This window comes from Monodon monoceros, unplaced genomic scaffold, assembly GCF_005190385.1.
Source record: "Monodon monoceros isolate NGI ecotype Baffin Bay Population unplaced genomic scaffold, NGI_Narwhal_1 Super_Scaffold_6, whole genome shotgun sequence".
In the NCBI taxonomy this organism is placed as follows: domain Eukaryota; kingdom Metazoa; phylum Chordata; class Mammalia; order Artiodactyla; family Monodontidae; genus Monodon; species Monodon monoceros.
The window spans coordinates 61,280,184-61,352,272 of NW_021703783.1; positions in this window are offsets into that span (position 1 = coordinate 61,280,184).

Here is a 72,089-nt window from a genome sequence, read left to right on the forward strand (position 1 = left end):
AAGATAAATTTAACATGGTTCTTATAATTCCCAAATATTTAAAAATTATAGGCACTGGAGAACAGCTGAGGACTTAATGGACATAATCCCTGAGAAATAAGCAGGTGTAAGATTAAGTAAACCAGCATTTTACAGCTCTTTCTTTTTCTTACGATTCTAAACATTAGGCAGAAGACTGAACACAGCACGGACCCGGAGAAAAGGCCTCTTCTAATAGGCAGAGAAAGAGCACAGCTTTAGGCTGCTTTCAGGGGATATAAAGACAAAAAACAAACAAACAAAAAAACCATAAGGGGCCAGGATCTCAGCCAGATGGGTGGTGCAGAGAATTATGTCAATACTGTGTCAGTTTGTACTCAAGATACTTGCTAAATTTTAAAGCTGCGTAGGTCAAAATATAAGAAACCAAGTACAAACTCTGAAAAGTTAAAATAAAAAGTCAGTAGTGTCTACATGTTAAGAAAACTAGCATTGGGCTTCCCTGGTGGCTCAGTGGTTGAGAGTCTGCCTGCTGATGCAGGGGACACGGGTTTGTGCCCCGGTCTGGGAAGATCCCACATGCTGCAGAGCGGCTGGGCCCGTGAGCCATGGCTGCTGAGCCTGCGCGTCCGGAGCCTGTGCTCCGCAACGGGAGAGGCCACAACAGTGAGAGGCCCGCGTACCACACACACACAAAAAAATAAAAATAATACCCTCTTTTTAAGGTCATAATGCTTATGTTCTTCTGCTTCTGCTGTTTGGATTCTAAATTCTCTGCATATTCAAGTTTGATAAAATACAAAGAAATAAAATTTTCTTGTTTCCTACAGAAATTAAGCATGATTAAATGGGATTGCCTAATCATTATGTTGAACTAAGTTTGCAAGTTTTTAGATATTTCATTAGATGTCGCTCCCCCTGCACATACAGACACATACCTGCCTAGTAACATCCTAGTATCAAGTAGATACTTATGAGAAAAACCAGATCAAATACAGAAAAATAATTTACTCTTCCCCTGCATATCTGAGATATACTGTGAGTTAAATTTTGTAATTTTAGTGTATAAATATTTGGAATATAACTCATTCATGGCCTACTACCTGTGCCTTAAAAATGTTAAATTGTTTTGCTTAATTAGAAGGATATTTATTTTGATAATAGCTGATAACAGTATTCAAGTATTATTTAGAATAACTCATTACTAATTTTATGACAGATTTTACATTATATTGGTACTTCAGTGAATGTAGCTTTTAAAAATTGTGTTGAGTTTCCTTCAATAGTTATCTAATAATAAATATAATCAAGGTTTTTAAGAAGCATATATAAACTTGAAAAAAGTATTAAAAATGGTGTTTGTATTGCTTTTAAATTAAGGACCTTATTTATAGTTGCTATGATTGAGTTATTCATATGCAACTGAAGAATCAAATTTTATTTTCCTTTACTGTGGTTATTATAGTCAAACCCACAAAGCTATTATTTTATTTTTAATTGTAGTCTTTTCAGTTTTGTGCGTTTCATTTTTTTTTTTTTGGAAGTTGATAAAGTTAACTGTCAGTTTTCACCCCAGGGTGAGAGTCTCATTTTCTAGCACTTCTGAAAACTCAAGAACCATACTTCTTCATGAATTTGTAAAACATTATTTTCTTTTGACTTGCCATGTAAAAATATTGCAAGTTAGTAATAATAATAAGCCCATTTCTATGGAAATGGTCTATATTATTTAATCAATCTTTCTAGATGCTAAACAATTCATGAACTTCTTGAAATTCAATAAGCAGTTCATGAATACTTGAAAAGAGAGATTCTGTTTAAAAAAATCAGAAACTGGTAAGTTCTATCAGTGACGAATGCTCTCCCATCAAATTCAAACTGGTTATGAAACAACCCAGTTTTTAAACTCATCCTGAGTGCACTCACAGCAGTAAGAATAGACAAGGTACGAAATTCATTTTCTTAGGTGATTTGTAAAAAAAGGCTTTCTGAACACAATACCAGAAGAGGAGTTCCAGAAAGATTTCAAGCCGTGGTAGCTTCATTGTAATTAACGTAGTCTCCCAGAGAGATTTCTTAGAAGGTAAACACTCATTGTGGCACTTGTTAGTAATTGTCTTTGTTATTTTACTGTCACACCTTTTAAGTTCGGTAAGGCACTTTGCAACTAAAAGAATGTCTTTCAGAGAACCTTGGAAAGGATGGTGTAAGGGGCCTGGTACATATCTGGAGTGTAGGAAGATAAAATAAAATCGCATTCTTCGTACTATCAGTGTACATTCTTATTCTGCCATGGATGCATTTTTAATCGCTCTTCTTAAAAGCTTGATCCAGCAGCCTTAGAAATAAACAGCTCTCTATCATTATCCTATTATAAGTGAACAGCCTCTCAATCCTATCCTGATTTTCAGAAAGAAAAAAAAAAAGACATTTAGAAATCGTTCTGAAATATAGTTTCTACAAACATTTCCGGTGGGTGATCTTACTAGCCTGTTAAACATTTGTAATCACACAGAGCCTAAAATATGGAACTGCAAGCATGTTAGCAAAGTGTGAAATTTCAGTGCTCAGAAGGCGTCCAACACTCACAGTGAGCTGATTCCCAGAACTGGAGCTGCACCAGCTCTCCAGAGAGCTAAAGCTGCCAGCCCATCCTCCTATCTCCCTTGGAGGATAATAAGTGGTAGCAACAATCCATGTGGGTGGAAACTGAAGAAATAGAAGGATAAAGTAGAGGAGGAGGAGAAGGTGGCACACGCACGGCAGTGATGGAATAAATGACACAGCTTAAATTCAGCGGGTTTCTGTTCCTGGTTTTAGACTGATGATGTGCACAGCTTTTTTCCCCCTCCTTTTTAAATTATCAAACATAATCCTAACTAAGCACCTGGCTGCCTTGCTCCTAGACTGCATCGGCGGTGTCTGTCTCCTTTCATCTACCATTTTAATGCAAAATCTGAATGCAGTTTCACTGCTCTAAGAGATTTGCTGAGAGCCTACTGATATTTTTCCAAGAACGCTTAAAAATACATCTTTGTATCAGAATTTCAAGCACTGGAATAATAAAAGAGTGATGACAAGAATAAGCAAGTGGTTTAGGGAAAAATCATAATCTACTTCCCCAAAGTAATGGTATTAAGAATCCTATTGCTAGCATGAGTCATGGTTAAATTAGTACATAATTAAAATGAAATAATAGATTATGATAACTGTTATGCCTTCAGTTTTTCTATCTCTTTCTCCAAAGGGGTGACAGTGGTGAAAAATACAGGAAGTAGCATGATTTGTTTGGGATGAGATGAATGGTTCAATTACACAAAGAAATTTTTGGTTGGTTTGGATAAATATTGAAAATTGTGTTATATCACTATATCAGCGTGCCCTTTTCTTCAACAACACAAATGTTTAAATCCCCTTTGGCTGTTCATGTGAATTCAGCCCAGCCACCAGTTCTGTACCTGGTTGCAATTAGCTATAAACACATAATTCCCAAGGTAGGTTGTTTAAGGCTAGGTGGAAAGATTTAATACTTCTTAGATACAGTCAGATAGTTTATTGCTTGTATGAAGGCCTGTGAGCCCTACCACACAGGAATGTGTACAGCAGCACTTGTTTCTGACTATGGCTACATTCTTCATAGGACAGTCCACTATTCTGTCATTATTTTAGTTGAGGCTATACACGAAGCAAGATGGGAAGATGTGAAAGCTTTAAAGACTCAGGTTCTTTGGGGTCCTGAAGACAGGCAAGTGGCCACTCAGCCAGGTTCGTGTCTAAGGCCTATACCATGAATCAGAGTCTCCAGTTATTTGATGTGCCCACTTCCCTTTATTGTACATGAAAGCTTACATACAAAAAGAGGGGCCATAGCTGTCCAGGAAAGGACAGGTAAATATTAACATAGAAAAGTAGTCATCAAGTTGAATATATACCTAGTTCTGACAGGAGACTTGGTCATGGAAAAAACAATCACAGTGCGAAATTGATGGAATTAAAAAACAATTACATGTGGGAGAAAATGTCCAACTAGCAGCAGAATGCTTTTGGGAATTCTCCATTACAAGTGTGGGTGTAGACACCACCTTATTTCATTTTTGATAAGTGTTTTTACAAGTTCCACATTTCAAGTGTGTTCTGAAGTCTGCTACAGAGCTAATGTGAAAATAGCCTAATTCTAAAATTATACTCCTGTTGCTGTTACTGTATGTATCTACTTTTAAAAATAATTAGACTGCTTAATATCTTGAAAACTTATGTTGAAAAATCTAATGAGTGAAATATTCACCAGGATTTCCATTTGACAATGTGTGAAGTAATGGATCCCAGTACGATATTTATGTTACAAGACTGTAGTCTCACATTTGACAAAGATTTTTCCAAATACAGACTAAAGATCTTTGGTAGACTGTATTATTTTAGCTGTGTTGAACATGGTCAAATCATCACAGAGTCTGATAAAAGTTGATTCAGCTAAAGATCTGTCTCTTCATATAAAAGATTACAGTTAATCTAAACTCTTAAAAACTCTCAATGGATTGCCTCAGATTCATAGAAAATATATTTCAGTTTTAGAGAAGTTAACTATTTCAAAGACAGTCTATCTAAATACTTTTATAGCTTTTAATCTGTACAGTTTTTTGTGAAGTAGTATATACTATTGATTAAGATCATGGGACATGGATTCAGACTGACCTAGATTCACTCTGTGGTCTACCACTTACTTGCTTTTTGGGCCTGGACGAATCTCATAAAATCGGAGTCTTTCTTTTCAGATTTATTAAATGGAGATAACAAAAATTTATCTCATAAAAGTTTTTATGGGGATTGAAATAATATAAAAAGTTATTTAGGACAGTGCCTGGTACATGTGAGATGCCGCTATTCTTATTACAAATCAAAAATAAAAGTTAAATTACAATGGATTAAGTTGTAATCTCATTAGAGAACATCAGATTAGTTGTAAAATCACTGTAGAAATCCCTTGTACTATGCTGGGAAATTAACATATGCCTCTTAATAACCTGTGCTCAAATTTTCAGGGTGGCCAGGTACCAATAGTAAACCTTGAAGGAACAAATTTCACTGACAGTTACGTGACTTGAACTAGCTGATCTCTAGTATCAACAGTAGTATTGACCTAAAATCAGGAAATTTAATCAGTTCATATTCAAAAAGAAATTGAGGGAATCTAAGATGTAAAGAAAATCAAGCAAGAGAGAAAAATCTCATTTCCATGAACTGAAAATAAAATATCAGAGGTATTTAAGATGAGGTCTTACCCTCCACCAATAACAATAGAAAGAGATGGAGAGAAAAGGAGAGACTAGGTATTACATGAGTCAGCAATTCACATTGGAAGTTTTTCATCTTCATGTCAGTAGATCAAATATGATCTCAGAAGTGCAGAAGACTCTAAATATACCGGTTGTTTGTGCTGTGAAAAAGACAATGTATAATTAAGCTCTCATCCACCCAGGTCCATACCAGACTCGGCTTACCCAGGAATGAGTCACAGCTCTGATGTGCTGATTGCCCTGGGCAGAGCCAAAGCAGTGATTAAATAGCTCAGAGCTTAGGAGCTGGAGGGAACCTCTGCATTAATTCTCCTTCATGCTTAAATTAAGGCTGATTCTGGAGCAATCCCAGTGATTGCTAGGGATTTAAGATGGTCTTCTGCAAACCATCCCCAGGAATTGACGCCAACAGGCTTTCCACTGAGCAGATGAAATGCGGGCTGGGGAGCTCTAGGGCTAATTTGTTTTTCATATATTATGAATGTTTTCAAATATAAATTATTAACTGTACTTTAAAAGTTGACTGAATAAAATGAATTTTCAGTTAACCTACTCTCCAAATGGTCTGCAACATATAAACAACTGAAGATACAAAAACATTTCTTTACTCAACATATGACTAAGTTTATTCCTTTGAATAAAACATTACTTTTTTTTCTGGACTCTGTATCATAATGCTTAAATCTTATTTTGTCACATGGGAAGAGTTTATTGTAACGATAAAAAATAAAGCCTTTCTAAACTGATCAAAATAATATATTTTTATTTAATTGGCCCAGAAGATTATAGTGGATACTGATTACTTTTCACTGGTTGGGTATGATGCTGCTGCTTGGGTCACTGGCTTAAGTTTCACATATCCAGATTATCTATATATTATCTATGTATTGTGTATCCAAGTTACCTATAAATATCCATGCATCATGAATCCAGCTGTGCATACAGAAAGATTCTATTCCACACTCAAATTTGTGCACAGTTTCACAACTGGTAAGATTTATAAAGCACCTACCATATTAAATATGTGGGAAGGATTGTACTTAACCCATCACCGCTGTTCATTGGTCAAAGCGAATATAGTTGGGGGAGTTATAAGGACAAAATGTGTTTATGTTCAAAGTGACTCAGATATATAGATTTGATTCTGAACCTCCATATACTTTTAATCAAAGATAGATTGAATGACAGACTTTACATGCAGAGTTTATATTATTATCTTAGTAAATAAGTTCATTAAAAAAGCATTTGAACAAGGTGGATTTCATTTTCAGATATAAGGTAACTGGAAATGCCCTTCTTCTGGTAGAAAGAGTATACAATGAAAGAAACTTCATCATGCTTAAGATCTCCCGCTCTGAGGCGGTGCTCCTCTCATATGTTCATAGTTTCTATTTCTCCAATTTGATTAAAGGGTCTTGAATAGGGAACTCAATAATAATAGCCTTGGAGTTCAATTCAGATCCTGGTTCATACTCTGGAGTTGACATTCCAGCTGTCTCATTTGGGGTAAGTGTTTAACTCCTCTGAGCCTTGGTTTTTTATTTGGTAAAATAGTTTGTAAGCTGATAAGTTTATAAGGTATTTTTTTAAAGAAATCAGAAATATTCCCTGAATTCCCTCATAATTCCTAGCAAAGTGTCAGACTTATTTAACTTAGCATAATGCCCTCAAGATCCATCCATGTTGTTGCAAATGGCAGGATATCATTCTTTTTTATGGCTGAGTAATATTCTATATATATATATATATCTCACATTTTGGGACACAGGTTTTTTTCCATATCTTGGCTATTATAAATACTGTTGCAATGAATGGACATACTTATATCTTTTTGAGTTAGTGTTGTTTTTTCTTCAGATAAATCCCCAAAGTGGAATTGCTGGATCTTGTTGTAGTTCTATTTTTAATTACTTTTAGGAGTCTCCATACTTTTTTCCATAGTGGCTACACCAGTTTACATTCCCACCAACAGTGCACAAGGGTTCTCTTTCCTCCACTTCCTTGCCAACACCTGTGATAACAGCCATTCTGATAGGTGTGAGGCGATATCTCATAGTGGTTTTGATTTGCATTTCTTTGATAATTAGTGATATTGAGAATCTGCTTATGTGTCTGTAGACCATCTGTATGTCTTCTTGGGAAAATGTCTATACAGAGCCTCTGCCCATTTTTTAATAGGACTGGTTGTTTTGATATTGAGTTGTATGAGTTTTTTTCTATATTTTGGATACTAATCCCTTATCAGACATATGGATTTGCAAATATTTTCTCCCACTCAGAAGATTGCCTTTTGACATTGTTGATGGTATCTTTTGCCATCCAGAAACTTTTTAGTTTGATATAGCCCCACTTTATTTTTGCTTTCATTGCTTTTGGTGTCAAATCCGAAAAAATATATCATCACTAAGACTGACGTCAAGGAGCTTTTACCACCTATGTTTTCTTCTATGAGTTTCATGGTCTCAAATCTTACATTCAATTTTTTAATCCATTTTGAGTTAATTTTTGTGTATGATATATGACATTGTACCAGTTTCATTCTTTTGCATGTGTCTGTTCAGTTTTTACAACGCCACTTACTGAAGAGACTATCCTTTTCCTGGTGTATTTTCTTGGCTGTTTTTTTTTTTTAATAAATTAATTGACTATATATGCGTTGGTTTATTTCTGGGCTCTCTATTCTGTTCCACTGATCTATATGTCTGTTTTATGCCAATACCATACTGTTTTGATTACTATAGCTTTGTAAAATAGTTTGAAATCAGGGAGCATGAAGCCTCCAGCTTTGTCCTCCTTTCGCAAGATTGTTTTGGCTACTCAGGGTCTTTTGTGGTTCCGTACACATTTTGAGATGGTTTGCTCTATTTCTGTGAAAAATGACACTGAAATTTTGATGGAGATTGCATTGAATCTGTAGACTGTGTAGTATGGACTTTTTAACAATATTAATTCTTCCAACTCCTGAACACCAAACATCATTCCATATATTTGTATTTTCTTCAATTTCTTTTATTGTCTTACAGTTTTTAGTGTATAGATCTTTCACCTCCTTGGATAAATTTTTCCTAGGTATTTTTTTTTTGAAGCAATTGTAAGTAAGATTGCATTCTTAATTTCTCTTTCTAGTTTGTTACTAATGTATAAAAATGCAACAGATATCTGTATACTGATTTGTTATCCTGCAACTTTACTGAATTCATTGATTAGTTTTAACAGTTTTTTGGTGGAGTCCTTAGGGTTTTCTATATATAATACTATGTTTTCCGCAAATAGTGAAAATTTTACTTCTTCCTTTCTGATTTGGATACCTTCTATTACTTTTTCTTTCCAAGTTGCTCTGTCTAGGACTTCCAATACTGTGTCAATAAAAATGGCAAGAGTGAACATTTTTGTCTTCTTCCTGATCTTAGAGGAAAAACTTTCAGCTTTTTAGCATTGAGTATGAATAACTGTGAGCTTGTCATATATGGTCTATATTATGTTGAGGTAAGTTTGTTCCATATCCGTTTTATCGAGAGTTTTTATCATAAATAGATGTTGAATTTTGTCAAATGCTTTTTCTGCATTTATTAAGATGGTCATGTCATTTTTATTTTTCCTTTTCTTGATGTGGTGTATCATGTTGATTGATCTGCAGATACTGAACTATTCTTGCATCCCTGGAATAAATCCCACTTGATCATAGTGTATGATCCTTTTAATGTATCATTGAATTCAGTTTGCTAATATTTTGTTGAGGATTTTTGAGTCTGTATTCATCAAAGATATTGGCCTATAATTTTCTTTCTTGTGGTATCCTTGTCTGGTTTTGGTATCATTGTAATGTGCATTTGGAAGTGTTCCCTCCTGTTTTTGGAAGAGTTTAAGAAGAATAGGTATTAATTCTTCTTTGAATGTTTGGTAGAATTCATGAGTGAAGCTGTCTGGTCCTGGACTTTTTTTGTTGGGAGATTTTTTTAATTGCTAATTCAGTCTCCTTACTAGTAATCAGTCTGTTCAGATTTTCTATTTCTTTATGTTTCAATTGGAAGGCTATAGTTTTCTGGGAATGTATGATTTATTCTACAAAGCTCAATATTGATATATAAATGTTCTTGGTAGTCTCTTATGATCCTTTGTATTTCTGTGGTATCAATTGTAATGTCTCTTTTATTTCTGATTTTATTCATTTAGCCCTTTAACCATCTAGTTAATGGTTTGTCAATTTTGTTTGTTTTCAAAGAAACCAGCTCTTGGTTTCATTGGTCTTTTCTATTATCTTCTTAGTCTCTTTTATTTATTTCTGCTCTGATCTTTGCTTTTTCTTTCCTTTTAATTTTGGGCTTTATTTATTCTTCTTTTTCTAGTTCCTTAAGGGGTAAACATAGGTTGTTTATTTGAGATTTTTCTTGTTTCCTGAGCTAAACATGTATTGCAATGAAATTTCCTCTTAGAACTACTTTTGCTACATTCCCATAAATTTTGGTGAGTTGTATTTTCTTTTATCTCAAGTTTTTAAAATTTTTCTTTTGATTTCCTCTTTGATCCACGGTTGTTCAGTTTGATGTTGTTTAATCTCTACATATTTGTGAAATTTTCAGTTTTCTTTTTGTAATTTATTTTTAGTTTCACACTATTAAGGTCAGGAAAAATACTTGATATAATTTCAGTCTTCTTAAAATGTTTAAGACTGGTTTTGTGGCCTAGCACATGATCTGTTCTGGAGAATGTTCCATGTGCACTTGAAAATAATATGTATTCTGCCATTTGGGGAGAGAAACATACATATGTATAACTGCTAAGTCTATCTGGTCTAACATGACACTTAAGCTGATGTTTCCTTGTTAATTATGTCTGAATGATCTATCCATTGGTGTAAGTGAAGCTATATATCCTTTTAAACTACATATTTAAATTTTAAAATTAGTTCTTATATTTGTGCTTACCTTACAAAAAATCAAAGGAGGTGTATATAATTATTTAAGGTTAAAAGTACAAGATATAGGGCTTCCTTGGTGGCGCAGTGGTTGAGAGTCCGCCTGCCGATGCAGGGGATGCGGGTTTGTGCCCTGATCCGGGAAGATCCCACATGCCGCGGAGCGGCTGGGCCCATGAGCCATGGCCGGTGGGCCTGCGTGTCTGGAGCCTGTGCTCCGCAAAGGGAGAGGCCACAGCAGTGAGAGGCCTGCGTACCACCAAACAACAACAACAACAACAACAACAAAACAAAGGTACAAGATATGATAATATCAGTAAGAAAGATAAAGGGAAAAGTACTTCAGTGATTAATGGAAATTATGGATATATTTTCTTCATCTGAATATATATATATATATATATATATATATATATTTTAAACTTTATAATTACTCTTTGACTTTCAGTGATACAATGAATTGACAACCCCAAAAACTAAAAAATAAGAACCAACATCTCATGAAATTTCCAATAAAGTGCATCAACAGATTTTATTCTCTCCTCCTTCTCTCATCAGTACCAGATTAATTTCTTTTCTGTCATATACAGCTATATTTCACATTGCTTTTAGGAGTGAATTTGCATACTTTAGATCAAGTACTGTTTCTATCTCCTTATGTTATTTAACTGAAAAGGCAATCTTAATTGGTAGAAACTTATTTATTAAAAGAAATTATTAATTTTTTCTTAAAATTTTCATCTTTCAATGAGAGCTACAAAATGGAAAATAATATAGGTTTTCTCTATTAATGTCTAATTAGATAGTATAGTGTGAAAGTAATTTTAATTTCCATGTCACATCTGGAATGCAATAAAAATTACATAACCATATGGAAGATTTATTATTTGAATAAAAAACACTAATAAATTGAAATACTGAAAATATGTATATATGGCTTAACCTTAGTAAGTATTTACTTGGGAAATTAAAAGAATATTTAAAAACTCAATTCTAACTCAATTTAGTAAAATAATGCAACATGGGTACATTAATTTCTTTAATTTGGGACTTTTAAATTTATTTCTTTGTAGCCATCATTGATTTCCAATTCTTGTTTTCATATCATGTTTTTCTTCATTTTTTTCTGTCATATTATTTATTCAGATGTCTGACTCTCCAGCAAAAGCTGTACCTTTATCAACTGATATTCACATTTAGTTCACTACATTGTGTCTAGTGAAGGAGAATCATGTTTATTATAATAAACAAAGAAATAAATAATGCTACATATATTTCACAGGCTATTATGTGGATCTTAAAATTCTGTGGAAGAATATTTAGTAACAAGGGAAAATATTTTTTAAATCATCTAAAATGGCCAAAAGCAGGATATAAAACTTATGTAATCATAATTCCAATTTTATATATAAATATATACATATAAAATTGCCAGAGATTAATACACCAAAATAATATTCTATATGCCAAGGGTGTTGGGAGCCGGAAAGTGAGATTAGTCATAATATTGCTTTTCTTCCTTATATATTTCTTTATTTTCCAAAATTTCTATGGTGAATATATATTAATTTTTACAAGTTATATGCATTTAATCATGTTTTAAAATATATTTTGAATAATGGATTTATCTTTGAAACTAAAAGTATTTAGTTTAAATTATTAAAAGTCATTGCCTTACTTCATTCATATCTGATCTGATATTATGCCCTGAGACAATAATGTACCTTTTAGTACTCTACCAAGAATGGAAAATACAGCAAAATACCTTTATTACTATTACAAATTGAGGAAAAACTAATTACTCCATTTTCTCTCAATTATATCCCCACTTGAAAATTGCATATACTGAGTAGAAAAAACAATGGTGTAAAAACTGTAACCAGTCACCTTCAGAGTATTTCAATATGAAGACCATGTTCATAAAATTTTAATCTCTGAAAGAGTTACTGGTTTCCAGTTCTATAGCCAAAAAAAAAAAAAAAGATTTTTTTTAAACAAGGTTGACAGAGCACAAGATAGAATAATATTTTGATTTTACCTTTGGAACCTTAGTATGGGCTTTAAATCAGTGCACAGAACTTTTTTCAATTTATATATATATATTTCCCTTTGTGAAAGTAACAAATGTTGAAAGGTTCTGTAAAATATAAGTGCCTTTTGATACATTGATAAAACAAAGCTACAAAGAATATATCACATAACAAGACCCAACTGAGCATGAGTTTTAACTGTAATCTTAGCTGACATTTATCTAAAATTGTCTCCTACTTTGTCATTGCACTGTTATAGGTACAAGTTTGAGTGGCCCATAAATCAGAGGTTCTCTAATTCTGTCTGAAAAATTAAGGTTGATTTATTTAAATTTATCTGAAATCCCAAGGCCCTTAGAGAATGGATGATTAAATAGAGATGTATGGCTCTCTGCAAGGTAGCTGACATTGCAGCAGGGTCTATAAATGCTCTATACTTGCTCCAGTCTTTTATCAAGGCTCTCTATTTCAGAATAGAAGATTATAGAAAAGAATCTTCACTTTATTGAAAAGCTTCAACCCATCCTGATTTACTCGTACAAAATTCCACGTAAACTGACCTTGAGGAGCCTTCTAAGATAATGCCAACTACTCTCTTAATGAAATTTTCTATTCAAGAATTTTACCTGGGAGGTTTAGAGATGGTTTTATCTCTGCTATGTACATTGAGATTCTGAATGGTTAGGTAAATTCTCTAGTACATTGTATGGCTCATTGCCAGGTTCCTGTCTCCCAACTTACCATGCTAATAGTATTTTCTCATTCACCATTCATGGATATAAGAGGAAAATGACATATATGCACATATATTGAAGTACTGCCATCCTTTATTACATTTATATTTCTAAATGTTTGATTTTCAAAACAAAGGATTTAGGTCCTTTAAATAGCATCCAAAAGAAACCAAGGGTGAAAAAACTCTTAAGAAACCTTGAACAAATCTGAGTTTGAATAACTATGTGGTTATATGTCTTTATGCCTGATGCACTCCTATTTGAAACTTTGATCCAAATTTAAAATCTCCGGTTAAACAAATTTTTACATAAAGAGTAATAGCAGTTGTTTTGTGGTTCATTTAGTGCCTCAGTAAAACAAAATTTATTAACTTCAAAGTCTCCTAAAAGCATTGTTTTTTCTTACCTCTACTTGTACTTTTAAAACTTCAGTCCATTATTTACTGTAATAAAGGAAAATACAATTTTAAACTTATTTGCCAAGGTAGGTAACTTATTTACCTACTAAGGCAAGTATGTTGGTGAAATAAACATCTTTTTAACCTAAACTCATCTGAAAGATGAAAATTCCAGAATTTATAAGGATCACCTCCATTATGAATTTCTCTTATTAAAAGAAATCCTTATAAATTGTTTTCATAAAAGTTGCAGAATTATGCTAGTTGAAGGAACTCTTCATAAATGTTACAGGGACTCAATGTTTTCACTTTGTAAGAGCACTATTTTAGTGTTCATACTTTGGCTGATTCCCTCCCACAAGGTCAATGTGGGGTGATAAATAGAAAACACCCATAAATGAAAAAAACAACAACACAAAGTGTCTAGGGTTCTGTTTTGAATTAGTATGTGCATCCTGTGTAAGGACTGGGGGACAAGGCAGGAAGTAGAGTTTTTGGCTTGGGGCATTGCTGTGCTGCAGAATGATAAAACAGTAAAAAGAACTGCTGGGATTATGTTGTTGCTTCTCTTTGCCAATGATTTTGGGCAAACGGTGCCTGCTTCACATTGGTAATGATTCAGGGTACTCTCAGGATTTGTCAGGAGTAAAATCGGAAGCCCTATGTATTTAAGAATCTGATAAAATAGATTAAAATAACTAATTTTAGGCAGGGCTTCCCCACCCCTCCTTTCTAAACTTACTGGACTGATAAACTCTAAAGAGGGTCTCCTCCTAATGTTGTCTTATTGGGAGAAAGGGTAAGTGTAAGCCTTTTCTGATTCTAGGTAGTAAAGAGTGAATAGTGGTTTTCTAATGACTCTGGGTCTTCATCCTAGGGGTTCATTTGCTCTCTATACCTCAGCTGTTTGGATCTGTCATGTCCTTCCCACATGTCTGACAAATAGCTGATATACGGAGGGCAAATGAGCTCACTGGATAAAATAAAATAAAAAAACAACCTCTCCCAATACACCATTTATTAAATGAACTGTCCTTCACTCTGAAGGTAATCTTGAACTAATAGATAAAATCACCCAAACTCTTTTATCCTCCATCCACAGAATAATTCATTATTATTGGTCCAGAAAAATATTACCAAGCTTATCAAGAACAGTAAAAGGAACCCATTAGTCATAAAAAGCTAGTATGAGAAGAAAAGATAAAGTAAAAATCAAAATTTTTCATCTGAAGAAATACTCCAAACCACAAAGAAGAGAAAAACTGGTACATAACATCAATATGAATTAAACCTAATTAAATAATTGTCACAGATAAGGTACACCAGATGAATCAGAAATTCAAAAACTGAGAAGTGGAAAAAAAATTATTCATTGAAGAAAAACAGAAAATCAACTCAGAAATAAATATGGAGATAAAAAGTATCCAAGGGAGAAAAAAATATGACTCAATACACAGTGATAGGTACAGAAAGTAAAAGAACAAAAATGAAATCTGAAAAAAAAAAGATTAAATTATGAAAAAAAGAAGGCAGGCACAGAGATCCAACATACATACATACATACAATTGGAATGGGAAGATCTAATAAAAACAAAACAGAACTTTATAACCGAGCTAAATATTAAAATTTTTCTGACATAAAAGCGGACCTGCCCTTTCTACTGAAAAGGTCTATCTTTGTACCTAGAAAAATTAACCTGGAAGGGTCAAGTCCAAAATATATCAAAGTAAATCTATGCCTCCAGAACAAAACAAACAAACAAACAAAGAAAAAGAAACTAAGTCACTTACAAAAGGAAGAAATTGGTGTGAATAAAAACTTCTTTTGTGAAGTGTTTGTTCAAAACTTCTCCTGTTGTTTAAACTAGTTTGGTTCATTTTTTACTGAGTTATGAGCTATTTATATATTCAATATTAAAATATTTTATCAGATTTTGTTTTCAAATATTTTCTCCCAGTTTATAGTTTGCATTTTTGCATGTGGCTGTTAAGCACTTGAAATGTGGCCAAGTGTGACTAGAAAGCCAATTTTTTTAATGTTTTATTTTTAAGTTTTTTAAAAATTGAAGTATAGTTGATTTACAGTGTTGTGTTAGTTTCAGGTGTACAGCAAAGTGATTCAGTTATACATATATATGTGTATGTATACTTTTCAGATTCTTTTCCCTTATAGGCTATTATAAAATATTGAGTTTAGTTCCCTGTGCTATATGGTAGGTCCTTGTTGGTTGTCTATTTTATATATAGTAGTATGTACATGTTCATCTCAAACTCCTAATTTATCCCTCTTCCCTTTCCCTGTAACCATAAGTTTGTTTTCTATGTTTCTGGGTCTATTTCTGAGAACACTGAATTATAAAATTTCATTTTATTTTAGTCAATTTACATTTAAATAAAATAGACAAAAGAAGTTATATGAATGTCCAGTCAGCACATAAAAAGATGTTCAACACCATTAATCATTTGGGAAATGCAAATTAAACTATGAAATGCCACTATAAATACACTAATATGGCTAAAATGAAAGAAACTTATGATAACAAGTATCTGTGAGAATGCAGAACAACTGGAAAGCTCACATATTGCTGGTATGGTTTCCACATTAGAATATACTTTGCCAATTTCTTATAAAGGTAAACACACTTACCATATGACCTAGTAATCCTAGGGTATTTATGCAAGAGAGAGGAAAATATACTTCCACTCAAAGACTTGTACATGAAAGTTCATTAAATTTTATTCTTAATTCCCACAAACTGTAAACAACCCAAATGTCCATCAACTGGTGAATGGATAAACAAATTGTGCTTAGTTAAAAAAAACCTGAGATAAAAAATCTTAAACTATATAGTTGTGCTTATATAAAATTCCACAAAAGTCACATTTAATAATCAATAATTGCTGGGGTTAGGGTGGATGTGTGGAGAGGATTTAATGCAAAAGGGCATGATGTAACTTTTGGGGTGATGGAAATGTTCTCTGCAGTGTTTGCAGTGGTAGTTACATGAGTACATATATTTGCCCCCAAACTTACTGTGCAATTCACTTAAAATTGATGAATTTTACTGTGTGCAGAGTATACCTCAATTAGGCTGATTATAATATTCCTAGAAATGAATGATTGTAAAAACAGTACTTATAAAAACCTGTAGAATTGAGCAAAACCTATGCTTTGTGGAAATCTTATAGCCTTAAATATATGTATTAAAATGGTAGGAAGCATCAGACTGAATGAATTCAACATTCATCAGGAAAAATAATTTTAATTATTATAGAATATACCCAAAAGAAGAGAAACAAAAGAGGTAATGAGGTGGATAGACCTAGAGTCTGTCATACAGAGTGAAGTAAGTCAGTAAGAGAAAGACAAATACCGTATGCTAACACATATATATGGAATTTAAGAAAAAAAAAAAGTCATGAAGAACCTAGGGGTAAGACAGGAATAAAGACACAGACCTACTGGAGAACGGACTTGAGGATATGGGGAGCGGGAAGGGTGAGCTGTGACAGGGCGAGAGAGAGGCATGGACATATATACACTACCAAACGTAAGGTAGATAGCTAGTGGGAAGCAGCCGCATGGCACAGGGATATCGGCTCCTTGGTTTGTGAACGCCTGGAGGGGTGGGATAGGGAGGGTGGGAGGGAGGGAGACGCAAGAGGGAAGAGATGTGGGAACATATGTATATGTATAACTGATTCACTTTGTTATAAAGCAGAAACTAACACACCATGGTAAAGCAATTATACCCCAATAAAGATGTTAAAAGAAAAATTATAATATGTTATAAAAATAAATATTAAAAAGGCAGTAAAACAACTAAAACATTGGCAAGATGACTCAGATTTTCATTGATGAGTTTGCTGGTGCTTATTACATTATTAAATTTATTAACATTGTTAAAATATAATAAATACCAAACAAAAGTGTGCTAAGTACTGACAACGATGAGTATGTTCAGTGAACCAGGGTTTATTACTCATCTCATTCTGTGCATCGTAAGTACAATGGAGAAAAATGCAGTTTTCAAAAACCTTGATGTTTTACTTATAGACTCAAATAACAATAACAATAACCTAATATTATTTTTTAGATGTATATTTATTTCAAGATGATATTGTATATTTGAATTTTCTGTTTTCCAAATTTTCAAGAGAATATCTTTTAAAGAAAATAATAACATTAATAACCATGTTAAATTTTATTATTTTTATTACTATTTCATGAATTTTTGAAATATGAGGATGAAACAACATGATACATGTTTGTGTGTGATTACGAATAAGTACTGCAAAATATTTCTGCCTAGGGAAGTTCTTGTAGCATGTATACACACAGACACACACACACACATATATGTGTTTTATTTTGTATGGTATATATACCATAGTATATTCCACATAAATGTACATATGTATTTTTTACACTTTCATTGCTCATTATAATAGTGGTAAATAATTTTTTAAAGGTTGCTGATATAAGTACTTATCTCTACCATTGAAGAAAAATGTGGCATATAGAGAATGACTACAGTTTATGAAGAAAAATAGACTAAAACAGTTATGAAGTAAAACCATTGGAGTATATCAGTGTTAGCCCATTGCTTTTTTAATGCATGTGATTACAAAACGAGAAACGTAATTTTATTGCATCCTTCATTCTTTGTGACATGGAATTAAAGCTCTTCTTCATTTCTTGGCAGACATTCATTGACAGTTTTGTAAAAGTTGACAAGGGCCAAATTTTTAAAAAGGTAACTTCATAGATGTACACTGGCACTTCTTATATGAAAGTATGGCTTTAAAACTTCTTAGCTATCAAATTAGTCATAAAATAGTTAATGTCTAAATAGAGCTATCTCTATACTTAAAATTACACTTATATACTCATTTTTTATATGAAAATCAGTTTTCTTTTCTCACCTAGACTCTCCCTGCAAAAGAGAGAATGAATGAAACCTGCATGAATTTCCATGGGAATATTCAGATTGGGTGCTTAAATATTCAGATTCCAAGAAATCAGAATCTTTAATGAGGTGGGATGCAAAAACTGCAGAAACAAATCCATCAACAAAATTTTAGCAATTAAAGCTCAAGAGAAGTTTATTTCTTGCTCATTTAGCAGTTCAAGGCGGTGAATCTTGATCTTTAAGCGGTTCTTCTTTAAGTAGTAATTAGGAGACGCAGGGTTCTTTCATCTATGTTCCTACTATAGTGTGGATTCTTGTTATCATTTGCAGCCAGTCAGTGGAGAAAGAAAGAATGGGCAACCGGCCACCCATCTTCTTAACCCTTGTCCCTGATATGGCACATAGCATTTCCATTTTATCCCATTGCCTATAATTCAGTGACATGTTCACACCTAACTGCAAAGAAGTCTGGGGCATGTACTCAATTTGCGTGCCTAGGAAGAAGAGCAAATGGATTTCAGTAAACCACAGTCTCTGACATAGAAATCAATTCTGTGCTGTATTTTAACATCTGAATGATGTTAAGTGATAAAGCTGAGTTTCTGTGGTAGAAAATACCTACGTTATGGTGTCATAAGAATAAGATGAATTAAGATTCATTATACCTGGCCCTATGCTGTCTCCACCTATAACATCCGAGTAAATAGGCAAATCATTAAACTTTGGTGAAATTCCATTTTGAGTTTTGTGACTGAATCATCTCTAAGATTAGCTACAGCTCTAAAATGTTATAATTATACTTTTAACAGTTTTTGAGGTGTTGAGTGGGACTTCAATGTACAAACTTCCAGCAAATTGGAAAAAGGTGATGAGTACTTTATAAAATGAATATTAAGGTTCATGTGGATGATTTTTATTACATATCAGAGGTACACTATTCTTTTTCTAGGAATTATAGTGCAAGTAAGTATCAATATTAAATATCAATTGATTTTAGTCACAGTTTTTCTTAAAATTCGATATTTTTTCACCACTGTGTGCTGACACCATTACTTCTGGCACATCGTAGGAACTCAGTGAATATGTGCTGAATGAAGAAATGCATGAATAAATAATTAAAATGAATTTAAATAAAATTTAACTCCTATGGCCTGAATTTGTATCTAAAGTATCACTTATGCTATAGATCATCTCCATGATTAATCGAAAAAATACATAAATAAAATGTAAATAAGGAAACCCTCCTATAAAATTTAATACTTAAGTGCAGTAAGCTCTGCCTTTTTCTTCAGAGCATGTTGTAAATGAATTCAGATGGGTCTAATAATTAAACTAAATCTAGCGAAAATCTGAAAAATTTCATTCAACAACTGGGACTGGTAAGTGCACACACATTACATAGTTCAAATGAAAAAGACTGCATTTTCCATAACAGATTACTTACCAGAATTGACATTTTTTAATGAATTTCCTAAGGGAAAGACCTAGAAAAGAAACATAATATGTAAATGCAAAGAGAGTTAGATTCTGAAGCTGGCAGAAAGCTTCAAGACACTGTGTGATAATTGACACATTTGGTCCTTTCATATTCTTGAATATAACTATCATCCCACTCCCCCACCAACTTAGAGGAGAGTTTTCTTTTCTCTAATGCTTATGGGAAAGAAAATGTTAATTATATTCAAGTAAATGCAGGCAAATTTCTCCCACATATTTGTCTAATTCATTTCTTTTTTAACAACTTTATTGGAGTATAATTGCTTTACCATGGTGTGTTAGTTTCTGCTTTATAACAAAGTGAATCAGTTATACATATACATATGTCCCCATATCACTTCCCTCTTGCGTCTCCCTCCCTCCCTTCCACCCTCCCGATCCCACCCCTCTAGGTGGTCACAAAGCACCGAGCTGATCTCCGTGTGCTATACGGCTGCTTCCCACTAGCTATCTTATGTTTGGTAGTGTATATATGTCCATGCCACTCTCTCACTTTGTCCCAGCTTACCTGCCCCCTCCCCATATCCTCAAGTCAGTTCTCTAGTAGGTCTGCGTCTTTTTTCCCGTCTTGCCCGTAGGTTCTTCATGACCTTTTTTTTTTTTTTTGAGATTCCATATATATGTGTAAACATATGGTATTTGTCTCTCTCTTTCTGACTTACTTCACTGTGTATGACACACGCTAGGTCCATCCACCTCACTACAAATAACTCAATTTCGTTTCTTTCTATGGCTAAGTAATATTCCATTGTATATATATGCCACATCTTCTTTATCCATTCATCTGTTGATGGACACTAAGGTTGCTTCCATGCCCTGGCTATTGTAAATAGAGCTGCAATGAACATTTTGGTACATGACTCTTTTTGAATTATGGTTTTCTCAGGGTATATGCCCAGTAGTGGGATTGCTGGGTTGTATGGTAGTTCTATTTGTAGTTTTTTAACGAACCTCCATACTGTTCTCCATAGTGGCTGTATCAATTTACATTCCCACCAACAGTGCAAGAGAGTTCCCTTTTCTCCACACCCTCTCCAGCATTAATGGTTTGTAGATTTTTTGATGATGGCCATTCTGACCGGTGTGAGATGATATCTCATTGTAGCTTTGATTTGCATTTGTCTAATGATTGATGATGTAGACCATTCTTTCATGTGTTTGTTGGCAGTCTGTATAACTTCTTTGGAAAAATGTCTATTTAGGTTTTCTACCCATTTGGGGATTGGGTTGTTTGTTTTTTTGATATTGAGTTGCATGAGCTGCTTATAAATTTTGGAGATTAATCCTTTGTCAGTTGCTTCATTTGCAAATATTTTCTCCCGTTCTGAGGATTCTCTTTTCGTCTTGTTTATATTTTCCTTTGCTGTGCAAAAGCCTTTAAGTTTCATTAGGTCCCATTTATTTATTTTTGTTTTTATTTCCATTTCTCTAGGATGTGGATCAAAAAGGATCTTGCTTTGATTTATGTCATAGAGTGTTCTGCCTATGTTTTCCTCTAAGAGTTTGATAGTGTCTGGCCTTACATTTAGGTCTTTAATCCATTTTGAGTTTATTTTTGTGTATGGTGTTACGGAGTGTTCTCATTTCATTCTTTTACATGTAGCTGTCCAGTTTTCCCAGCACCACTTATTGAAGAGGCTGTCTTTTCTCCACTGTATATTCTTGCCTCCTTTATGAAAGGCAAGGTGACCATATGTGCATGGGTTAATCTCTGAGTTTTTTATCCTGCTCCATTGATCTATATTTCTGTTTTTGTGCCAGTACCATACTGTCTTGATTATTGTAGCTTTGTAGTATAGTCTGAAGTCAGGGAGCTTGATTCCTCCAGCTCCTTTTTTCTTTCTCAAAATTGCTTTGGCTATTCGGGGTCATTCATGTTCCCATACAAATGGTGAAATTTTTTGTTCTGGTTCTGTGAAAAATGCCAGTGGTAGTTTGATAGGGATTGCATTGAATCTGTAGATTCCTTTGGGTAGTAGAGTCCTTATGATGTTGATTCTTCCAATCCAAGGAAATGGTATATCTCTCCATCTGTTTGTATCATCTTTCATTTCTTTCATCAGTGTCTTATAATGTTGTGCATACAGGTCTTTTGTCTCCTTAGGTAGGTTTATTCCTAGGTATTTTATTCTTTTTGTTGCAATGGTAAATGGGAGTGTTTTCTTGATTTCACTTTCAGATTTTTCATCATTAGTGTATAGGAATGCCAGAGATTTCTGTGCATTAATATTGTATCCTGCTACTTTACCACATTCATTGATTAGCTCTAGTAGTTTCCTGGTAGCATCTTTAGGATTCTCTATATATATTATCATGTCATCTGCAAACAGTGAGAGCTTTACTTCTTGTTTTCCGATTTGGATTCCTTTTATTTCCTTTTCTTCTCCAGTTGCTGTGGCTAAAGCTTCAAAAACTATGTTGAATTAAAGTGGTGAGAGTGGGCAACCTTGTCTTGTTCCTGATCTTAGTGGAAATGCTTTCAGCTTTTCACCATTGAGGATGATGTTGGCTGTGGGTTTGTCATACATGGCCTTTATTATGTTGAGGAAAGTTCCCTCTATGCCTACTTTCTGCAGGGTTTTTATCATAAATGGGTGTTGAATTTTGTCGAAAGCTTTCTCTGCATCTATTGAGATGATCATATGGTTTTTCTCCTTCAATTTGTTAATATGGTGTATCACGTTGATTGATTTGCGTATATTGAAGAATCCTTGCATTCCTGGAATAAACCCCACTTGACCATGGTGTATGATCCATTTAATCTGCTGTTGCATTCTGTTTGCTAGTATTTTGTTGAGGATTTTTGCATCTATGTTCATCAGTGATATTGGCCTGTAATTTTCTTTCTTTGTGACATCCTTGTCTGGTTTTGGTATCAGGGTGATGGTGGCCTCGTAGAATGAGTTTGGGAGTGTTCCTCCCTCTGCTATATTTTGGAAGAGTTTGAGAAGGATAGGTGTTAGCTCTTCTCTAAATGTTTGATAGAATTCGCCTGTGAAGCCATCTGGTCCTGGGCTTTTGTTTGTTGGAAGATTTTTAATCACAGTTTCAATTTCAGTGCTTGTGATTGGTCTCTTCATATTTTCTATTTCTTCCTGGTTCAATCTTGGAAGGTTGTGCATTTCTAAGAATGTGTCCATTTCTTCCAGGCTGTCCATTTTATTGTCATAGAGTTGGTTGTAGTAATCTCTCATGATCCTTTGTGTTTCTGCAGTGTCAGTTGTTACTTCTCCTTTTTCATTGCTAATTCTATTGATTTGAGTCTTCTCCCGTTTTTTCTTGATGAGTCTGGTTAATGGTTTATCAATTTTGTTTATCTTGTCAAAGAACCAGCTTTTAGTTTTATTGATCTTTGCTGTTGTTTCCTTCATTTCTTTTTCATTTATTTCTCGTCTGATCTTTATGATTTCTTCTGCTAACTTTGGGGTTTTTTTGTTCTTCTTTCTCTAATTGCTTTAGGTGTATGGTTAGGTTGTTTATTTGAGTTGTTTTTCATTTCTTGAGGTAGGATTCTATTGCTATAAACTTCCCTGTTCGAACTGCTTCTGCTGCATCCCATAGGTTTTGGGTCATCGTGTTTTCATTGTCATCTTTTACTAGGTATTCTTTGATTTTCTCTTTGATTTCTTCAGTGATCTGTTGGTAATTAAGTAGTGTATTGTTTAGCCTCCATGTGTTTTTATTTTTTACAGAATTTTACCTGTAATTGATATCTAGTCTCATAGCATTGTGGTCAGAAAAGATACTTGATACGATTTCAATTTTTTTTAATTTAGCAAGGCTTGATTTGTGCCCCAAGATATGATCTATCCTGGAGAATGTTCCTTGAGCACTTGAGAAGAAAGTGTATTCTGTTGTTTTTGTATGCAGTGTCCTATAAATAGCAATTAAGTCCATCTTGTTTAATGTATCATTTAAAGCTTGTGTTTCATTATTTATTTTCATTTTGGATGATATGGCCATTGGTGAAAGTAGGGTGTTAAAGTCCCCTACTATGATTGTGTTACTGTTGATTTCCCCTTTTATGGCTGTTAGCATTTGCCTTATATATTGAGGTGCTCCTATGTTGGGTGCATAAATATTTACAATATTTATATCTTCTTCTTGGATTGATCCCTTGATCATATGTAGTGTCCTTCTCTGTCTCTTGTAATAGTCTTTGTTTTAAAGTCTATTTTGTCTGAAAGGAGAATTTCTACTCCAGCTTTTTTTGATTTACATTTGCATGGGATAACTTTTTCCATCCCCTCCCTTTCAGTCTGTATGTGTCCCTAGGTCTGAAATGGGTGTCTTGAAGACAGCATATATACGGGTCTTGTATTTGTATCCATTCAGCCAGTGTGTGTCTTTGGTTGGAGCATTTAATCCATGTACATTTAAGGCAATTATTGATATGTATGTTCCTATTACCATTTAATTAATTGTTTTGGGTTTGTTATTATAGGTCATTTCCTTCTCTTGTGTTTCCCACCTAGAGAAGTTCCTTTAGCATTTATTGTAAAGCTGGTTTGGTGGTGCTGAATTCTCTTAGATTTTGCTTGTCTGTAAAGGTTTTTATTTCTCCATCAAATCTGAATGACATCTTTCCTGGGTAGTGTAATCTTGGTTGTAGATTTTTCTCCTTCATTACTTTAAATATGTCCTGCCACTCCCTTCTGGCTTGAAGAGTTTCTGCTGAAAGATCAGCTGTTAACCTTATGGGGATTTCCTTGTATTTTATTTGTTGTTTTTCCTTTGCTGTTTTAATATTTTTTCTTTGTATTTAATTTTTGATAGTTTGATTAATATGTGTCTTGGCATGTTTCTCCTTGGATTTATCCTGTATGGCACTCTCTGTGCTTCCTGGACTTGATTAACTATTTCCTTTCCCATATTAGGGAAGTTTTCAACTATAATCTTCAAATATTTTCTCAGTTCCTTTCTTTTTCTCTTTTTCTTCTTGGACCCCTATAATTCGAATGTTGGTGCTTTTTATGTTGTCCCAGAGGTCTCTGATACTGTCCTCAATTCTTTTCATTCTTTTTTCTTTATTCTGCTCTGCAGTTGTTATTTCCACTATTTTACCTTCCAGGTCACTTATCTGTTCTTCTGCCTCAGTTTTTCTGCTATTGATCCCTTCTAGAGAACTTTTAATTTCATTTATTGTCTTGTTCATCATTGTTTGTTTGCTCTTTAGTTCTTGTAGGTCCTTGTTAAGTGTTTCTTGTATTTTCTCCATTCTATTTCCAAAATTTTGGATCATGTTTACTATCATCATTCTGAATTCTTTTTCAGGTAGACTGCTTATTTCCTCTTCATTTGTTATGACTGGTGGGTTTTTGCCTTGCTCCTTCATCTGCTGTGTGTTTCTCTGTCTTCTCATTTTGCTTAACTTACTGTGTTTGGGGTCTCCTTTTCGCAGGCTGCAGGTTTGTAGTTCCCATTGTTTTTGGTGTCTGTACCCAGTGACTAAGGTTGGTTCAGCGGGTTGTGTAGGCTTCCTGGTGGACGGCACTAGTGCCTCTGTTCTGGTGGATGGGGCTGGATCTTGTCTTTCTGATGGGCAAGTACACATCTGGTGGTGTGTTTTGGTGTGTCTTTGGCCTTTTAATGATTTTAGGCAGCCTCTCTGCTAATGGATGGGGTTGTGTTCCTGTCTTGTTAGTTGTTTGGCATAGGGTATCCAGCACTGGAGCTTGCTGGTCATTGAGTGGAGCTGGGTCTTGTTCTTGAGATGGAGATCTCTGGGAGATTTTCAGTGTTTGATATTACATGGAGCTGGGAGGTCTCTTGTGGACCAGTGTCCTGAACTTGGCTCTCCCACCTCAGAGGCACAGCCCTGATGCCTGCCTGGAGCACCAAGAGCCTCTCATCCATACAGTCATGTGGTTCTCGGTGGAGGCCTCAGTTCCTTGCCACATGGATCTGTCCTTTGTGCTGCTTGAGTGTCCTCATGACATGGCAGCTGACTTACTCCAGGATGAGTGATCCGTCCTGCAGTCCCCAGGACTGTCACAGCTTCAGCTGCTGGGGCCCCTCCAGTACCAGCATCCTCAGTGAGGCCTCCCTCCCCTCAGGCTCCGGGGCTGTTCAATGACGGTGGAGGGCAGAGACCCCAAGTCAGCAGTTCCATCTCTGCCTCTAATTCATTTTTACATTTGGTCACTGTTTAAAATATTTTGATTGTATATACTTTATATACCAGGTTTTTGAGATATAATTGATATATAACATTATGTTAGTTTCAGGTGTACAACATAATTGTTCAATATTTGTATACATTGTGAAATGATCACGATAAGCCTAGTTAACATCTGTCACCATACATAGTTACAAATTTTTTTCATGTGAAGAAAGTTTTTATAGTCTACTCTCTTACCAACTTTTAAATATAAAATAGAATGTTATTAACTATAGTCCCCATGTTGTATGTTACATCCCGTTAACTTATTTATTTCATAACTAGACGTTTGAATCTTTTGAGTCCTTCACCCATTTCACTCACACCCCCAACATCCCCCACCTCTCACTACCACCAATTTATTCTTTGTATCCATGAGCTCAGATTTTTTGTTTGTTTTTTAGATTCCAAATATAAGTGAGATGATATGGTATTTGTTTCTCTCTGACTTATTTCACTTAGCATAATGCCCTCAAAGTCCATCCATGTTAACATAGATGGCAATATTTTATTCTTTTTTTAGGCTGAATAACATTCCATTGTGTATATAAAGCACATCTTCTTTAGCCATTTATGGACACAGGTTGTTTCCATATCTTGGTCATTATAAATGATGCTACAATTATCATGGGGTGTCTATATCTTTTTGAGATTTTTTTTGTTTGTTTTCTTTAGATAAGTACTTAAAAGTGGAATTTGCTGAATTACATGGTAGTTCTATTTTTAATTTTTTGAGGAACCTCCATACTGTATTCTATGATGGCTGTACCAATTTACATTCCTACCAACAGTGCACAAGGGTTCCCTTTTCTCTACATCCTCACCAACACTTGTTATTTCTAGTCTTTCTGATAACAGCCAGGTGTGAGGTGATATCTCATTGTGGTTTTTATTTGCATTTCCTTTATGATTAGTGATATTGAGGATTTTTTCATGCATGTGTTGGCCATCTGTATGTCTTCTTTGGAAAAATGTCTGTTCAGATCCTCTGCCCATTTTTTAATCATATTGTTTGGGGTTTTTTAAAATTCTTTTCCTATTTAGTTGTATGAGTCCTTTATATAGTTTGGATATTAACCTCTTATCAGATATATGGTTTCCAAATATTTTCTCTCATTCAGTAGGTTGCCTTTTTATTTTGGTGATCGTTTCCTTTGCTGTCCAGAAGCTTTTCAATTTGATGTAGTACCACTTGTTTATTTTTGCTTTTGTTGCTTTTGCTTTTGGTGTCAAATCAAAAAATATATATATATATCTTCACTAAGACCAATGTCAAGGAGTTTGCTGCCTATGTTTTCTTCTAGGAGTCTTATGTTCTCAGGTCATACATTTAAGTTTTAATTCATTTTGAGTTAATTTTGTGTTTCGAATAAGGTAGTGTTCCACTTTCATTCTTTTGCATATGGCTGTTCAGTTTTCCCAGCACTATTTACTGAAGAAACTGTCTTTCTCCCATTGTATATTCTTGGGTCCTTTGTCAGAAATCAATTGAATATATATGTGTGTGGATTTATTTCTGGGTTTTCTATTCTGTTGCATTCATCTATGTGTCTGTGGTTATGTCAGTATTATACAGTTTTGATTACTATAGCTTTGTAATATAGTTTGAAATCAAACAGCATGATGCCTCCAGCTTTCTTCTTCTTTCTCAAGATTGATTTGGCTATTCAGGGTCTTTTATGGTTCCAACTTGAACGAATATTTACCAAACATTTTCAGAGCTGTAGGTCTGAATACGTACTAGTGACATAGAAACACAAAGATCCTGCTCTCATACAATGTATAATCCCCAATAAAAAACTCTACATTACAGTATTGTATTGAGTAAAGGGAGTAAATAATTTAGCATTCATCAATTATAGAAAAGCAAAATATTAGAAAATTTAAGTTAATATAAAGAAGAGATAAATTTCATGTAAAAGAGTTAAATGATGTGAAGTAATAGAAAGTTTAAACCCCATTTTCTTGGCCTCTTAGTATCCAAAAAGGTGTGGAAATGCTAGAAAAAATTACTATAGATCTAAAAATAGAAAGAAGCTAATTTGGAATGTAGGTATTGTGAATTCCATTAATTGATTTAATCATTTGGTGAGTATTGATTGAGTCCTTAATAGGGGCCAAACATACAAAGGTTAAGATATTGCTTAGAAAAGAAATAAAATAATTACAATACAATGTAATAGAATTATAAAAAGAAGCACAAAACTGTAGAGAATATAGAATGGTCACTTAATATAGGCAAGCCAATGCCATAATTTTAAGAGAACTTGGACATGTAAGAGAACATTTCCAGGAGAATCATTGTCTAAAACAGATATGGAGACCTTCAAGATGGCAGAGGAGTAAGATGTGGAGATCACCTTCCTCCCCACAAATACATTAGAAATACATCTACATGTGGAACAACTCCTACAGAACACCTACTAAGTGCTGGCAGAAGACCTCAGACTTCCCAAAAGGCAAGAAACTCCCCACGTACCAGGGTAGGGCAAAAGAAAAAAGTAAAAACAGAGACAAAAGAATAGGGATGGGACCTGCACCTCTGGGAGGGAGCTGTCCACACACTAGGAAGCCCCTTTACTGGCAGAGACGGGGTGGGGAGGGTAAGCTTCAGAGCCACGGAGGAGAGCACAACAACAGGGGTGCAGAGGGCAAAGCGGAGAGATTCCCGCACAGAGGATTGGTGCCGACCAGCACTCTCCAGCCTGGGAGGCTTGCCTGCTCACCTGCTGGGGCGGGTGGGGGCTGGGAGCTGAGGCTTGGGCTTCGGAGGTCAGATCCCAGGGAGAGGACTGAGGTTGGCTGCGTGAACGCAGCCTGAAGGAGGCTAGTGCACCACAGCTAGCCAGAGGGGGTCTGGTAAAATGTCTGGAACTGCCTGAGAGGCAAGAGACCATTGTTTTGGGGTGCACGAGGAGAGGGGATTCAGAGCACTACTTAAAGGAGCTCCAGAGATGGGTGCGAGCCACGACTATCAGCGTGGACACCAGAGACAGGCATGAAACGCTAAGGCTGCTGCTGCAGCCACCAAGAAGCCTGTGGGCAAGCACATGTCACTATCCACACCTCCCCTCCCGGGATCCTGTGCAGCCTGCCACTGCCAGGGTCCTGTGATCCAGGGACAACTTCCTTGGGAGAACACATGGCGTGCCTCAGGGTGCTGCAATATTATGCTGGCCTCTGCCGCTGCAGGCTCGCCCCACATTCCATACCCCTCCCTTCCCCCTGGCCTGAGTGAGCCAGAGCCCCCTAATCAGCGGCTCCTTTAACTCCGTCCTGTCTGAGTGAAGAACAGACACCCTCCGGCAACCTATTTGCAGAGGCAGGGCCAAATCCAAAGCTGAACCCCAGGAGCTGTGCAAACAAAGAAGAGAAAGGGAAATTCTCTGTGCAGCCTCAGGAGCAGGGGATTAAATCTCCACAGTCAACTTGATGTACCCTGCATCTGTGTAATACCTGGACAGGCAACGAATCATCCCAAGATTGAGGTGGTGGACGTTGGGAGCAACTGTAGATTTGGGGTTTGCTTTCTGCATCTAATTTGTTTCTCTTTTTATGTTTATCCTAGTTTAGTATTTAGAGTTTATTGTCATTGATAGATTTGTTTATTGATTTGGTTGCTCTCTTCCTTTTTTTTATTTATAGATATATATTTTTCCTTTTTCTGTGAATGTGTATGTGTATGCTTCTTTGTGTGATTTTGTCTGTATAGCTTTGCTTTTACCTTTTGTCCTAGGGTTCTCTCCTTTTTTTTGTTTGTTTGTATATTTTTTTTAGTATGCTTTTTAACACTTGTTTTCATTGGTGGATTTATTTTTTGGTTTGGTTGCTATCTTTCTATTTTTTTATTAAACTTTATTTTTAATTATTTCTTACTTTTTATTTTAACAACTATTTTATTTTCTTCTTTCTCCTTCCTTCCTTCCTTCTTCCTTCCTTTTTTCTCCCTTTTCTTCTGAGCCATGTGCTTGACAGGGTCTTGGTGCTCCAGCTGGGTGTCAGGCCTGTGACTCTGAGGTGGGAGAGCTGACTGCAGGACACTGGTCCACCAGAGACCTCCTGGCTCCACATAATATCACACTGTGAAATCTCTCCCAGAGATCCCCATCTCAACACTAAGACCCAGCTCCACTCAACGACCAGCAGGCTACAGTGCTGGACACCCTATGCCAAACAACTAGCAAGAGAGGAACACAACCCCCCCATTAGCAGAGAAGCTGCCTAAAATCATAATAAGGTCAAAGACACACCAAAACACACCACCGGATGAGGTCCAGCCCACCAGAAGGACAAGATCCAGCCTCGTCCACCAGAACACAGGCACCAGTTCCCTCCACCAGGAAGCCTACACAACCCACTGAACCAACCTTAACCACTGTGGGCACACACCAAAAACAACGGGAACTATGAACCTGCAGCCTGCAAAACGAGACCCCAAACACAGTAAGTTAAGCAAAATGAAAACACAGAGAAACACACCGCAGATGAAGGAACAAGGTAAAACCCCACCAGACCAAACAAATGAAGAGAAAATAAGCAGTCTACCTGAAGAAGAATTCAGAACAATGATAGTAAAGATGATCCAAAATCTTGGAAATAGAATGGAGAAAATACAAGAATCGTTCTACAAGGACCTAGAAGAACTAAACAGCAAACAAACAATGATGAACAACACAATAAATGAAATTAAAAATTCTCTAGAAGGAATGAATAGCAGAATAACTGAGGCAGAAGAATGGATAAGTGACCTGGAAGGTAAAATAGTGGAAATAACAACTGCAGAGTAGAATAAAGAAAAAAGAGTGAAAAGAATTGAAGACAGTCTCAGAGACCTCTGGGAAAACATTAAACTCACCAATGTTCAAATTATAGGGGTCCCAGAAGAAAAAGAGAAAAAGAAAAGGACTGAGAAAATATTTGAAGAGTTTATAGTTGAAAACTTCCCTAATATGGGAAAGGAAATAGTTTATGAAGTCCAGGAAGCACAGAGAGTCCTATACAGGATAAGTCCAAGGAGAAACATGCCAAGACACATAGTAATCAAACTACCAAAAATTAAATACAAAGAAAAAATATTAAAAGCAGCAAGGGAAAAACAACAAATAACGTACAAGAGAATCCCCATAAGGTTAGCAGCTGATCTTTCAGCAGAAACTCTGCAAGCCAGAAGGGAGTGGCAGGACATATTTAAAGTGATGAAAGGGAAAAACCTACAACCAAGATTACTCAACCGAGGAAGGATCTCATTCAGATCCTCTTAGCAAAAGCTAAGAGAATTCAGCACAAGCAAACCAGCTTTACAACACATGCTAAACGAACTTCTCTGGGAAGGAAACACAAGAGAAGGAAAAGACCTACAATAACAAACCCAAAACAATTAAGAAAATGGGAATAGGAACATACATATTGATAATTACCTTAAATGTAAATGCATTAAATGCTCCAACCAAAAGACACAGATTGGCTTAATATATACAAAAATAAGACCTGTATATGCTGTCTACAAGAGGCCCACTGTAGACCTAGGGACACCTACAGACTGAAAGGGGATGGAAAAAGATATTCCATGCAAATGGAAATCAAAAGAAAGCTGGAGTAGCAATTCTCATATCAGACAAAATAGACTTTAAAACAAAGACTATTACAAGAGACAAAGAAGGACACTACATAATGATCAAGGGATCAATCCAAGAAGAAGATATAACAATTGTAAATATTTATGCACCCAACATAGGAGCACCTCAATACATAAGGCAAATGCTAACAGCCATAAAAGGGGAAATCGACAGTACCACAATCATAGTAAGAGACTTTAACACCCCATTTTCACCAATGGACAGATCATCCAAAATGAAAGTAAATAAGGAAACACAAGCTTTAAATGATACATTAAACAAGATGGACTTAATTGATATTTATAGGACATTCCATCCAAAAACAATAGGATACACTTTCTTCTCAAATGCTCATGCAACATTCTCCAGGATAGATCATATCTTGGGACACAAATCAAGCCTCGGTAAATTTAAGAAAATTGAAATCGTATCAAGTATCTTTTCTGACCGCAACGCTGTAAGACTAGATAGCAATTACAGGAAAAATTCTGTAAAAAATAAAACAGATATGGTACAGAAAATGGGCTAAATTTGGAGTAGAGATTCAAATCTGGCAGCTCTGTGTGAAGTTGGATATGTGACATCAACTCTCTGAGTCTCAGTTTCCTCATACATTTCAAGAAGTTATACCTACTGGAATGGTTGTTGCAAGGATTTAATATATTGGCTAATGGTCTAGTATGGTAGTTGTTCTGTAAAATGGCGATCAGTGTTAGGATTATTTGCAGAGTCTTAAACACAAGTAAGAGTAGTCAAGGATGTTCCAGATAAAGAAAAGCACAAATGGCATAAGCTAGAATAATAGAATGCCTTTATATTAGGTCCCTAAGGAACAGTTGACAAGCTGCTAGTAGGTGGACTGAAGAGAGAAAAGAGTACAGAGAATGAATTCAGAGAGGTGAAGTGTTGGGAGTTAGATAGTGAAGGACTTGTGTGATATTCTAAGGAATGATGCAGAATCAAATTTCCGTTACAGAAAATTATTCTGGTGGCAACTGGAGGGTGAATTGGAGATGGAGCAGTATGACAGTTATAGAGATCATATAGAAAGCATTTGGAGGCATGTGTCCACTCCTCCTGTGTACCAGGCATGATAGGTTATATTGATGCGTAAATGAAGAGATAGCTACTTTTAAATCCAGGAGAGAAATTGTGAAGCATGAAATAGTGGAAGCAGAGGTAATGAAGATTTGGGAGAGCTTTGGAATCATAATGGACAAGAGTATATGATCAAGTAGGTGTGGGATATGAGAGACAGAGAAAAGTCAGGATGACTCTGGAGCTTCTGAATGAAGCCTGTGGGTAGGCTACAGGCAGGATAGCAGTGGGCGAAAAAACATGGTCTCCAGAGACTGCTTGGGCCCAAATCCTGGCTTCATCACTTTGTAGATGACATACCTTGGGTAAGTAAGTAGCTCCTCCACTTACTAGCAAGATGCCTGGGGTGGCACAGGGGAGACTTCAAGCTCAGTAAAGTGAAGAAATATTCCTAGAGTAAAACTTTTGATAATATATTAAAGAGCTTGAGACAGAAATACAAACAAGGTATGTGGTTAACAGTTTGGCTGCTTCACTGCTCAAAGCCGTAGCCACTAGCTACATGTGACTATTTAAGCTTAAGTTAAGTTTAGCGCTTTAGTCACACTAGTCATACTTCAAATGCTCAGTAGTTACATGTGTCTAGTGGCTGCCATATTAGACAGTTGTACAAACTCTTTTCATCATTACACAAAGATCAACTAGACAGCACGGGGTTACTCCAAGAACTTACAAGGAGCAAGATTAGAGGATTTTAAAGAGAGGTTTGGGGTTCCTGAAACTTTTAGAATAAGCCTACAGTGCAGAAAAATTTGTTCTGTTAATGTTTACTGAAAGCCCCTCTCTGCTGAAGAGACTTAATCAGCCACATGAGTGTACTTGGTGTTTGTATATCCTTCAGTCACATTCTGTTCACCTGATGTTTGTCCAGTGGTTTAAACAATATTCATCAGCTCAGCATCACAATTCTCCATTCAGTCAGTGCTGACCTTGCTGTACTACACATAAGAACCCAATTTTTCAGTAACAACCACCACCCCTGAACCCCCAATTCAATAACATACAACAAAGGGTGCAGCCAACTAGATACCTGGTATCAAGCTTATGACATTGGACACCTTCCATTTGAAGGAAGCTTGGAAGAGACCTGTACTCTAGATTGAGATTTGTTTTCTTTGCTCGTCATGTTATGCCAGCACAAACATTCATGGGCTTGCTAAATGCCTTATCCACTCTCCTGGCATGATGGTATCATTGCTTTAAGGAAATCATGTTATGGAAAAAGTAAAATTCAAAACCTTATCAGTTAACTGATCATCAAAAAGCAGCTGGCATTATAGCATGATAAAATTTCTATTAAAAATACATTTCTCCAGCAAAAGGAGTCAAATCATTTTCAGGCTTGGACAGTATCTCATACCTAGAGGATGTGGTAAATGGTTTGTACTTTTGTCATCTTTTTCCCATAACCAGAACTCAAGTGTCAGGTCTCCTAGCATGGAATTTGACATGGAGCCTGCCCTTAGGAAACCAAATGATCCACTTGTGTGCTTTTTTGCTTTTATTTGTATAACTGAACCAATATCTCCACCAATTAAAAACTGATACTGCTACTTGGCCTTTTGGGGTTCTTCATGCCACTTACTGAGCAATCCCAAATGGAAGTTTATATAGTTGATATGGGCAGTGGATCTGTTTTAAGAAAAACTGGGTTATAATTCCTACAGTCCAGGAATTCCAACCCTCCTCCTTGTTCTCTACATATTCTCTCTTTCATACTTATTACATTCTAACATTATATAAAATTTACTCATTAGTGTTCAGTGTTTATCATATATCACTTCATGCTTAAATATAAGTGACTCAAGGACAGAGATCTTTGTCTTCTTTTGTCTACCAAAGATTTCCACTGTATAGAACCGTGCCTAGAATGTATCAGTTATTAAATATATATATATAGAGAGAGAATTGAAGCATGAATGGAATCAGAGACTCCCCTAGTTTCAACTGTTCCATTATAAAAGAAATGGAAGACTACTGCAATCCATTACAAGTACGATTACTGTAAAGCTCACATCCCACGAGAATATTTTGGGCCATCCTTCAAAGTTGAAACAAACAAACATGGTCAAGGTTCTGGCTAAGGGCAAAAGTAATAATGAATTGGCAAAAGAGTTAAAAACCATGAATATCAACTATGGCCCCATGACAAAAGGGAATCATGCCTGCAGAAAGACAATAGATTGTTTATGGTTGTATTTTTCATTCTTTTCTCTGTTTTACTAGCATTTATAGATCATTTTTATTGAGATGGGATAATAATAGACTTAAGGAAATAAAAGGTGCCACCTAAAAATCTTGGGCTTAGACACCTAAACTCTTACAGCTGTCTGCAATAACTGATGAGATTTGTGGATTGTTTGCCTTTCTGGGGGGAATTGGGTATGTTTGCAGTTTTAAGGTTGATTATGTTATGGGGGAATATTATTTTTAGAAATGTAATATAGTTAGAATATATGAGGAAATGAGGTAGCCAAGGGGGTAATTTTGTAAACATTTCATGGTTTGGGGTACCATCAACATTGACCCCTCCTTCTACTGGTAAAAAAGGAAACTTCATGTATAATATCTGTTTCATTTCTCACTATGGAGACTGAGGGAAATGGCACCTAATGGCAGCAAATGTACGTAAAAGTATCTACAGCTCAGCCTTGGGTGTTGTATCTGAAATGAATGATGTAAAGGCAGTAAGATGGTTGGTATTTATTAAAGTTAGCTGTGACTGTGTCCAGACACAGAAATACCCTGGCTATTTATTTAGCAAGTATATCTATAGGTCTTACCATGTGTCAAGTCCAGCTCTAAGTGTTTTACAAATATTAACTCATTTAGAAACTTATATTAGTCTCTGCCAAATATTCTGGACTTGTAGTAGGATTGTACTCTCTGATGTCCTTCTGGTGTAGCCAAGTGACCAGTTTGCGCCAGGGAGTTTTAAGTAGAAGGGATGTGTGTCATTTTTAGGCCTACCAACTAGTTGTCAATAAGATACCCTCCAGTCCTCTTTCACCTTTGTTGTGGCCATTGATAATAATCCAGAGAATGGCTCTTCCTTCAGCCTGGATTTAAGAGTGCACATGATGGAGCTGTCAGTTAGCCAAACCATAATGAACATGTTCCATGAGCATGAAATGAATATTTTAAAGTCAGTGAGATTTGGGGGGTTGTTTGTTACCAGAGCATAGCTTTCCCTAGCCTAATACAAATTCCTATGTGGTAGGTACTGTTATTCCCATTCATAGGGAAAACCGACCACAGAGTGGTTAAGTAATTTACACAAGGTCATACAGTAGGAAGCAGGATTCAAGTTCAGCTAAGTTAGCTTCAGAGTCCATATTCTGAACTAGTAGGCTCTGCATCCTCTATAGGCTGTCATTTATAAAAGATGGTTTCTGTCCTTTCTGATTTTTGTACTTCCAGCCTTGCCTTATACCTGTGTACCTTCCAAGTCTTTCCATTAGCTCCCCATTATTAGCATGGGTACTTCAACAAATAAAACTTTTCTTTCTTAAAATAGAGTTGTTTTGGTGCTTATAACCAAGAACCCCAAAAGAAATATGTGAATGCTTTTTACCTATTAAAAGCAATAGGTATTCACTGAAGGAGTTTAAGCTGATGAAATACATGATCCAATTGTATTAAAATAAGCCAAATAACCTGTTTTAAAAAACTAAAATTAGAAGTGTATTTTACAAATTAGAAGTGTATGGAAACAAATTGATTAAATATATTGATAGAATGTCTCAAAATTTCCATAAATCTCAGAGAATTTTAGATATTAGAAAAACACAATATAGTGATACTGTGTTCTCATTACGATGCTAACCTCAAATAATCCCAACTCAGGCATAATATATAGTCTCTCCAATCCTGAGAAATGGTTTTTATAATGGTGTGACTAAGGAAATATATTCTGAAAGCCCCACAGAACTACTTTTCTATTCACTGTTGATTTTGACAGTGTTTTCACAAGTTCTGGTTATATGTTTGGAACTCTATTTTTAAGGTAACAAAATAAGTTCTGAAAAAGCAAGACTGGATTTAACATCTAGCAAAACTGCCAATTGCTCTTCAATTTGTTAGTTGAAAAAAATATCTAGATAGTAAATTGAAAGTTTTTATATCTATCATTGAAAAGTGGTATTTGTCTCCAGACTAAGATAGAAGTTTGTGATGCAGAAGCCTAAGAAAATTTTTATTTACAATGGCTCACTCTCAGTACCTACCTCTTAGAAGTGAGACAGTACATCAATACATATTGCCAATTCTGTCTTTTATTGTTTCCATAATTGTCAGACTCCTTGTCAGATTTTCAATATCTGAAAATAATCAAAGCAAGATAGCAGTTTCACCCATTATACTTGAAAATTTCAGCAAGAGTTCCTTGTTATTTGTGTATATTGAGCCCTTCCTCGAGAATCTAGGTCTAGATGTTATCACATAAAACCAACAATAATTTTTAGGTTTTAGGGTTCCCAAGATAATAAAAGAATATGCAGATAATAGAGTACAAGGAGGATAAATTTCTTTTAGGCCATATAAAAGACAGAAACTATGCTTATAATGCTTTGTTCTTCTTTTTTGTAGAAGAGTTGGATATATTCATTTTTATGTATGTTTATTGTGATTTGCTATTATGGGTTTTTTTTCCAATCATCCCAATTGCAATGATTTCTCCTTTCTAAGTGAACAGAGAATATTAATAAATCTAGGGCCATTGTTCCTAAGTGAGTTTTGCCAGAAGGTCAGTGCGTTCTTTTCTGTAAAAATACATTTACGTGTTTGCACTAAGGAAGGATGAGTTAACATATGCAAATCCTATGGGGATTTTTTTGTTTTTTTTTTGTAGATCTTGCTGCAGGACGCTGTTCTCTTAGTCTACCTAAAGTGAGGTTTGTCCCTTTGTTTCACGTCTAATAAGATTGCTAAGCAAGGACCTTTGTCTAGCAAGTACTGTTGGGAATAAAATCTAGGGATGCTGTGAATAAATTTGGGTCATTAACATAACCTAGTCATGCTATAAATTTTTATCATAACCTCTCTTCAGTGATGAGTGGAATGGTCTGAGATCTGCCTGCTGAGGTATAACTGTAAGCTAGAGGCTACCTCAGTTTACCCCTGTACACTCAGGCCTGACAGCTAAGATGCTCAGGACCACTTAGACCTTGAAGGTGTCGACTATCAGAAAGAGGCCTGAAAACAATCATGGAATAACTAAGTATGGTCTGGATATTACTTTGAGCAGAAAGAAGTAGTTTGGAGGCCCCCAAACAATGAATTGACAGTGTCTATTTAGAATCCAGTAATAAGCATTTGAAATATGAGCAATTAAGGTGATTTTAATACTTTTTACTATATTTTTCCAATAGTGAATATGAAAGGACTGGGCTTTTATTGTTTGTGTTGGGAATTTTATTGTTCTCATTAATTTCACCATCTGTCTACATTCTTGTTGTGTGATTATTACATGGACAAGAATGTAACAATGAAAGAACAAGCATTAATTCAACTAAGGTTATCTTTGAAGTCTGTCGACTGTACATTGTCTTAGTCTCCTAATAAGGAGATAATATGGCTTATAATTATATTGTTTATTTACCTAAAGAACAGGAAGATCCAAACATATGGCTCAAACTCACAATTAGATGATTCCTTGCAGTGAGCTCAGTAATCCTTGATAATTTTATACAAACTGACATTTGGCTAAACCTGTGACAAGGAAAAAAGCAAATTTTCTTTGGAAAATAAGTGAATAATCTCCTAGGATCTAGAAACTGGGAAAAATAGGAAGTACAGGCTAAAAATTAAGACTTTCTATCTGCATATCAGCTCATAAGTTTTATAGCACTTGCCTTCCTCCAGATTTTCAGCAAGCCTATAATCTACAACAGCCCTTAGATCCCATTCACTTTGCCTTATGCACTTGTTTATTTTTCTTGAAAATTCCCCAGACATTTTTCTTAACAGGTGATTTTTCAATGAAATGTCATTTTGGTTTTTTGTGAGTATCCTTAGTGGCATGTACCAAATGACTCATTTCATTTGTGACCAGAGCCAAATTCAAATTTAATTTTCCAGAGGGGACAAGTTAATGTATAACCTATTGTGCCACCTGGCATCCTAAATTCAATTTCCTGAACTGTTTTCACTGAGAACAGAATCGGGTTTATTGTTTTGTAAAGACATTTTCAGCTGTCAGCTGTGACTTTAGTCACTTTTTTAGTTATATAATTAACCCATTTGTTATAATTAATAAGTAATAAATACTCAGAATTCTAAATTTTGAAAATGAAAATTTGGGTTATTTAGATTTATGGAACTGCCGTGGCCTATATTCTGAACTAGAGAAATACTAAAACCTCTTAATTGAACTTCCATTATTCATCCTATACTGAGTTTTGTGCCTCATGAATACTATCCTAAATTGTTCTTTTGAGGTTCAAACCCAAACCAATTTAATTCCAAAGCTCATATATTTTTCTATTACATGATGTTTGAGTTAAAGGTGTTCTGTTAATGTTTATAGAAAGCATGAACATTATAAAGTTAAAAATAGAAAGAAGAATTTTCAGACCACTTCAAAATGGCATGTAGATACAAAGTCGTAATAGTATTGTATATGTTAAAAAAATGAGACTTAATAAAGTTTCTTTACATAAAGATTTCTGAGTTATTAAGGCCACTTGCTGTTCATAGTAGCCTGGTATGTTACCAAAAGACTGTAATTATAATTAATATGTGTCTTGTAACTCACCAGTTTACATTCTAGCAGCAGCTTGCTCATTTATGTCCAAATATTCAAGATTGTTCTATATGTTTGACTAAACCCTGAATGAGCCATTTTAAATAGTAAACAACATATTTTACACTTCATTATTTTGAAAACAAAATAAGATGAGAATTTAAGAATTAAATGATATTTTGTTCTTTATTCTTATTTTAGCATCAGTTATTCCCTTTCTTATTCTTCATCAGAAGCTAAAACTACAGACCCTGAATCAGACAAGGCTTTGAATTCCAGGCCCACAATCTCTTAGCTGAATAACTTTGGGAAGTAGTGTAACCTCTCTGGGTTATAGTTATACAATGGGAATAATAATAATAATAATAATAATACTGACCTCATTTGGTAATTAGGAGCATTAGGCAATTTTTATTTATGTAAAGACTTCAAACAATATCTGAGTACTTAAAAAACATCATGTGCTATTATTAGTTGTTAAAGTTTTCATATTACAGTGCCTTAGCATATTAGCTAATCTATCAATCTGTAATGCTCAATTCTCAATCACTACTATGTTTTTTCTTCCGTTTTGCCTCATTTCTTCTGAGCACAGGCAATAAATAATAACAAAATATACCAAATAATAATACCAAATATACCAATAATAATATACCAATAATAATACCAATACCTATATACCAATAATAATACCAAAATATTTGCAAAATATTTTGAAATAAGGAAAATACATGATGTCTTCATCCAAAAACATGTTCTAGAAATATTTGGGGTGTTTCTTCTCAGTCTTTTTCCCCCCTAGGTATAATTTACACTGTGATGATCGTATTGCATATAAAATTCTAGGTCCTGTTTATTAATATAATGTTACCAAAGAAGTCTCTTTGCTATAAAATATACATCATGTTAATGGTTTAAGTTATGAATATATACTAGGTTATTCAACAGTCTTTCTATTGTGAATCATTTAGTTCACTTTCATCTCTCTCTCTGTCTCTTATTTTTATCATTATAGCTAGTGCTATGGTTTGTTCATTCACCAAGTAAGAGTCCTTTCTAGCCAGAGGAAATAGTAGGGACCAAAGGAGGCAGAATCCCTACCTTTGTGGAGCTAATGTCCTAGCTGGGAAAGGAGCAATAAACAGATAACTCTACATACATTTAAAGGAATGACATGTGCTTTAAAGAACACTAAGACAAGATATGGGTATAAATGTTGATGGGGAAATTCTCTTTAAGACAAACTGAATTTGCAAAGCCTCTCTGAGGATATATTTGAATAGAAACCTAAATGAAATGATGATTAAATTATAAAGTTTAGTGCATAAAACTTTTTATTGCAGGTCTTTTTGAATATTTTTAGTTTTATATGGGGAAGGGAAGGAAAATCAATAAACTAAAAAGCCTAAATAATTTCATGTCACATGCTAAAGTCACTCCCCAGCAAGCATTTAGCATAAAGAATTTATAACATTATTCCTTATTAACAGTAGCAAAATAAGCATATTTAACTCACTGGTTCACATATGAGAGGTTCGAAATATGACTCAGAGAGTTACATGATTACTCAGGCCAGTTTTCTTGTCTAGTAGGTTAGAGATCATGGATCTAAAAAACAATTTTGGTTATATATTTGTTAGCAAAATCCTCATAATCTGTTTATAAAAGAAAATCAACATCAATGGGTATGATTCAAACATGTTCATCTCTTTGGGTTCAAATTATTGGCAACAGCATACCTCTATATTTTTATACTTATAAAACAATCCAAATTCTCCTGTGGAATTCCAATAGAGAGAAACCTATTATATTCAACAATATGTAACCTGCAAAGGATTTCTGACAGTCAGGGTGCATGATAGAGATTGCCTTTGCTTAGACCTTTACATAATCACTTACAGTCAGCCTTCCTGGAGAAGTTCCCATATTTAGCTTTTTGATCATAATGCAGTAGGACAAATGTCAGGAAATACATTCCCATAAAGTGAAATAAATCTTGTTCTTTAACCCAGAAATGACTATAAACATTACCTTCATGGAAATTTCACTCATTTGCATATTTTCAGCTTCTGTAAGGAGAACAGAACAAATGATAATTAGGTGGTGGTATTTTTAATTGAGGACAAGATTAAACCTTACTTACCAGATTCTCACATAGTGCAGGCTAATTTTGATCTGTATACTATAGTGAAAACATGACACACTGACCTCAAAGCATTTGAGGGCTGTTTAATTTTCTTTCACTGAAAGGAAAAATAAAATAGATTTTGGTAAGTTGTCTTGATGAGAAAAATTCATAGAATATTTACATATCTTTTTTTGTAGCATGTTTATATATTTTGAGATCAAACAGCATTTTTCCTTTAGTTTTCTTTTTAAATAATACAGCATTGTAAGTTTCAATCTCACATAGATGGGAAGATTCAGAGCTTAAAACAACTAAACAAAGACTTAGGTACATGTACAAGCCTCAAATTGGAAACACATCAGATTCAAGAATGGAAAATGGTGAGTAAAAAAGGGAAGGAAAACAATGAAATGAAAACAGACCTAGAAACGATAGAGGAGAATTATGTTAAGAATGGGCAGAAAAGTGTCAGAAGTACCATGAGGAGGAAAACACAGAGAGAGAAGGAGAAAAAGAGACATAAATACTCAATAGAAAGAAGTAACAAGGCAACAGGGAAAGGAAGAGAAAAATAAATGTCAGTAGAGAGGATTATCTCAGTCCTCCAAAAAAAAAATCAGAAATGGCAAAGAGGGGAAGTAAAAAGAAAGCTAGAAGAATAGGCAAAAGAAAAAGAAATTCCATGTCAAGATTCTTTTGACTGAAAGTTATATGCTCACCACAACTATGTTGCAATTAATTAAGAAGAAAATATCTCATAAAGATACAAAAGTATCTCAGAGAACACAAGACATGGAAGTTCAAGCAGGTCTTCCCAAGGACTAGCACCCGAAACTGGAAAGCTGACAGTGTCAAGGACTCTTTCTTCCATTCTTCCCTTTTTTCATTCTTTGCTTTCTGCAGACTGGCTTCTGGTTAGAAGTTTGGTTTTCTTGCAGCTTCCACTTTCTCATCTACTCAGTATAATCAGCATCAGAGACTGGCTAGGATTTCTGAATTTTAATCTCAAATTATCATAGGAGTTTGTTTAACCCAATTGGATCAAGGATCTACCCCTAGTATAATAGGTTTAATCAGCCTTCACCAGGGAATGATAATTAAATTGAGATTAGTCAGTCTTCTCCCTATGAATTGTGGAACAATTCTCAGGAAAGGAAGCAGTGGAATAGGTTGAAAAGTTCAAAGATATCAACTTCTTAGAAATAAAGAAGATTAACTAAAGGAGTGATGGAAAAAGAACGCTTATAGGTCAGTAAAGTAAAAGGAGTATTGAAAGGAAAGCAAACAGAGGAAGAGAGAGTAGTAGAGATGATTACTATGTTAAAGAAGAATCAACCCAATACAATTATAGTACTTCATATTGGTTTCAGCATTTACAAAAGTTTCATAACACCCCAAAAAATGGTTTCTAGCTCTACATTTATAGGGAGAATGGAATATCTTCTCTTGAGTTCACATAATTTGTCCTTTATGACTGACATCTCTTGAGGGCAAGGATTGACTCTTTTTTTAAAAGGTTTATTGTGGTAAAAACAATTTAACAAGAGATCTGTCCTCTTAATAGACTTTTACATGTATAATACAGTACATGTAAAGTATTGATTACAGGCACAATGTTGAATAGCAGATCTCTACAACTTATTCAACTTGAATAACTGAAACCATATACCCCTTAGTTAGCAACTCCCCAATTATTCATCCCTTCAGCCTTTGGCAACCACCATTCTTCTCTTGCTTCTATGAATTTGACTATTTTAGATACCTCATGTAAGTGAAACTATGCGGTATTTGTCCTTCTGTGACTGACTTATTTCACTTAGCATAATGGCCTCAAGGTTCATCCATGCTGTCACATATTGCAGGATTTCTTTTTAAAGTTGAATGATATTCATTGAATGTATGTATATACCACATTTTCTTTATTCATTAATCTGTTGATGGACACCTAGATTGTTTGCACATGTTGACTATTGTAATAGTGCTGCAATTAACATAGGAGTACTAATATCTCTTCAGGATACTGATTTCAATTATTTTAGATAAGTACCCAGAAGTAGGATTGCCAGATAATATGGTAGTTCTATTTTTAACTTTTTAAGGAAGTTCCATACTGTTTTCCATAGAAGTTGTATTATTTTGAATTCCCATCAAAAGTGTAGAGGGTTCCAATTTCTTCATATCCTCATCAACATTTTTTGTCTTTTTTTTTTTTGAGGGGAGAATAATAGCCATCCCAACAAATGTGAGGTAATAACTCATTGTGGTTTCAATTTGCATTTTCCTGATAATTAGTGATGTTGAGCATCTTTTCATATGTCTGTTGGCCATCTGTATATCTTCTTCAGAGAAATGTATTTTCAAATCTTTAGTCTATTTTTAAATCAGGTTATTAGGTTATTAATATTGCTGTTGAGTAGCAGGAGTTGACTATATATTGTAGAAACTAATCCCTTATCAGATATATGGTTTGCAAATATTTTCTCCCATTATATAGGTTACCTTTTTGTTTTGTTTATTATTTTCATTGCTCTGCATCTTTTTAGTTTGATATAGTCTCACTTGCCTATTTTTGCTTTTGTTGCCTGTACTTTTAGTATCATATCAAACAAATAATTGCCAAGACTAATGTCATGAAGCTTTTTTCTGTTATTTCTTTTAGGAATTTTACAGTTTCAGGTCTTATATTTAAGGCTTTAATTCATTTTAAGTTGATTTGGGGGTATGGTGTAATATATAGATCCAATTTTATTCTTTTCATGTGGCTTTCCAGTTTTCCCAACACCTTTATTGAATAGACTATCATTTCCCCATTTTGTATTCTTGGTACCCTTGTTGAAGATAAGTTGGCCATATATGTGTGGGTTTATTTCTGGGATCGCTATTCTGTTCCATTGGTCTATATGTCTGTCCTTTTGCCAGTACCATACAGTTTAATTACTGTAACTTTGTAATATAGTTTGAAATCAGAAAGTGAGATGCCTCCAGCATTGTTGTTCTTTCTTAAGATTGTTTTGGCTATTTTGGTTCCTTTGTTGTTCCATGTTACTTTAAGAATTGTTTTTTCTTTTTCTGTAAAAGAATTACATTGGGATTTTGATAGATATTGCATTGAATCTGTAGATTGTTTTGAATAGCATGAACATCTTAACAATATTGTCTTCCAGTCCCTGAACATGAGATGTCTTTCCATTTGTTTGTATTTTCTCTAATTTCTTTATCAATGTTTTGTAGTTTCATTGTACAACTCTTTCACTTCCTTTTGTTTATTTTTAGGTATTTTATTATTTTAAAGCTATTGTAAATGGTGCTGTTTCCCTAATTTACTTTTCAGATAATTCACTGTTAGTGTATGGAAACACAACTGATTTTGTTGTTGTTGTTGTTGTTGATTTTGTATCCTGCAACTTAACTGAATACATTTATTAGTTATAATAGGGTTTTTTTTTAATTCTTTAAGGTTTTCTGTATATAAGATTATGTCATCTGCAAAAAGGGGTGATTTTACTTCTTTATTTCTGATTTGGATGCCTTACATTTCTACTTGGTCTGGATAGGCCATCTAGTACAGTGCTGAATAGAATTGCCTAGAGTGGGCACCCTTGCCTGTGCCTGATCTTAGAGGAACAAATTTGTGTTTCACCAGTAAGTATGACAATGACTATGGGCTCTTCATATATGGCCTTTATTATTTTGAGGTAATTTCCTTCTGTTCCTAGTTTGTTGAGTGTTTATGATGAAAAAGTGTTGAATTTCGTAAAACGTTTTATCTATTGAGAATATCATGTCATTTTTATCTTTCTATTAATGTGGTATATCACATTAATTGACATTCATATGTTGAATCATCCTTTCATCCCAGGGATAAATTCCACTAGGTCCTGGTGTATGAAATTTTTAATATGCTTTGAATTTGGTTTGCTGCAATTTTATTGAAGATTTTTGCATCCTTGCATTTATCAGTGATACTGGACTGTATTTTCTTATGTTTTGTTGTCTTTTTCTGGCTTTAGTACCAAGGTAATGCTGGCCTCATGATATGGGTTTGGAAGTGTTTGCCCCTGTTCAATTTTTTGGAAGAGTTTGAAAAGGGTTAGCATTAATTCTTATAGAATTCACCAGTGGAGTGTTCTGGTCCTGGGCTTTTCTTGTTGTAAGGTTTCTGATAACTTTTTCAATCTCATTGCTATCTATAGGTCTGTTTAGACTTTCTTTTTCTTCATGACTAAGTTCCAATAAGTTCTATATTTCTAGGGATTTATCCATTTCTTTTAAGTTATCCACTTTGTTGATGTATAACTGTTTATAATAGTCTTTTATGATCCTTTTTATTTCTGTGACATCAGTTGTAATCTCTTCTTTATAAGCAGGTTTAGGTTTACAGAAAAATTGTGCAGAGTACAGAGAATTCCTGTAAATTGCCTTCCCTTCCCTTCATTCCAGTTTCCCTAATTATTAATACCTTGCATTAATGTGGTCCATTTGCTACAATTGATGAGCCAATATTGATGCATTATTATCAACTAAAGTCTATAGTTTATATTAAGGTTCACTCTTGTTGTACATTCTGTGGGTTGTGATAAATGTATACTGGCATGTATCCGCCATTATCATGTCATACAGAATAGTTTCACTGTCCTAAGAGTCCTTTGTTCTCCCCCTATTCATCTCTCCTCCATTCCAACCCCTGGCAGTAACTGATCTTTTTACCTTCTCCATAGATTTGCCTTTTCCAGAATGCCATATAATTGAATTTATGCAGTATCTAGCCTTTCAAATTCACTTCTTTCACTTAGCAATATGCATTTATGATTTCCTCATGTCTTTAGTGGCATGATGGGTCATTTTGTTTTATTCCTGAATGATATTCCATTGTATGATGTACTACAGTTTGTATATCTGTTCATCTATTGAAGGACATCTTCCAAATTTTGGAAATTATGAATAAAGCTGCAGTAAATATTCATGTGTAAGGTTTTTGTGGACCTAAGTTTTCAACTCATTTTGGTAAAAACCAAGCAGCACAATTGCCCTTCTTTTTCAGTACAGATTTTATACCTGGTAGTCCTACCTTGATAAATTATAATTTCTCCTTCATAACTAAGTCCTGTGCCTGTGATCCTAATTTCTTTTTTTTTTTTTTTCTTTTTTTTTTTGCGGCACACGGGCCTCTCACTGTTGTGGCCTCTCCCGTTGCAGAGCACAGGCTCCGGACGCGCAGGCTCAGCAGCCATGGCTCACGGGCCTAGCCGCTCCGCGGCATGTGGGATCTTCCCAGACTGGGGCACGAACCTGTGTCCCCTGCATCGGCAGGCGGACTCTCAACCACTGCGCGACCAGGGAAGCCCCTAATTTCTTTTTTTAACATATTAAAATATGGATATTTTACTGAAGATTTATCTCATGGGTAGATGGGGAAGAAAAGGTATAACATATAGCCCAGACTTAAAATCCTTATTAGACATATTCATTCTTTAATCCTCAAAGTTCTTAAAATGAGCAAACCACCTCTTCTTTTCATTTCTCGTTTTACTTTTTTGAGTATTTCTTTCCTTAGGTTATCTAGCTAAAGTTTGTCAATATTGTTTATCTTTTCAAAAAATCAACTCTTTATTTTGTTGATTTTTTTTCTTTTCTATTCTTTCTTTTATTTATTTCTGCTCCAATCTTTTTTATTTCTTTCCTTCTGCCAATTTTGGACTCAGTTTTTTCTTCTTTATCTAGTTCTTTGAGGTGTAAAGTTAGGTTGTTTGTTTAAGATCTTTGTTTTTTTTCTTTTTTATCCTTTTAAAGGTTTATCACTAAAAACTTCCCTCTTGGTGCTGTTTTGGCTGCAACCCATAAATTTTGGTATGTTGTTGTTTTTTGTGTTTTTTTTTTGCGGTACGTGGGCCTCTCACTGCTGTGGCCTCTCCCGTTGCGGAGCACAGGCTCTGGACGCGCAGACTCAGCGGCCATGGCTCATGGGCCCAGCCACTCCGCGGCATGTGGGATCTTCCCAGACCAGGGCACGAACCCGTGTCCCCTGCATCGGCAGGCGGACTCTCAACCACTGCGCCACCGGGGAAGCCCTGGTATGTTGTATTTTCACTTCGTTTTCTCAGGATATTTTCTACTTTCTCTCTTGATTTCTTCTTTGACCCATTGGTTGTTGAAAAGTGTTGTTTAATTTCCACATGTTTTTTTGATTTTCCATTTTTCCCTCTGCTATTGATTTATCATTTCATTCCATTGTGTTTGGAAAAGGTACTTTGTATGATTTCAGTCTTACTGAATTTGATCAGACTTGTTTTGTGACAAACTAGTGATTTATCCTGAATAATGTTCCACGTGTGATTGAGAAGATTGTTATTCTGCTGAATGTTCTGTATATGACTATTAAGTTCAGTTGGTCTATAGTGTTGTTCAAGTTTGCTGTTTCTCTAATGATATTTTGTCGGTTGTTTTATCCATTATTGAAAGTGTGGTATTGAATTCTCCTACTATTACTGTGTTGCTCTGTATCCTCACTTTAATTCAGGAATATTTGCTAACGTATTTAGGTGGGTACATATATATTTATAATTGTTATATCTTCCTGTTGAATTGACCCTTTTATCATTATTTAATATACTTTGTCCCTTACAGTTTTTGACTTAAGTCTATTTTGTGTGATATAAGTGTAACTACCCCTGCTTTCTTTTGGCTTTTATTTGCATGGAATAAATTTTTCCATTCTTCTTTTTTTTTTTTCCAGCCTATGCATGTCCATAAATGTAAAGTGAGCCTCTCGTAGTCATCTATATGTTCATTTTCTTTCCCAGATTTGGAAAGTTTTTGGTCATTGTTGCTTTGAATTAGATTTTGGTTGTTTCTCTCTATGTTCTTCTTCTGGGACTTACATAATGCATATATTGATCTTCTTTTTGGTATGCCATATATCCCTTAAACATTCTTCACTCTTTTTGCTTTTTGCTCCTCTGACTGGATACTTTCAAATAACCTGTCTTCAAGTTGCTAATTCTTTCTTCTGCTTGCTGTAGTTTGTTGTTGAACTCCTCTATTGAAATTTTCAGTTTAGTTATTGTATTCTTACGTTCCAAAATTAATGTTTGGCTGTTTTTATAAATTTCTATCTTTTTGTTGAAATCCTCACTTTATTCATGCATTATTCTCCTGAGCATTTTTATCATTCTTATAGTAATTATTTTAATTATCTGTCAGGTGATTCATATATCTTCACTTCATTAGGGCTAGTTTCTGGAATTTTACCTTGTTCCATTTTTTTAAAATCATATGTCCATATTTCTTCATTTCCTTTAACTCATTGTGTTGTTAGCTACACAGAAGAAAAAGACCAGCTCTCTCAGTCTTTGCACATTGACCTTGTACAAGAGATGATATTCACCAGTCAAGCCAGTTAGAGCTTCCGTAGTGCTCTCAAACATTTGTATTAGTCCAACTCACCATTTTTGTTTTTAGGTGCCCCTAAACAGAAGTGACAGAAGTCAATTCCTTTGGTGGTAACTGGAGAAATTGTAACACTGAATGTGTGATCCAAATCTTTTCCTCCCTAGGGAGAAGCTTGGAGTTAGGGTGGCTTTTTCTTTCTCCCCACTAGCTCTGTGTTAGGCTTGAGTAGCTGTGCTGAGTGCATGAATTTTAGTTTAAATTGCTGCCTTTGTTCTCTGTGGTCCCAGGAGTCTAGCGTATGTTGATCCTGTCAGCACTCTGCAAGAGATGAGATAGAAGCCAGTCCTGTGGGCAGCATGCAAAAAAGTTGGGATACTATATGTGTGGTCTAATTCTTTCTCTCCTCATGGATAAGCTGGCAGCTGGGGGTTTCCTGTCAACAGCATGGCACTGTTTCAGGGAAGGGATTATGGCAAGAGGATGTCTCCAATTTTACTACCAGTTTTTTTTGTAGCTGGTTTTTGTACTTGTCCAGACTGCAGGAGCCCCTCAACTAGTTTCTGGATTTCTCACAAAGGGAATTTATCTGTGTATTTCTGTTGAATTTGTATGCTGGTGGTGGGTGAGTCCAGGGGTTCCTCTTCTGCCTTCTTGCTGATGTCACTTAAGTCTTACTTGTTTTTATGCTAGCACTTCACAGAATGCCAAGCACTTAATCAACGCTTATGGATTGATGATAGGAAATCATATACTATTGCCTTTTGTGCTGTTAGCTGATTCATTGAATCATATACTCATTCAAAAAATAATTGAGTTTCTCCTGTTTACTAATCATTTTTTTTCCTAAATATGAAATATTCACCATTGGAAAGATGAAGATAAAATGGCTTACTTGACACACTCAACGCATAAAATGCTCTAGGTTAGATTCCCTGATGAAACCAAGTAAAGAGTGTCCTTCTTTACTGCCTGTATCCTAGATGAATTGGGAGGCAAGATAACATGCCAGCAGATGGAGAACCAAAGTATCTCCCTTACTGCTGATAAAGGTTAAGAGGAAGGACATAATGGAAGAATCAAAACTGCTTTGCTCACTGAACCCATAGAAATAGAGAGATATACCAACTGGGAAGTTTTGCATTGAGCCAACCACCCCTACAAAAGAGTCTGCCACCAGAGGAATAAGGACAAAATGTGGTATCTTATGAACACATTCAGAAGGAAGGAAACAGGAATGGTTTACCCCTGCAGTACTTCAAATTAGTGTATACAAGTCTAAGTTATAATGAGTGAGATGCATTATATAACACTGAAGTCAAAATATCAATGAATTACAAGAAAAAAATAAATGAGAACCAAAAATTTTACTAAATTTTGTCTTAGATAAAGATTTAATTTCACTCATTAATGATATTGATTTCTGCTTGTAATTAATACATCATTAGAGTTTTTATTTATTTCTTAATGACAGCAGCTAAGGCTCTGGTTATAATTCTCCTACATTAATTTAATGGAAACTATCCAATGGCAATCTATTAGATTTTCCCAGTTAAATTAACATGATGGACTTTTAATGGATGTTTTAATAAACATGATCAAGAATATTGTGAAATCACAGTCACTCTCAATGACAGTTTTGACTTTGTGTAGTAATAGAGTTTTCAGTCATTGATTCTGGTCCTCTGAGAAACAATTCAAAATGAATTATTAATACATTTTTCTAGTGTTAGTAAGAAAAGTGACAAAGGGAACATAGACTAGACCAGATTTAACAAGATTTTTTTAAAGATAAGCTATTTAATTAGCTAATCTAAAGTTTTCGTTTCATGTCATTGTGATTATCCAGGTCTATGATCTTTCCAAATAGAATACAGGTAGAAAGGGTGAGATTTGATTTGGGATTGAAAAAGTAATAGATAGGCCATCTATTCTTATTTATAAATTTCCTGTCTTAGGGCCATGTGTTCAGATCCTCACAAAGACAGATTTTGAGCTTAGCTTAACCTAACTCAAAACAGTGTTTCCTCCACGGTATAGATTCTTAAAACCTTCAAGTCCAATGGGTGGCTATTTCTCTTCACTCTGTGAAAACACACATTTAAAGAGAAAGCTGCTAAGTTGCATGCTGAGATTCTCCTAGGGCATATTTTAAAGAAATTTCTGCAGGTGGTTGAGAGTTGTCCTCTATGTAGCTGTGGTAAGGGAATGAAAATTGCTTACTCTGGGAACATTGACTCTATCATTCTTAAATTATCTGTGTACTACTTAAATAGTTTACATTGATATAGGGATAGAAAGGCTCACAGTTATGTTTCCATCCTGCCACCATCATTGCCTATAAACACTGGGTACTCAGTGTAAGCAAAGCAAATTGTGTCATATTTTTTGTTTTAAATTTTCATTACATTTTTATTGCTTATGTAACAATATTGTTACTAAGGAAAAAATAAAGTATACATATAAAAGATAAGAAAGAATTTAGGAGAATTATTCCCGTAACCTAGCATTTAAATATAAACCCTATTAATATTTTAATATTAATGACCATTCAGGTATATTTATATGAGTATATGTGTTTTCCTTTGTTTTATTTTTCCTCAAACACTCATGTAGTTATTCTCCAATATATTAAAAATCTTATATTTTTTAATTGAATACAAATAGTATAGAAAATTAGAAAAGAAAGAAAAATATAATAAATTGGAATTACTATAAATCGTTGCTCTCAGACATAACTACTGGAAATATTTTAAGATATAGCTATATATTTCATCTTCCTAATCTTTATCCTGAATAATTAGTATAATTAAGTAAAATATTAAGAATATATTCCATGTCAATAAATGTAGAGAGACTTCAGTAGTCTCTCGATTCAGTTTCCCGATTCAATTTCCCGATTCAGATTGCCTGACTGCCACTTAGTTGTTATGGAACATAGGACAGTTGCATAACTCTATGGAAACTCATGTCTGTATCGGAAAATAATAGCACCATCTACCTCATATAGCTGTTGTAAAGCAACTAATACATAGTATTTTATGTAACATACTATAAAATCTTATAATTGTATTTTATACTATTACTGTGTATTTTGTCATGTGTACATATACCAGAGTCTATTTAACCAACTCTATTTTGATAAACTTTCAAAGCACTTCAGATTTTTCACTATGAAAGAGAATGTCTATGATGAAGATTCTTACACATGTATCCTTATACATATATCAAATTATTTTCTTAGAATACTTTGCATGTAATGGAAAGTTAAGTCAAAGATTATTCATTTGAAAGAATTTTAGGAGTACTGAAATTTTCTACTTAAAAACGTTTTTATTACATCTATTATGAATAAAAAGAAAACTGAACAAGCACATAAAGTACCAGAATTATTCTTAATAATAACAGATGCCATTCCTTATACTTGCATAGAAGAACAAAAGGACTTGTTCAATTTGTTCACCTTTTATCGTTCATAGTAGTTTTTTAAGATCTTTGTATTTCTGTGATGTCAGCTGTAACATATCTGTAATTTCTGAATTTTACTTGAGTACTTTCTCTTTTTTTTTCCTTGGGGAATCTAGCTAAAGGTTTGTTTATCCTTTTTTTAAAAAAACAAAAGCTCTTAATTTCATTGCATGTTTAGACTCTACTTATTTCCACTATGATTTCTATTATTTTCTTCCTTCTACTAATTTTGAGCTTAGTTTGTTCTTCTTTTTCTAGTTCCTTGAGGTGTAAAGTTATATTGTTTTATGAGATCTTTCTTGTTTCTTCATGTATGAATTTTTTGCTAAGAGCTTCCCTCTTAGAACTGCTTTTGCTGCATCCCATAAGTTTTGGTATGTTGTATTTCCATTTTCATTTGTCTCAAGATTTTTTTTTTAAATTTCCCATTTGATTTCTTCTTTGACCCATTGGTTCTTCAGTAGCGTGTTGTTTAATCTTCACATTTTTTTTCAATTTTCCACTTTTCTTCATGTAATTGATTTCTAGTTTTTTACCGTTGTGCTTGAAAAGATGCTTGATATGATTTTAGTCTCCTTATATGTTATGAACTAACATTTAATTTAACTTCTCACTTATTTTTAACTCCAGATAATTTTAGAAAATTACTTTCTACACTGTGACATTTTCTTCTGAGTTGCTTCTTAAAAGGCTTAATAATAAAAGTCAGTAATGGAGTTCAGAATTCTATCCATGAAATTTATTCTCTTGTCCTTGTTGATATTGCCTAAAAACTTTGTTGACATTCAGGCACCTTAATTTTAGTTCCTTGGAGCATTGTCTTTATGTCCAAAGGAATGTTATCCATTATCTAAAAGTGAATTCCTTCTCTTATATATAGAGGGGGGAAAACGTCTTGATTTCATGAGGTAATCATTTTGTTTGATTATTTATGCAATTTCTAAATAATCAAAACTGTCTAAATAACATTGGTTAAACTATTTTAGAGAAAACCAAAATGCTATATGAGACAAATGAGTTATTCCAATTGCTATATGGAAGTATGATTTTCTTTTCCCTATACAACACCCATTTAATCTTTTATTGAAATGTCTAGAGTGTTATATCCCTTTAAAATCTAAAATTACATTATTTATATTTGAAGTGTTTCTGCTATTACTATTCTTCCTGAAAATGTTTTTTTTTATTTTTATCTTTTCTATGCTAGCTCCTTTCCTCGTCTTGTGTTACAACTTAAAAAGTGTCTCTGTTTTAAAAAATTTTAAGTAGAAGAACATGTTTATCAAAGGGTTTTTAATTGTCATGCTTTAGATTTTACCAATTTATACCAATTCCATAAATTTTTTATTGTAAGTGAAGTTTTCCACACTCAAATAAAAGTACCCATTAGAAGACCATGGCTTTATTACTCTATTTTTATAATTCTAAAATAATTTACAATATCAATATCTTCCACTTTAGGTTATACTGATATTTTATTAAGTGAAATAATGTATTAAAAGTGCATAGTATCATCACTTAATAATGCTAAGTTGTAAATTTACTATTGCTGCTAGATGATTAAATACTGAAGCTCTGTTTATTTGGGAGCCTAAATAAAAAGTGCACAGTTTCAAGTATCATAATCACACAGAATTTTATTTTCTATGAAATGAGGTGGAAATAGAAGTTAATCGTATTATTGATATCATTTTAAAACTCTGACACATACCGGAAAGGCATTTATGTGAAATGTGCAGTGAAGAAATGAGAAAGTTTATCAATATTTTTAACAACAGAAGTTTTTCTAGTGTACAAAGAAAAACAACTTGTTAAAGAACATGCCTGAAAATCTTACACTAGGAAATACTTTCATAATGACTTTGAATTGGAAAACTTTCTACAATCCATTGGAATGAAAGCAAGAGAAGTGAACTCCAGCAGTAGTATATGTTTGAGAGCAATGAAATCTCTTCAGTACAAACATTCATATGCATTTTGAAAGACTATAGAAAAGACATTATTGTCATGCTTTAAAAATGAACCTATAGTTACACAGGGAAATTGGCATATGTATGTTCCTCCATCTTTTCCTGAATCTCGCCAAATACAAAATTCCCATCTCTATCGTCCTGTAAAGCTGGAACCTATAAATCTAGAGAATTTGCAATAGTTTAATTTTAAAATAACTTTAAAATAACCCAGAAGCAAATGTTCTAAACTGACTTGGATTTAGTAGCTACTTAGCTGTAGTCAGAGCTTGCACAGGTGCTGGACACTACAATTCTGAAAGCACATAGAAAATTTAGAGGACTCTGTGATTAAGGGATTTTAAGAGGAAGCTAAAGAAACAGGGTTATAATGTAAAACAAACAAACAAAAAAACAAAAACAGAATAAAAAGACCTCAGTGTTCCTCCTCAGACTTAATTGTTTAATATCATAGAGACTGAGGGAATACACTGATATTTTATTGAGGAGGGGCATCTCTACTGTGATTCCTGAAAATGGCTCAGGTTTAACTACAGGGTCAGATAAGTTAGATTCAGTATAAAAATGAATCAGTAAATTTCCGATGTAGATGCTAAAGTGCAAACAGCTCTCTTAAAGAAAAAACTTCAGGCCAGCTCCTCATCAATATTCAGTTAGAATGCATATTCCAGAAGTATTCCCTGATCCCTCTTAAACATACTACGCACAGCCATCAAAAGTGACTTTCTTAACACATAAAACATATAGTGTCATTCTCTTATCTCACTCTCTCCCTCTTGGCACATGGGATCATCTGTATTTTTTTCACTGATTTTTAAAATGTGGCAAAGTATATATAACAACATAAACATATAACATAACATTCACCATCTTAACCACTTTAAAGTGTACAATTCAGTGGCACTTAGTACCTTCACAATGTTATTCAATCATTTCCACTATTTAGTTCCTGAAAGTTTTCATTGCTCTAAAAGGAAACCGTATACTTATTAAGCTGTAACTCTCTACTCATCTGTCTCCTCAGCCTCCGGCAATGACTAATGTGCTTTGTATCTGTATGGATTTAAGTATTCTGGATATTTCATATAAATAGCATCATAAAGTATGTGGCCTTTTCTGTCTAGTTTCTTTCACTTAGCCTAATGTCTTCAAGGTTTATTCATGTCACAGCATATATCAGTACTAGAATACTTTTCATGGATGAACAATATTCCATTGTATGTATATACCACAATATTCATTCGTCAGTTGATGGAAATGCAAATCAGTTGAGTTGTATGCACATCTTGGCAATTGTGAATAATGCTGCTGTGAATAGTTTTGTGCAAGTCTTTATTTGAATATCTGTGCTCAATGTGGAATTGCCGGGTCATGTGGCAACTCTATGTTTTACCTATGAGAAACTGACAAACTGTTTCCACAGCAGATGCACCATTTGATATTCCCACCAGAAGTGTGTGAAGGTTAAAAATTTTCCACACTCTTGCCAACACTTATTATCACTTTTTTTTTTTTTATGATAGCCATCCTAATGGGTATGAAGTGGTGTGTCATTGTGGTTTTTAATTTCCTAAATGACCCATGATATTGAAGACTTCTCATGTGCTTTTTGGCAGTTTGTATATCTTCTTTGGAAAAATGTCCATTGAATTTTTTTTTTTTTTTTGTATGCGGGTCTCTCACTGTTGTGGCCTCTCCCGTTGCGGAGCACAGGCTCTGGACGCGCAGGCCCAGCGGCCATGGCTCACGGGCCTAGGAGCTCCGCAGCATGTGGGATCTTCCTGGACCAGGGCACGAGCCCATGTCTCCTGCATCGGCAGGCGGACTCTCAACCACTGCGCCACCAGGGAAGCCCTGTCCATTGAATTTTTTTGTCCATATTTTAATTGGGTTGCTTGTCTTTTCGTTGGTAAGTTGTAAATATTGTTTATATATTTTGGATACTAAACACTCTGATCAGATATATGATTTGAAAATATTTTCTACCCATTTGTGGGTTGTCTTAACTCTCTTGATAGTGTCTTTTAATGCACAAAACTTTAAATTTTGATAAAATCTGATTTATCTGTTATCTTTTGTTATTTATGCTTTTTTTGTCATAACTAAGAAATTACTGGCAAGTACAAGGTCATGAAAATTTACCTCTTTTCTTCTAAGAGATTTAGTTCTTAACGTTAGGCCTTTGAAACATTTTGAGTTAATTTATACATGGTGGGAGGTAAAGGTACAACTTCATTCTTCTGCAAATGGCTATACAGCTGTCCCATCACCATTCATTGAAAAGACTGTCCTTTCTCTTATTGAATGGTCTTGGCACCCTTGTCAAAAATTAGTTGGCCATAGGTATTTAATTTATTTCTGTACTTTCAAGTCTGTTTCATTGGTTTATATGTTACCCTTATGCCAGTGCAATTGTTTTGATTACTGTAGCTTTGTAGTTAGTTTTGCAGTCAGGAAGTATGATTACTATTTTGGCTGTTCTGGGTTCCTTGCAGTCCCATGGTAATTTTACGGTCAGATTTTCCTTTCTGCAATATGGTCATTGGACTTTGATAAAGATTTCATTGATTCTGTAGATCACTTTGGGAAGTACTGCCATTTTAACAAAATTAAATCTTCCAATTCACGAACATGAGACGCCTTTCCATTTATTTAAGTCTTTTCTATTTTCAGCAAAGTTTATCATTTCCGATGTGCGAGTTTTCTACTCTTTGTTAAAATTATTCCTAAGAATTTTATTCTTTTTGATACTTTTATAAATGGAATTGTTTGCTAAATTTTTTGATTGTTCATTGATAATGTATAGAAATACAAATAATATTTGTGTGTTGATATAGTATCTTCCAACTTTTGTTGAATTTGTTTATTCTTTTTTAAATTTAATTTAATTAATTAATTTTTATACAGCAGGTTCTTATTAGTTATCTGTTTTATACATATTAGTGTATATATGTCAATTCCAATCTGCCAGTTCATCCCACCACCACCAACCGCACCCACCCCACCCCATTTTCCCCTTGGCGTCCATACATTTATTCTCTACATCTGTGTCACTATCTCTGCTTTGCAAACCAGTTCATCTCTAACATTTTTCTAGATTCTACATATATGTGTTAATATAGGATATCTGTTTTTCTCTTTCTGACTTACTTCACTCTGTATGACAGTCTCTAGGTCCACCCACATCTTGACAAATGACCCAATTTCATTCCTTTTTATGGTTGAGTAATATTCCATTGTATATATGTACCACAGCTTCTTTTTCCATCTTCTTTATTCATCTGTCAATGGGCATTTATGTTGCTTCCATGACCTGGCTATTGTGAATAGTGCTGCAATGACCATTGGCGTGCATGTGTCTTTTTGAATTATGGTTTCTCTGGGTATATGCCAAGTAATGGGATTGCTGGGTCATGTGGTAATTCTGTTTTTAGTTTTTTAAGGAACCTCCATACTGTTCTCCATAGTGGCTGTATCAATTTACATTCCCACCAATAGTACAAGAGGGCTCCCTTTTCTCTACAACCCCTCCAGCATTTGCTGTTTGTAGATTTTCTTATGATCCCCATTCTAACTGGTGTGAGGTGATAACCTCATTGTAGTTTTGATTTCTCTAATAATTAGTGATGTTGAGCAGCTTTTCATGTGCCTCTTAGCCATCTGTCTGTCTTCTTTGGAGAAATGTCTATTTAGTTCTCCTGCCCATTTTTGGATTTGGTTGTTTGTTTTTTTTAATATTGAGCTGCATGAGCTGTTTAAATATTTTGCAGATAAATCCTTTGTCCACTGATTCATTTGCAAATATTTTCTCCCATCCTTAGGGTTGTCTTTCCATCTTGTTTGTAGTTTCCTTTGCTGTGCAAAAGCTTTTAAGTTTCATTAGGTCCCATTTGTTTTTTTTTGGTTTTATTTCCATTTCTCTAGGAGGTAGGTCAAAAAGATCTTGCTGTGATTTATGTCATTGAGTGTTCTGCCTATGTTTTCCCCTAAGAGTTTGATAGTGTCTGGCCTTTCATTTAGGTCTTTAATCCATTTTGAGTTTATTTTTGTGTATGATGTTAGAAGTGTTCTAATTTCATTCTTTTACATGTAGCTGTCCCGTTTTCCCAGCACCACTTATTGAAGAGGCTATCTTTTCTCCTTTGTATATCCTTGCCTCCTTTGTCATAGATTAGTTGACCATAGGTGTGTGGGTTTATCTCTGGGCTTTCTCTTCTGTTCTATTGATCTATATTTCTGTTTTTGTGCCAGTACCATATTGTCTTGATTACTGTAGCTTTGTAGTATAATCTGAAGTCAGGAAGTCTGATTCCTCCAGCTCTGTTTTTTTCCCTCAAGATTGCTTTGGCTATTCGGGGTCTTTTGTGTCTCCATACAAATATTAAGATTTTTTGTTCTAGTTCTGTAAAAAATGCCATTGGTAATTTGATAGGGATTGCAATGAATCTGTAGATTGCTTTGGGTAGTATAGTCATTTTCACAATATTGAATCTTCCAATCCAAGAACATGGTATATCTCTCTAAATGTTTGTGTCATCCTTCATTTCTTTCATCAGTATTGTATAATTTTCTGAATACAGGTCTTTTCCTCCTTCAGTAGGTTTATTCCTAGGTATTTTATTCTTTTTGTTGCAATGGTGAATGGGATTGTTTCCTTAATTTCTCTTTCTGAACTTTCAATGTTAGTGTATAGGAATGCAAGGGATTTCTGTGCATTAATTTTGTATCCTGCAACTTTACCAAATTCATTGATTAGCTCTAGTAGTTTTTTTGGTGGCATCTTTTGGATTCTCTATGTATAGTATCATGTCATCTACAAACAGTGACCGTTTTACTTCTTCTTTTCCAATTTGTATTCTTTTTATTTCTTTTTCTTCTCTGATTGCCATGGCTAGGACTTCCAAAACTATGTTGAAAAATAGCGGCGAGAGTGGACATTGTTGTCTTGTTCCTGATCTTAGAGGAAACACTTTCAGTTTTTCACCATTGAGAATGATGTTTGTTGTGGGTTTGTTGTATATGGCCTTTATTATGTTGAGGTAGGTTCCCTCTATCCCCACTTTCTGGAGAGTTTTTTTATCATAAATGGGTGTTGAATTTTGTCAAAAGCTTCTTCTACATCTATGGAGGTGATCATATGGTTTTTGCTCTTCTATTTGTTAATATGGTGTATCACATTGATTGATTTGCATATATTGAAGAATCCTTGCCTCCCTGGGATAAATCCCACTTGATCATGGTGTATGATCCTTTTAATGTGTTGTTGGATTCTATTTGCTAGCATTTTGTTGAGGATTTTTGCATCTGTATTCATCAGTGATATTGGTCTGTAATTTTCTTTTTTTGTAGTATCTTTGTCTGCTTTTGGTATCAGGGTGATGGTGACCTTATAGAATGAGTTTGGGAGTGTTCCTCCTTCTGAAATTTTTTGGAAGAGTTTGGAAAGGATGGGTGTTAGTTCTTCTCTAAATGTTTGATAGAATTCACCTGTGAAGCCATCTGGTCCTGGACTTTTGTTTGTTGCAAGATTTTTTTTTTTAATTTTATTTATTTTTATACAGCAGGTTCTTATTAGTTGTCTATTTTATACATATTAGTTTATATATGTCAATCGCAATCTGCCAGTTAATGCCAGCACTACCACCCACTTCCCCACCCTGTGGTGTCCATATGTTTGTTCTCTACATCTTTGTCTCTATTTCTGCCTTGCAAACTGTTTCATCTGTACCATTTTTCTAGATTCCACATATATGCATTAATATACGGTATTTGTTTTTCTCTTTCTGACTTACTTCATTCTGTATGACAGTCCCTAGGTCCACTCATGTCTCTACAAATGACCCAATTTCTTTCCTCTTTATGGCTGAGTAATATTCCATTGTATATATGTACCACATCTTCTTTATCCATTTGCCACAGTTGCAATTTCATTACTTGTGATTGGTCTGTTCATATTTTCTATTTCTTCCTGGTTCAGTATTATACCTTTTTAAGAATTATACCTTCCTAAGAATTTGTCCATTTCTTCCAGGTTGTCCATTTCATTGGCATAGAGTTGCTTGTAGTAGTCTCTTATGATGCTTTGTATTTCTGCAGTGTCCATTGTAACTTCACCCTTTTCATTTCGAATTTTATTGATTTGAGTCCTCTCTGGCTTTTTCTTGAGCAGTCTGGCTACACTCTAACCTTTAGGTGTAAGGTTAGCTTTTATTGTTTTTTGTTGTTTTGTTTTGTTAAAAGGTAGATTTTTAAAAATTTATTTGTTTATTTATTTATTTTTGGCTGCTTTGAGTCTTCGTTGCTCCATGCAGGCTTTCTCTAGTTGCAGAGAGTGGGGGCTACTCTTCGTTGAGGTGCACGGGCTTCTCATTGTGGTGTCTTCTCTTGTTGCGGAGCACGGGCTTTAGGCGCTCGGGTTTCAGTAGTTGTGGCATGCAGACTCAGTAGTTGTGGCACATGGGCTTAGTTGCTCCGTGCCATGTGGGATCTTCCTTGACCAGGACTCAAACCCATGTCCCCTGCATTGACAGGTGAATTCTTAACCACTGCACCACCAAGGAAGTCCCTAGATTGCTTATTTGAGACTTTCCTTCTCTATTGAGGTAGGATTCTATTGCTATAGACTTCCCTCTTAGAATTGTCATTTTTCTGTAGATATTTTTTGATTTCCTCTTTGATTTCTTCAGTGATCTCTTGGTTATTTAGTAATGTATTGCTTAGCCTCCATGTGTTTGTGTCTTTTTACATTTTTTTCCCTGTAATTGATTTCTAATCTCATAGCGTTGTGGTTGGAAAAGATGCTTGATATGATTTCAATTTTCTTAAATTTAACGAGGCTTGATTTGGGACCCAAGATGTGATATATCCTGGAGAATGTTCCATGTGCACTTGAGAAGAAAGCATTATCTGCTGTTTTTGGATGGAATGTCCTATAAATATCAATGAAATCTATCTGGTCTATTGTGTCATTTAAAGCTTGTGTTTCCTTATTAATTTTCTGTCTGGATGATCTGTCCATTGGTGTAAGTGAGGTGTTAAAGTCCCCCACCATTATTTTGTTACTGTTGATTTCCTCTTTTATTGCTGTTAACATTTGCCTTATATATTGAGGTGCTCCAATGTTGGGTGCATATATATTTATAATTGTTGCATTTTCTTCTTGGATTGATCCCTTGATCATTATGTAGTGTCCTTTCTTGTCTCTGGTAACATTCTTTATTTTAACGTCTATTTTTATCTGATATGAGTATTGCTACTCCAGCTTTCTTTTGATTTCCATTGGCATGGAATATCTTTTTCCATCCCCTCACTTTCAGTCTGTATGTGTCCCTAGGTCTGAGGTGGGTGTCTTGTAGACAGCATAAATATGGATCTTGTTTTTGTATCCATTCATCTAGTCTATGTCTTTTGGTTGGAGCATTTAAGCCATTCACATTTAAGGTAATTATCAATATGTATGTTCCTATTACCATTTTCTTAATTGTTTTGGGTCTGTTTTGTAGGTCCTTTTCTTCTCTTGTGTTTCCCACTTAAAGAGGTTCCTTTACCATTTGTTGTAGAGCTGGTTTGGTGATGCTGAATTCTCTTAACTTTTGCTTGTCTGTAAAGCTTTTGATTTCCCCATCGAATCTGAATGAGATCCTTTCCGGGTAGAGTAACCTTGGTTGTAGTTTCTTTCCTTTCATCACGTTAAGTATATCATGCCACTGCCTTCTGGCTTGTAGAGTTTCTGCTGAGAAATCAGCTTTTAACCTTATGGGAGTTCCCTTGTATGTTATTTGTCATTTTTCCTTTGTTGCTTTTAATACTTTTTTTGCCTTTAATTTTTGTCAATTTGATTACTGTGTGTCTCAGCATATTTCTCCTTGGGTTTATCCTGCCTGGGATTCTCTGCGCTTCCTAGACTTGGGTGGCTATTTCCTTTCCCATGTTAGGGAAATTTTCGACTATAATCTTTTCAAATATTTTCTCTGGTCCTTTCTCTCTCTATTCTCCTTCTGGGACCCCTATAACGCAATTGTTGATGCATTTAATTTTGTCCCAGAGGTCTCTTAAGCTGTCTTCATTTCTTTTCATTCTTCCTTCTTTATTCTGTTCCACAGCAGTGAATCCCACCATTCTGTCTTCCAAGTCACCTATCCGTTCTTCTGCCTCAGTTATTCTGCTATTGATTCCTTCTAGTATATTTTTCATTCCAGTTATTGTATTGTTCATCTCTGTTTGTTTGATCTTTAATTCTTCTAGATCTTTGTTAAACATTTCTTGTTAAACGTTCTAGGTCTTTGTTAAACATTCTTTTTTCTGAGGTCCTGGATCATCTTCACTATCATTATTCTGAATTCTTTTTCTGGAAGGTTGCCTATCTCCACTTCATTTAGTTGTTTTTCTGGGATTTTATCTTGTTCCTTCATCTGGTACATAGTCCTATGCCTTTTCATTTTGTCTCTCTTTCTGTGTATGTGGCTTTCCTCCGACAGGCTGCAGGATTGTAGTTCTTCTTGCTTCTGCTGTCTGCCCTCTGAATTGGTTTATTCTTCTAATAGTTGTATTGTGCATTCTTTCAGATTTTCCATACATAAGATCCTGTTATCTGAGAATATAGTTTTTGTTATTTCTTCTTTTCCAGTTTGGATGACTTTTAGTTATTTTCCTTGCCTAATTTCTCTAGCTATAACTTCCAGTACAGTGTTCAATAGCAGTGCAAAAGTGGAATCACTTTCTTTTTCCTCATCTTAAGGGGAAAGCTTTCAGTATTTCATTTTTGAAAATTATGTCAGATGTGGGTTCTTTATAAATGCCCTTTATCTTGAGTAAGACCCCTTTATGTTGAGTAAGACTCCTTCTATTCCTAGTTTGTTGAATGTTATCATCATGAAATGGGGTTGGCTTTTGTGAAATGCTGTTTCTGCTCAATTGAGATGAACATATTTTTTTTAACCTTCCTTCATTAGTTGGTTATATTATATTGATTTTTGCATGTTTAGTTACTCTTGCATTTGTGGAATAAATCCCAGTTGGTCATGGTGTTTAATCCTTTATATAGGCTATTAGATTCAGTTTGCTAGTATATTATCCAGGATTTTTGCATCTAGGTTCATAAGAGATATTGGTCAGTACTTTGCTTGTGATATCTTTGGCTTTTTGCCAGGCTAGCCTCAAAGAATGTGTGAAAATAGTGTTTCCTCCTCTTTTGATTTTTGAAAGAATTTGAGAAGGATTTGAGAGAATCCTTTAAAAATTTGGTAAAATTAACCAGTAAAGTGATCTGCTCTTGCACTTTTCTTTGTCGGCAGGTTTTGTTGGGATATTTCATGTGCTTTTAATTTTCTGAACACTAATGATCTGAGCACTTTTTCATGTTATTAGCCATTCACACTATGTGAAGCATGTGTTGAACTCTTCCACCATTTTTTAATTGTTTAGCAGTCTTTTTTATTGTGCTGTAAGAATTGTTAATATATCCTGGACACAAACAGGTTATAGGTTTGTGAATAATATTTCCCAATATGTGGCTTGTCTATTCAGTTTCTTGTTTCTTTTGAAGAGATTTTTAATGTTGATGAACTTTAATTTATATTTTCCTTTATAGTTATTAGTTTGTTCTAAGAGCCTAGGAATTCTTTAATTGTAAGTCCTTTGTCAGATATATGCATTACAAATGATTTCTCTCAGTTTGTGTTCTGTCTTTTCATTCTTTGAATGTTGTCTTTGATGATCAGAGATTCTTAATCTAATGAAGTCCATTATGTCAATCTTTCCATTAATGGCTAGCTATTTCTGTGTTGTATTTAAGAATTATTTGCCTACCTCAGGCTGATGAAGATGTTCTTCCATGCTTTATTCCAGAAGCTTTACTGTTTTTCTTTTCACATTTAGGTCTATGATCTATTTCCAATTATTCCATTGGATAAATGTATCTAATTGGTTTAATGTCATTTGTTGAAAATAAATCCTTTCCCCCACTGAATTAGCAATGTGCCTTTGGTACAGATCAGGTGACTATATATATGTGAGAGTGTTTCTGGACTCTGCTTTCAGATCTGTTGGACTATTTGTCTATTCTTGTACCAGTAACGCACAGTTTTGAATATGAGGCTTTGTAATAAGTTTCATATCTACTATTGTAAGACTCTCAACTCTGTTAAATGTATTTGAGACTTTCACAGAAACTATAAACCTTTTTAGCTCCATATAAATATTTAATCAGCTTGTCAATTTACATTAAAATTGATATTGAATTTTATCTATAAATTTATATGGGAGATTTTGGCATCCTATTATTTATTTCTCCAATATAAGAATATGATATTTTTTCATTTATTTATGTTTTCTTAAATTTTTCTCATCAATATTTATAATATTTAATGTAGAGATCATAACCATATTTTCCTAGATTTATTTCTAGGTATTTAATATCCATTGATGTTATTGTAAATGACATAATATTAAATATCATTTCTAATTATTTGTTTCTAATAGATACAGAAATTATTTTTGTATATTGATCATTTATGAAGAAAACTTGATAAATTTATTTATTAATTCTAAGACTAGATGTTTTCAGTTTCTGCATATAGAAACATGTAATTTGCAAATAATATTGATTTTTAAATTTCATATGTAATTTAAATTTCATATATATGATTTTAAAATTTCATAATATATAATCTTTCTCACATATTTCTGTGTCAGTGTGATTAGATGAGAAGTCCGTTTTCCAGAATCTTCTTCTATGTATAATGCCTAAATAGAGTTGGTCCAGAGGTACTTGTGTACGTATGGAAGACATAAGTGAAGCTGTATCTCTTGTTCTCGGAAGGTCCTCATGCTTAGATGTGGTATCAGATAGAACCTGGCAGATTACATGTAACAGAAAGAACCTGGCAGTTTCTAGTTTGTTCTGTCTATTCCATGTCCAGTTCTTCTTCTCAATAATGCTCACAGACCCATAACCAGACCGTTGGCTGCAAACCTACAGAAATAATAAGTAGGCAACAACTTACCATCAGTCTCTCCATAAACTTCATCTGTTAAATCCTTCTGAAATCCTAAGCTTGTAATTATAAAGGATAAATAACTTAAACCACTAACAAGTTTTCAAAAAACAAACAACAAAAAATATTGTGAGGCATTCAGAGGAAGACATTTTTAATGGAGAAAGGGTAGGAAATAAGTTTCTAACTTATGATGGGTTGCCTGAAAATATCAGAATGAGACTTGAGTCAGTTGATAAAGAAATACTTCAGACATTTATTTAAAGAAAAAAAACACTATAATTAAACCGTAAACAGTTTATTTTGTATTTAGAAGTTAAACTTCTTTCCATTTCTGGGGATATTAACAGTGTAGATTGCTTAATCATTTTTTACTTTAGCAGTGTTCAGTAATGTGCTTTGCAAACAGATAAATGCTACAAAAATTTAAAGTACTGTATAAAACTTAAGATCCTATATGTTAAGTTTGAGATTAAATACATCTATTCTAATTGAGATTAATTTAAAATTCCAGTTCATTTTTTAAAAATGTTTTGAAAACTCTGCAGTTTAAGGGAAAGTATAAACACCTGGATTGCTCAGCTGAGAAACCCATACTTAACCAGGGAAATGGAGACATTTTAAAAAGAATAAAACAATTATAAGCAATAATCACTGAATAGATTGTATGAAGTTCATAATTCTTTCACCATTATTTAAACAAAGTCAAATCATAGAAATATCAATCTTGTACACTTTAATTTTTACTACAGTCTCTCTTATGAACAAATATCTAACATTGCCTTAGGAACAGGCAGCACAGCAAAGTTAATTTCCCAAACTTTAGGTCAATTCAAGCTTGGTTAAATTGCCATTATTTACTGGCTGTTTGCTACCTGTTTTCAAAGCAGTCCATGTTCTTTCTCTTTCACCTTCTGTTAGTCAGTTTCAAAATCTTCTGATCTATTAGACATGCACAGAATCTGCTTCCCATCTGCTCATCTCAACACCACTGATGTTAAATTCTTAATCTTTAACCCAACATCACCACAGTACTTTCATCTCTTGGGAAAAACTTTTTTGATCATTGAATGAAAATGGCTACCTTCACCTAGTTGCTCCATGTTTTGTTCATGCTTACTGATATACCCTGAAACTAGCCCTAGACACTCCATTCTAGATTTGCCCGGTTTCAATGTGTGCTCTGCCACTACCAATGCAGAAAGTAAAGAGGGAGACTGGGTAAAACAAAAGACATTGCATTGGTAGAACCAGGTTATACTCCCTATTACCTTTAATTGCAAGCCTTTTAAACAATCTGACCCTCTTTCATCCTCTGTTAAGTGGGAACAATAGGAATGACATCAGAGGACTATTACACTAAAATGATATGGGTAAAAAATATACTATAAAACCCAACGTATTACTATTATAAAATATGCTAATTTTGAAAATATCTTTTTAATATTCTGAGATACAGCACTGATTTTTTTTTTCCTTTAGAAACCATATTTAAAGTGGCAGTTAGGAATACTAAACATGTGATTAATATTACTAAACTTTGAGCTTGTAATAGATTTTACAAGTTTTGTGAATTCTCTAGAGGAGTATTTTGAGAGTGTTTCCACTTAAATATATATATTTAACTTCCAAACATTTGCCTTACAAATAAACTTTTTACTTATTCAATATTTTTTTGTTTATTATAAGTAAAGGTATCTCTTCTTGGTATTCTTTATATGAAATTAAGATCTAAGGAACTTTTTATTATTTTATTTTATTTATTTATTTTTTTGCGGTACATGGGCCTCTTACTGTTGTGGCCTCTCCTGTTGCGGAGCACAGCCTCCGGACGCGCAGGCCCAGCGGCCACGGCTCACGGGCCCAGCTGCTCCGCGGCATGTGGGATCTTCCCGGACCAGGGCACGAACCCGTGTCCCCTGCATCGGCAGGCGGACTCTCAACCATTGTGCCACCAGGGAAGCCCCCAGGAACTTTATAACAGGGTTAAAGTTGTTGTGATATCAGTATGCTTGCTTATTCCCTTGTTTAAAAGCATATGCTAGCAAAATAATAGAAATGGTGAGAATTTTTCTTATTTCTATGAATTCAATCATAAATCAACAATAACTGTCCCCAAATTGTTATCTCTAACCTTGACCAAATTCCCAGACCTGAGAATTACTGACTTAAGTGACATCACCAGATCTCCTTTCCATAGGCAACTTAAACTCTAAAACCCCACACTGAACTCACATTCTTTTTAAAGCATACTTTTCTCTGTATTTGCTCTCCAGTCAATTACTCTAATATTATTCAATTAACCAGCTCAGATATCTAGACTTTTGTCTAAATTCCTCGCTCTCTACCACCTTTGACCTGGAAAACCTTTAAATACATGTTTTTAAGCATCTCCCAAATGTGTCTCATCTTAAACATGTCATTATTACTGACTTCACTCAGGTCCACATACTTGCCTAAGACAGGAATCAGCAAACTTGTCTTTGTAAAAGACTAGATCACAAATATTTTAGGCTTTGTAGGTCATATAACATCTATGAGTACCAAACGCTTATCTCTGCTATGTGAAAGCAGCCATGGACAACAGACAAACAAATGGGTGTAGCTGGATTCTAATAAAATTTTATTTACAAAAAGCAGTTGGACCTTGGGTTGTAAATAAACCTTAACATGAACAAATTGGTCTAAGAGAAATTAGTCTGCGTGCCAAAATAAACTTCAGCACACTTTAAAGGAAGACAGTAGTATTCAGACATTTGACAATGTAATATTCACAATGTCCTGTATCCAATAAAAAAATACTAGAAAGAAGAAGGAAGCAACTTTGACACATAATCATGAGGGAAATCAATCAATAAGAAAAAATACAGAAATAATAGATGATAGAATTAACAAGGATTTCAAATGAGATAAGTTCATGCTTAAAGGTAAATATAAACATAACAGAGGGAGAAACAGAAGATATAAAACAAATGACATTCTGAAGCTGAAAGCACAATATTCGAAATGAGAATTGATAGACTAAATAACAGATGAGATACCGAGGGGTGGGGAAAAAAAAGTGTGTATAAGGACACAGCAATAGAACTATTAACACAGAAGCAAAAAGAGTAAAAGGGAGGGAAAACCCCTGAGTTTTGGATACCTGTGGAAAAATATTAAGCAGTCTAACATATACAGATGTGGAATCCTAGAAAAGAGGAAATGTGGAATGAGAAGAAATATTTTAAAAATTTTCAGAATTTTCCCTAATTTGTTGGAAACTCTGTTTACAGATTAAAGAAGCTCAATGACCCCAAGCAAAATAAACACACAAAAAAACTGAAACCAAACAAATCATATTGAAATTGATTTGAAAAATGAAAATCCCAAAAGCAGTCAGAGAAAATGAACATATTTTATGCAGGCCGAGAAAGAAAAAAAAAATCATTCTCATCAAAACCATTGCAAACCAGAAGATAATTCAATAATGTTTCTAAAGTCCTGGGGAAAAAACACATATTTTATCAGCCTATATTTCTATGTTCAGTGAAAATATACTTCAAAAATTAAGATGAAATTAAAGACATTTTTAAACAAACTAAAGTTCAGAGAATTTGTGAGTAGCTGTCTTGTACCACAACAAAAGTTATAAGATGTTTTTCAGGCTGGAGGAAAACCCAGATAAAAATAGAAATGCACGAAACAATGAAAAAGAACAGCAAAAGTTTGTGGGTAAAGATAAGTGAATATTGTACAAAACTAATGATAATGTAGATTTAAAATATTTGTATAATTAGAATAAATTGTCAGATTTATGCTACTGGTGGTATAGGAATAAATGGAATTACATGTTCCTAAATTATAGCATTATTGAGAAAGTGGTAAATAATGTGTATGCGATTGCAATAAGTAAAGGGTATATGTTATATAAACACTAAAAGAATAGTAAAAATAATGAGTTGAACCTACCATATATTCACATAGAAAAAAAATGAATACTGACCCCCAGTCTGACACCATGCATAAAAATCAATTCCAGATGGCTTACTTATTTAAATGTTAAAAGTAACAAGCAAATCTCTTAGATGAAAGCACAAGAAACTGTCTTCATAACTTTAGAGTGAGCAAAGATTTCATATATAGGGCATAAAACAAGCTATCCATAAAGGTGTGATGTGAAAGGTTGTGCTACACAGAAAAAAGAACACAGTCCCAATACACGTTATTTGATGCTTTAGTAACCTTGATACCAAAACCAGGAAGTACAGCTCAAGGGGAAAATTATAACTTAATCTTAGTCAACAACAGAAATCCAAACATCTTAACAGAATATCATGAAACCAAATCCAGCCATTTATTTAAAAAATAGATTTATATTAGAGTTAATTTATGTCAAAAGTGCAAGATTAATTCAATATTAAAATACATATTAATGTAAATCACATTAACATATTAAGAGGAAATTGCCCTCTCAGTAGATGCAAAAAACAAATTAAAACCTAGAGAAAATTGAACATCTGTCCATGATTAAAAAATAAAAATGTAAACCAGAAATAGGAGAGAACTTCTTTGCCTTATAAGGACTTTGTCAAATACTCTATGACAAACAAACACTTATTGGTAACATATTAAAAGTGTTTTCCTTAAAGTTAAAATAATAAGGATCTTTACTTAAGTGGATCATCTACCCAATGCAATAATCAGGCAAAAGAAGTGAAAATGATAGCTGTTGAGAAAATTGTCATTATTCATAGATTTTTGTCTCCAGAGAAAATCTAAATAATATCCAAATTATCATTATTAATTAGTTTAGCAGCTTTGCTACAAAAGCCAACTTCATTTTTTATGAGGAAATGTAAGTTTTAAGTGGTAGAATTTGCCTCAAACAATAAAAACTGGTACTTAAATCTGGGGAAAAAGTGTATAATGTCTTAGATAGAGTCAAAGTCATAGTGCTACCAATTTTTTCCCAAATTAATAAAATATATAATAAATTTTATCAATAATATTAACAGAGTTTTTTTTATGGAAATTTACAGGGGAATTCTAAATTATATGAGCATGCTTAAGGTGAGCATTCAAGACACTTGGGGAATAGAAGAAAGAAGAAACAGTATAGGAGGAGGAGTGGGGAATGCTTTTAGATATCAAAATCTATTATAAAGTTACATAATTAAAACAGTGTACTGTTGATGCAGAGATAGATAAGAAACATATATGCAAAAATGAAAAAGTGATCTAGACAAAGCTAGCATTGCAGGTTGATAAAGCTAGCATTGCAGGTTGATGGGGGAAAGGACAGGCACTCAATAACTGTGCTGGGACAACTGGTCATCAGTAGAAAAAAATAAATTCTATCTCAAGGTATATACAAAAATTATTTTAGTTATATTGATGACTCAAACATAAAAGTTAAAATATTTTTAATTTTATAAATATAGAGAATATGAAGTGAAAGAATCATAGAATTGGGCTACACTAAAATTAATCATTTGTCTTCATTGAAAAAAAAACAGAAAAAGATGAAAATACAAGCCACAAGTTGAGAAAAGATATATGCAATACATATAACCAAAAAATATTAACACAAAGAATATATAATGAACTCCAATGAATCAAAGACCAAAAATAAAACATGGGGAAATGATTTAGAAAAGGCCTTTCACAGAAAAGGAAATATGAATGGCCAATAACATATATTATTCTCAACAAATTTCTCAGTAATCAGAAAAATACAAGTTAAAAACTCAAAGATATATCATTGATCTCCACCAAATAAGAAAAATTGTTTTTAAAATTTGTTGTGATTCTTTTCTCATTCCAAATAAATATACACTTCCATTCCTATTTTGAGGCTATTTTTAAATAGCAGATGACATGATATTATACACAGAAAATCCTAAAGACAGCACCAAAATAAACAACTAGAACTCATCAATGAATTCAGTAAAGTTACAGAATACAAAATTAATATACATAAGTTTGTTGCATTTCTAAACACTAACAATGAACTATCAGAAATAGAAATTAAGAAAATGGTCCCACTTACAATCACTTCAAAAAGAATAAAATACCTAGGAATAAATCTAACTAAGGACATAAAGAACCTGCCCTTGGAAAACTATAAAACACTGATGAAAGAAACTAAAAAGGACACAAACAAATGGAAAGCTATACTGTGTTCATGGGTTTGAAGAATTAATATTGTTAAAATGACCATACTACCTAAGGCAATCTACAGATTCAGTGTGATCCCTATCAACATGTTGATGGCATTTTTCATGGAACTAGAACAAATAATTCTAAAATTTGTGTGGAAACACACACACAAAAAAACCCTGAATGACCAAAACAACGTTGAGGAAGAACAAAGCTAAAAGTATCAGATTCCCTGATTTCAAACTATGCTACAAAGCTACAGTCATCAAAACAGTATGGTACTGGCACAAAAACAGGCACATAGATCAATGAACAGAATAAAGAGCCCAGAAATGAACCCACGTTTATGTGATTAATTAATCTACAACAAAAGAGGCAAGAATATACAATGGGGAAAAGATAACCTCTTCAACAGCTGGGAAAACTGGACAGCTACATGCAAAAGAACCAAACTGGACTAATTACTCATACCATACACACACACACACACACACACACACACACACACACACACAAAGAAAACAAACTCAAAATGGATTAAAGTTCTGAATGTAAGACCTGAAACCATACTCCTATAGGAAAACATAGACAGTATACTCTTTGACATCAGCCAGCAATATTTTTTTG